Below are 72,089 nucleotides of genomic sequence, written 5' to 3' on the forward strand. Positions count from 1 at the left end.
CTCCTATAACCACAAATATTTCTATTCTCCTGTCATTGAGGGGAGGAGTCTATGTGTTCTCCTCTTATATTTGGGCGGACTTGTGACATCTTCAACCGGTAGTAGGTATATGTAGCAGAACATCACCATGTGTGGTCTTTGGCTAGCTAATAAAAGATCATGCATATTCTGCTTGTTAGGTGGCTCACCGAGCTAGCATGTACAAGGTGCAAATACTCTGAGGCCACCATGCTAGCGAGGCCACATGGAGATGCTATAGCTGACAGTTTCACCTGAGCTCAGCCTTCCAATATCGTTGCTAACATGTTAGACATGTGAGTGAAGACGCCAATTTGGGAGTGGAGCCTCCTCCTTTCTGAGGCGTTCCAGGTGGCACCTGATGGTCACTGGAGTTGCCACTCTGGTCTTCCCAGCTTAAGCCACAGACATGACAGAGCAGAATGGCTTACAAGCAATCCCCATTGTGCACTGTTGCAATCTGTGACCCATAGAAACCATGAGTGTAATAAATTGATTGCTATTTTATGCCAATAAATTTTTAGTGATGTGTTAGGCAGGAACAGATAACTAGAAAACCCAGCGAAATTTCCTGAACTCCCTCTCTTCAACTGGGCTTTTGTCAAAGCAGAAGTGCTCAAAATGTAGGTCAACCTGGGTAAGTGATTTGTTTGTTCTTCTCCATTACCCTCTAGCTATGCAATAGCAGTGAGAAGAAAAAGAGAAAAAAAAAAAACACTGAAGAAAACGCTGCTGCTTTTGGTAAAAATATGTGGTGGTAGATATTTAAATACAACTGAAAAATTAACATAATCTGTTTCAAAACTGAAGTTCACCAAATATTCTCTCATGCTGAAGAATTATTCATTTACAACTTTTATAGTTTAACACTGCTTGGCTACTAAAATTTCTTTTCATACCATTATATCAACTCCCACCCAAAATAATAGTTTTCCTACCATATTTTACTTTGTGTATAAATTCCACACACTGCTAATGTACATGAATATAGTCATTATATTGAATATCTGCTATTGCTGTTTTTATTTTAAGCAATTTCTACATACCTAAGAGTTTATTTTAATTAGACTGAAAATAATTTGCTAACTGCAAAAATATACAACTGTGTATGTGTCTGTTTCTGAGACTTAAAAACTGTTTAAAAAATCAAAGGTTCTTTTCTCATTTAAAGGTCAAAGGGTTCATTAACTATTATAGGCCTTTTTGTTTTCTGAGTAAGCACCATACCTTGTTTTCCCGAAAATAAGACCTAGTCGGACAATCAGCTCTAATGCATCTTTTGGAGCAAAAATTAATATAAGACCCGGTCTTATATAAGAACTGGTATTATATTATATTAATTATATTATATTATATTATATTATATTATATTATATAGACCCAGTCTTATAGTAAAATAAGACCTGGTCTTATATTAATTTTTGCTCCAAAAGATGCATTAGAGCTGATTGTCCAGCTAGGTCTTATTTTTGGGGAAACACAGTAGAATTAGTCTCTATGTCCACTGGAATAATTTTCTTCCCAAGAGTTTTTTCTAATGAGATCACCGTCTCTTTTCTTGTTCATTAAATACTGGGAAGCTATGACGTTCAAACTTTTGCTCAGGTCATGCATACAGACATGACCTGAGGTCCTGTGACTTGTCTAATTACACTTTCCACAAGTATGGGTATCTCTGGGAACAAGAATAGAAATATAAAGAATGTTAGACATTTGTTAACAAAGAATAATAGGTTTTTCCCATTTTTTCACGGTATTAACAAAGTACTCCAAGATTGGTTTGCATATAGGAAAATTGTAGTGAATACAAACCTTCATTAGATGCATGTATTTAGAGAAGAAATTACATTTTTCAGTAAATGTGAACAAGGAAAGCAGAAACCCTCATGATGTATGGGGAGAACGAGAAGAAAGAATCTCTAATAGTAGTAATGCTGAATCCCTGCAATTGGAAATTAATTACATATGATCAATGTCTGGAGAAGAGGAGAAACACAGTTTATTTTAGGGTAGAATATATTCAATGTCTTTGAAGAGAGCAGACAGATTTTGGTTAAACGAGAAGTAACTCAATTTTGGTCGCCATTTTTCCTGGGACGAAGTGCAAGACAGTTTTCAGATGTGCAGAGAGTACAGACCATGTGTTACAAACACTGGGAACAGAAGATGAAGAGAATTTGAGGACAGTGTTGACTTGAACAAATAAACAAAGGAGATATCAGCAGACAGAAGGTCTAAATATGGGACTTGAGAATGTTTCTGTTTCAGAAGGACAGGGTCCAAGGAGGGTGATAAATGAATGATCATGAATTAAGGAGTTACCATAATTCAGACTATTGTTTCAGCAGGCCAAATGTGCCAGATGTTGAAATTCTAGTACTGTAAGGGATGAATGTCTACAGAGTTTTTTTAATTGCAGCAATTACCCATCCCCTCATCATAGGGTCTGAAGAAATATTGGCAGTTATTTGTAAGTGGGAAACAGATGATGATGAGAGTCTTAATTGCCTCTGAAACAAAATGTCCAGATCTAAATGAGAGAAAAGATGAAAAGAACAATATTAGCAGTACCAAGCAGGCCAGCGATGATAAAACTGGGTGTATAAATGTGAGGGGAACCAATGAGTGAAAATAGACTGCAGATGTGATTATTTCTAATCACTTATTTGAAGTAGAAAAATCCATCACAACTCCTTAGTCAAAATTTTGTATTCGTATCTCTATGCAGCATAGAACAGCAACAACAAACTCAGATAAAAGGTAAAGCAATTCACTCTTCAGTCACTTACATACAGAAACAAACTAGATTGTTCACTTTTTTCCAGAAGTGACATCTTTTATTGTGGTCAATCTAAATCAACTTTAAAATATTTTACATAAGAGACAATTATTAATCTTCAGTTGTTTGGCATTTTGAAATGCTTGTAAAATAATTAAGAATTTTTCATATCAATTTCATATGACTATTTTAATCAAAATGTCATAGATGGTGTCTGTGATACCATAAATGTATACTGTACTTTGTCCACTAGATGTCTCCAGAGAAATACAAGTAAATACTGCTAATGAGAAATGCTGTTATTACGCACCCAGTTTTAAGATTTCAAAAGTTCTCAGCTCAACTAGGGACAAATAAATAGGTACATTGATTACTTAATACGAGAGTGACCTCTGTCACTTGATAGCTTACTACCTACATTTATCAAAGAAAGCCTTTTGTTCTGCTTCTAAATGACTTAACATTAAAGAGACATCATTTAATGTTTACTTTGGGGTCAAGTTAGTCATCTCTTTCTCTGAATATGATTTCACTATCTTAGATATGTTAGGCCAGAAAATCTATGGAAGATCTATGGGAGTAGAGGAAAATATTGGGAGGAGGGCTCAGGAGACCTCACTTCTTTTAGGTTCTACAATGTGTCAGCCACAAATATCTGAGCCTATATATTGCCCTTCTGACGTGTTTAAGTTGGTCATTGATATTTAATTTGAGTTTAGCTGTATGAATATTTTATAAAAGGAAAAAAAATCACAAAATTTAATTTTTGCTTACTTTGAATTCCTTCTATTGTTGGCTTTGTTCAGTATAATCTAATAATTTTAAGAAAACTTTTCTCCTCACTTAAAAGAAACAATGATCACTGAGTCTTTTCCAGAGCAGTAATATAGGAAAGTGATATTTTAAAAATGTCAGGATTCCATAGACCATATATTAAAAAGCAGGGTTCATAAACTTTGGGCAGATAACCACTCTGGATCATTCAAAACCAAGGAAATTCTGTCCTAAAAATCTGCTTTTGGTTTGAGTATCCAGGTTTGTTGACTCCATAAACCGTGTCCAATTCTAGACAGTGTGGAGCAGGTTTAATGTAGATTACATGCTAGTGACAGTAAGCATAATATTACAATGACCTCACAGTCTCCAGAGGCTACAGTAAGACTTGCTACAAAGATCCACTGGATAATTTGGGAACTACCAATAAATTAGCATCCTGATAGCTAGAAACAAATGTCTCTGTCTTTCAGACACACTATTTCTGTTTGATTGCGTAATAAACGGTTTCTTTTTCATTAATGACTTCCATTTCTGGGTCAGACTTTGCAACCCTGAAACTCAGATTTAATTGCCAGGATTTCAATTTTTCTCCAAACTGCTAAGAAAATTATGTAGCCAACCCAGGGGCAAGATTGAAGCTGAAGAATAAGGGTCCTATGTGGGGAGAAAGAGAGAGACAGACTCTTGATGAGTGCTCTGAAAGAAGAGAACTGTGTTCCTTTCATGATTTTTCAGTCTTTTCTCTGTAACTTAGACTATTTTTTCTTCCCATTCATTCTTTGGAACTTCCCTTTCCTTCCCTCACCCTACCCCAAACTGTCAGCTATGGAGTGGGATTTAATTGTTAGCCTCCCTGAAGCCAGGATTCTAGCCTAGCTAAAGCAGTTGCTTGGATTTTCTCCCACTATATCACATTTCTGGGCTCGGCTCAGCTTTTTAAGTTGCAGTGCTTTAACGTTTTTATATTTACCCTAAAATTTTCCTTCTCTTGGAATATTCTCCAACCTCTAAATTTATGTGTCGTTTATACGCACAATCCGGCCCTCATTTTCAAGATCCTCTTTGAGTGTAAATATTTGTTACATTCATCTTGAGTGTGAATATTTGTTGAGGCATTTGTTGACTTCCATGGGACTTATTCAAGCTCAAGATAGGATGTTCAGGATGGATAGACTGAAGACTCTATTATTTGAAACCCTGAAAAGGAAGATTTAAGAACTTTCTCTTTAGTGTATGTGTATGTATCATGGTTTTTACAGAAAGGAAACCTGTATCTCCTGTCGGAAGGGAACAGCCCTCTTTTAAAATACCAATACATTTCCATTTTCACTACTCATCTCATGCAATTATTTGTCCATTTAGACCACTGAAAGAAACAAGATGAATGGAAGCCATTGATTCCAAATGATTAAACTGTGATCACAAGGAACAACTAGGTCAACATTGATCATGAAACCATCAATATATTTTCAATTTATTGCAGGCACTAGTAAGAAAGAAGGTGACATCGTAGGAAATTATCGATTCTTCCTTCATCCCTATACTCATAATCAAGGTTATCTGTTATCACTCTGGCCTGTATTTAAAGAGCTCTTTTACTCTTGATACATAATTATCCAAGTCTGAATCTCTTTATCTCTATACCCCATTCCTTCCTCTCCAATCAAACCACACTGGTGTTCAACAGATTTCAGCTTCATTACAGAAAAACTTATAAATAGTTACCGCTGTCTAAAACAAAAAGGGTTGTATGAATAGTAGTGAGCATCCAGGGAAGACTAAATTATTATTTATAGTGGTGATGTTAGAGAGATTCCTGTGTTTTAAGTTTGATGTATTTTTCTGAAATTTCAAAATTTTATTTTTATGTCTTAAGAAAATGAATAATCTACATTATAATGTCTAACCAGTCTAGAATTGAAGACTTGTATATATCTATGTTATTAATAATGTTCTAACAACTAATTTGCAGATATTAAATAGACCTTATTTTCATAAAATCTTTCCATTCTCGTCAATATACAATTACTAATCAACTACTCTTTGTACAACATAAGAGTAACAGAAATCTACTATATAAACCATGCCAGTGACATACAGATGAAGTTAGAATAATTACATTCAGAGAAATATAAGTGATAGGCTAATTCTCTTCTGCCCACTGGGGACAGGGAAAAAATGTAATTTACCTTTTATGGCATGTTCTCTCCAGCTCTCCTTTTGAATTGCTCTATCATTTTCTATACCTTACTACCAAGATTTTCAAATTGAAAAGAAGCCTCTGAATCATATTCACAATTTATTTTTTTCATTTTGTGTGTGTTTTTTAATATACTAGGAGCAAGTTGCAGAATTATTTATTTCCCCAAGACAAAATCTTGTAGCAAGCTTAATATAACTTTCCTGACAGTCGAAATTCTCTCTGGCCCAATCCAACCTTCCATAAGAGCCCTTCCAACTGTACAACATAGAAATTTGGTGTAAAATTTCTCTTTATAACCAGTGAGGAAATAACATTGATGTACTATTACAGCAGGAGAACTTTGTCACAAGAAATACCTGAATTACACTTTGACTATAGGATGGTGTACTCGTATAACTTGTTTATTCAAGGAGACTCATAGCAGCTATCATTTGAACTTATTGTTGACTTCTGAACTTCTGATTTCTTTTATCCAACATGTTCTGAAGATTTGATATATCATGAGTGGAGTGGTGAGAATACGTATTTCCTGGCTAGGAATTGCATAGTGTGACATTAAAAGACTTTAGTTACTCTTGAAAAATATCAGAAGACTAAATCTGGCAGTGTCCCTGTTTTTCAATATGTGTCTAATTATTCTATTATAGTTAGATGGGTAATACTTGTTTCCAATAGGGGATGTTTTTGACCAGTGGTTATCAGTAGATGTGCTGCCTGGAGATTTTCAACGTCATGTGAAGTATGTGATGAAAAAACAATAAAGCACAAATGTTTTTCTTTTCTGCTTCATTTCAAGAGTCAGGGAAACTTGCCAGAAGTAAGTAGATTTATGTTAACTCCATTCCTTGATATTTAAAGAGAGAAGTGAAGTGGGAAAGGTCTCCTCAGTTAAGTAGAATTGCAAGGAAAATTAGTCTCTCTTACATGTTTTGTCAGCAAGTTAGAATTCTTATTTCAGACTTTGTGCAAGTTTTAGATCCATTCAACCCTTGTTTTTAACCAATAGCTATTACTCCTTTGTGACTATCAAACTTACATCTACCTTTGTTTTCTGGTGAAAAAACAGTAACTGTTCACTTCTGATGTGAATTGAATGTGACAAGATGTGATGAGAGCAAATAAAGATCTCATCGAGCACAGGGACGCGTGCCCTGAAAGGGACGGATTGCAGAATATTCCTTCAAACCCAAACAAAATCATTTTCCATCAAAAAACCTCTTCTACATTACCAAAGAATAAAACTGAAATATGAACATGCAATGAGCCAGGTATTAAAAATAAAGAAAAATACAAATAATGTAAAAGTAAATATCTTCTTCATAATGAGAAGAAAAAGAGGCTCAATGAGTTCAGTAAACCTAACTAACAAAAGCAGATTTTAGCTGGCAACTTAAGTTGCTGGTGTGTTTTGCAGAGTTCAGATTCCCAAGGTTGATACAGTGCTCCCTCCCACAACTCTGACATGTATATAAACTCTGAGCTCTCCAAAGCCCGCTGCCAGTTCTCTTCCGGGACAAACTGCAGCGGAGAGACTAAAGATGACTCCTTTCTTAGCCATATTTTCTCTACTCTTGCTGGTTGTTGTTAACCCTGCAAATGCCAATGGTCATTATGACAAGATTTTGGCTCACAGCCGAATCAGGGGCCGAGATCAGGGGTAAGTCAGTGGTTATAAACCTTTTGTTTGCCTTTATTTTAGCTTGTTATGTACAAGTATACATAAAGTTTTTTCTACTTATTACAAAGTAAGAATAAAATGGAAAAATAATTATTTTGTGATATGTGTTTTAAACTTTAAGAATTACTGTCACAATAACCTGTATAATTGCTTTTTATGAAACATTATATAATTTTAATCTAATTAACAACATTAAACAGAGCATTTCTTTATGATTCAGTTTATTTGTGTGTTTATTTTCCTTCCAAAAATCTGGAATGAAGTTTTCAAAATTAAAGAATCTATGGTTAAAGCCTCTCATTATGTAGACAGCTTTGCAATATCTCACATGACATTAGGGAAAATTTTATTTAAATAGTATATGAAAACTAAATAATGGGTAATGTAACCATTTCTCTGAATTTTTGAACACAGCTTTTAAATTTTACATTTTGTAAAATTACAAAAACAATTTATATGTCTTGAAATAAATTTAACTACAATTTAGCATTTTTAGTTATCAATCATAATTTAGTCTCTTAACCAACTACTTATAATTTTTGTAAAGTGGATCTTGGCACGTCTTCCTGTGTCTTAAAGGGATATTCATAATTCCCAAAAGCTCCTTTGCCTAACAGTGCAAATAAGACTTCCATTTCTTTAAGAGAGAAAAACACTTAAAATTCTGGCAGAGAATGTACTTCCATTCAAAGAAATAAATTTTCCTTTGTGCAGCCATATTATTTAAATTAATTTTAGCAGTCTTTTATTTCTGTGATGACTTACCTAAAAAATTGCAGAGTGTACTGTCTGTAGACATAGTAACACTTGTCTATTTTTCTCTCTGATTCTCATTGTTCCAGAGCCCAAAGGCTCCCCAACACCCAAAATGAGCACATGTTTGGTTTTAAAAGGGCCAATGGATTATTTACTATTAAAAGTAGTAAGACACATGAAAACAAAATTATGTTAAATTTAATGCTGCCTTTATATTCCTATTAACTTAACTTTTGGATCACTGGCATTTTACTCTCAGGGATGTATAATTTCTTCTCTCTAGTTGTGCCAATGAGTCAGTAAGATTGGATCAAGAATCAGATTTGTGCAAGACTAGAATCACTTCTTTGAAAGTCAAATCCCCATATTTATGTTTTTCTTTTCTTTTTTTTTCTTTTTCTTTAGCCATTTGATCATTTGATATAGAAAACTCGTCATCACTGGGACATTGACTGTCTTTCTTTCCCTATATCTTTCAGCCCAAATGTCTGTGCCCTTCAACAGATTTTAGGCACCAAAAGGAAATACTTCAGCACTTGTAGGAACTGGTATCAAGGTGCCATCTGTGGAAAGAAAACGTAAGTCTCATCTTTTTCTTAATGTGCCAGTTCCAAAAGCTACATCCTGATCTCTGTGCCTTTCGTTGAGCATATGCTCCATTTTTCTTGAAAATTCTCTCCAAAATTGTGAGCTTTAAAAAAATAAATCACATACATAAATAAAGAAATTACCCCTACATTTCTCCAAATACCTGTGGAACTCTCCTTCCTGAACCTGTGTGTCATGGAAGTCCAAAGGAGGCAAATTGCATGGCAATGTGGTTTGGTATAGAATTAGTGTGAGAGGTTGACTACGTCATTTCTACTCCTGATGTGGCCCTCTTTTCTCTTAGGTAAGACAATTAACCTCTATGCCTCAGTTTTCTCATTATATATAGATATATATCTATATCTATATATATATAGATATATATCTATATATAGATATATATATGTATATATGTGTGTATATATATACGTATATATGTGTGTGTATACATGTGTGTATATACATACACACACACACACACACACACACACACACACACACATATATATATATATATATGTATGCGCCAAAAAAAAACCAAAATGAGCTGAAATAACAGAGTTGTTGAGGAACAAATTAATGTTTGCCTATAGTCATTTGGAAATTATCTAAAGTACTGGAATTTATCTCAGAGTTTTGATCAGAGCTTAAAGTTGGAAAAGATTGAAATTTTATCTCTTCATCTAATCCATTCTATTCCAAAATGCCAGATGCCCAGGAGTCCACAAAGGTGAGAAAGTCCACCACTCTACTTACTGTTTCAATAGCCAAAAAGACAATTACTTTTTAACTTAGCTATATGTTTCACTGATTAACTTAAAATTGGAAAACATTTTTATTACTTGATAGGCATGCTTATTGGTTTAATCTATCAATAAATATTAGTAGAAAAATACGAACCTGGACACACAAATCTCATGTGGTCCATATTCTTCATTTTTAAAATGAAGGAGCTGAGTCACAGAGAGAATTGGTTTCTAGGTCAAAAATAGTAGAGATGTTCTCCCCAGTCAAGAAAATAGCCCCTCCTTGCTTCCTATTAATTTGGACCACACCCTCCGTGAGGGCACCTTGAGAACAAGAGTAGCTCATGGAGGACCTGTTTAGCATGTCATTGTTAACTATCAGTCACCCTAAAAAGGGTGGAAGGATTGGAGCACTGTTAAAAACGTATTCCTAACTTAATATTGGTACAAAAAATAAATATGGAATTAGTTAACCTCTTGCAGTCTTCATTTTCTTTACTGTAAAATGTTGATTTAATACTTATAGAGTTTCTGAAGGTAAACTGAATGGATGAATATGAAATTGCTAAGTAATTAATTGCCAATATCAATTGTCCTTAAATTTTAACTATTTTAAACAAATGGATACATGCTGGTGGGAAAAGGAGTTGTGAGAAGATGCCTGTTTAAAATCCATAAGATTATCTTTATAACTGAACAAGAATCATGTATTCAAGGCATATAACTTTAGGTGGACTGTACCTCCCCATGGTAACCAGATCTAACTCACTTATTGGCTTAACAGAGTTTCAACTGATGTTAAATTTTGACCTGGACATTATTCTTATTAGTTTGCAGACATCTGCTAGACTTGTGAGTCATTCACACATTTACAATTATAAGTCAGTGGTGACAATGATCTTGGCCATGAGGCAGGCCAGGCCCCATCTGGGAACTCGAAGCCTCTGGATTCTCTTCTCTTTGTTCTTTATATTCTTAGTTACCATGAGACATTTTGAAAAGCACACTAACTACGTAAGAAAGGACCTGTTCTCTGAAATATTTAGGGAAAATCTTTATTTCATCCTTCCTGGAAGTTAAGAAGTGCTATATAATCTTACTTTTACCATCCAAATATATTAGAGATGCCAAAGCTTGTACAAAGCATATGCCAAGATTCTTTTTTGCTATCTACTAAAAAATTGTTTTCTGCTTTGAAGTCTGGCTTTTTACCACAAATATAACAATGCCTGCTTTGTTTAATTATATTAGCTTATTCTTCTCAAGTAACTTCTTTTTTCACAACACATTTATATCTGTGCTCTGGGATAAATATAAACGCTAGCTGCTAGTTTTAAATAACCAAATAAATCAATAATATTGATAGGAAGAACGCCTAATTTGCCATCTGTTTGCAGGTGCTAAAGTTTCCGATGACATCTTTAGGATTTTATGTTTCAGTTGATAGAAATATTTGTCTTCTGGTTGAATAGCTGCTTTGGGGAGATGGGGGTAGTAACTGGGCAGGTCTAATGAAAAACATGAGGTTTCCTAGGTTTAAGATATTTCCTAAAATATAATTGATCAAGTAATATAGTATTTTATAGACTTCCTTTAAAGAATGTCAGTGACATTTTCAGTTGGCATTTCCATGAGATTTTAAATACTATTCTGAAAATGAGAATAAATTTCCCACTTTCATATATGTGCATAGCAGCAATTTTTTTTTCTTTATTCTTATTTGTCCTATTGATCATATAGGAACTTTGAATTTTGTATAGAATAAAAGTTCTCCGGAAAAAATTATTTTTCTCTTTTTAAAATATCAACTCAACCATATGGTTCAACTATCAGCTGAATTTGCAATTTACTGTTTTGAAATTCTAATTTATCTGGTGTATTAAAACTCTACATTAAGATTGATCCTTGGTTTATATTAGCATTTGTTACAGAAATTTTTGTTACATTAACATTTTCCTCTTCCATTCACTTTTTTATTTCAAGTAAGTATTTTTAGTCATGGACTATAAAATATGTATCTCATTTTTTGTTGTTTACAATATTTGATAAAGTGAATGTGTAAGTAATTTTTAATTAGTCCCTTGACATTCAAATATTGAAATGTTTATATGGGGATCTATGTAAATAAAATTGTTTCAAGGGCTATATTAGGATTTACATAATGGTTCCCTATTTTTGCATATGTTTCCCATACCAACTAATCTTGAAATTATTTTAAAATAAGAGAACAATTTTAAATTGTCATTTCCCACTTAACTTTGTCTATATCATATTATCTATTGAATATTCTTAAGCCAATATTCTTGCCAGAATATTTTTATCCATATTTTCATATTTTACAAAATAAAAGTGTATGTATATCCATAAACAATATTACATTATGCTCTTAAAATTTACATTAAGAAAATAGACAAATAGGAATCCAACCAAGATCATAAGCAGGACCACAAATCATTGATAAACAATTAATGGACCTGGTTTCAATTTGAAAAGCTTATTTGCTTTTTGTTAACTATATAAGACTATTTCTTACATCATTAAAAGTTATGCTTTTTGGAGATTTGCTTATTGTAATTTTTATCATACTAAGAAAAAGTCTTTTATTGTTATATTGGCAATCTTTCTCCTAAATACATCCAAATTCATTCATGCTTCTTGAATATAATTATCACAGATAATTAACCAGAAAGAAATAATATCTGGATAAGCTAATATATACTTAATTATTAAATTGCAAGGTATTTTGTCCATAAGTAATTATCTTAAGTGGCATAACATGAAATTTATCAGTTAAAAATTACAAACTTATCTGTACTTCCTCTTATAATATCTCTGTATTTCGAATTGTTGTTTTATATATTCCTCTTCATATTTCTATGGAGAGGAAGCAAAGTATTATGTAAAATTTTAATTAAAAATACTACTTATACTAGATCTTGAAGAAGTCCAGAAAGTGTCAAATGGAATTTAATAAAATGAAGATCAGGATGATATTTTTACTAAAGTAAAAAAGTAAATTACATAGATGATTTCAGATTACCATTTTCCCAGAAGAACCAGTAAATTAGCAAGTTACTTTGGATATATCTTTGTTTGCTTAAATTTTCTGGCTTGTTGCCTTAATTAATTATTGCCTGTATATAACTTAACACAGTTTGCTAACTTTGAACAAGGTAGCCTTTTCTTGAATATGTTATTCTAATAACTTGAAACAAACATTTAAATTGTCTTTTCAAACTCTACAAAAATAAAGAAGATTTTAAAGGTTTTCTTTAAAAAAGCGTTATTGTATTTAGCAATGAATGGGATAACTTTTATTGATTGGAATGGATTAATTCATTTCCTGATGTTTCTAGTTTCTAATAACTTTATACAAATAAATATTTTTAACTATTTGTAGTTTATAAAATGATTTCCAAACCATAAGTTTAGATTCACAACTACTATAGGTATTAGAGCTACTATATCCATGTTAAACAGTTGGAAAAACTGAGATTCAACTTTGTTAAATGACTTGCTCAAGGTCAGACATCTACCAAGTAGGAACTTGGGTACCAAACTCCATTGTTTTGGCTCAAGATCCTGGCACTTTTCTACAGTGCCATGAGGCTATAGAGAAAGAGAAAACCAATATAGATCCTTGGTGTTGGAAAAAGAACTGATTTCTGGATTCTAAAAAAATCATGGCAATAGTGATATGTTTCACTATGTTTATGTAAAAATGTATCCTACTTAGGAATTTTAATATTAATTTTCTTCCAATGTACAGGACTGTGTTATATGAATGTTGCCCTGGTTATATGAGAATGGAAGGAATGAAAGGCTGCCCAGCAGGTAAAATCTCAATTACTGAATTAAATGAGGAATTTTTCTTCTGTGAGGAAAAAAGTTTGAGGTAGCTTGTAGAGAAGCCAATTGTGTGTGTGTGTGTGTGTGTGTGTGTGAGAGAGAGAGAGAGAGAGAGAGAGAGAGAGAGAGAGAGAGAGAGAGAGAGAGAGAGATCATGATAAATCCTAGATATACCCCATATTTTGGTGTTAATCTTGAATGTATCATGGTGCTAAAGGATTAAAACATACAGTTCTCATGCACTGAATAATGGACAATACAACAGAAGTTCAGTCATAAATTTAAATTAGTTTAACTTGCCTTCATGAAGAAAACTTCTCTCTACAAAATCCCTTTCTTTGAAGTTGTCTAGAAACATGTAGCTGGCTACTTGGCGAAGTATCATCTTTCCTAATTGAACAGCTCTGGTTTTATAATGTTCTTCATATTGAAAGTTAGTTTCCTATAACTCTGCCAACTAGAGAAAAAAATAGTTCATTTTTTTTCCTCTTTGAAATGGGAGACATTCTGATATTTAGTACCAATCATCACACCCTTCCTCCATCTACCTTGACTTCCCCAACAGAATCTCTTCTCTTACATACCTCCATTTTGGGGCTGCTGAACTTTGGTTAATGTCATAGGTTACCACGTCATATCATTAGCTCATATGGAATTTGCACTCAATTAAACTTGATTTTAGGTCTTGTTTACATGAACCCTATCAAGTCATGTCTTTTTCTAGAATTTTTTTTTTCAACCGAAGCATAGAACTTACATGGAATTTACTATTTAATCTGTTAATTTTGACTCATTTTTCTCACCCTGTTGAGGTCTTTTTAAATCCTGATTTTATAATTTAATATATTAATCATATCACCTAGTATTGTTATAGTCACACATCTAATAATCGTTTCTCCTATGATATTGTCCAAATCAGACAAATTCTCAAATAAGATAGAGTTATAACAAAATAAGTTGGCTGCACCAATATATCAAATAAGATAGAATTAGAACAAAATAGGTTGACATTCATATATTACTTTCTTCTGAAGTTCAAGAAAATTGTTCTAGAAATGTTAAATACTTTGATCTATTTTCCTTCCTGAAATTATGATGAAAGGAAGCAGGTCTACATATTTCTTTTAGGGACCCATATCTATAAAAAGTTATATCCCTATATTTAACATTATTATACTATTTAGGAACTTTAAGCCAACATGAAAGAAAATATTACCTTTGCCATGAAATAATCAGATATTTACTGATAATTATAGTTGAGCTGCTTAACACGGAAATAGATTAAGTGTTAAACCAAAATGATAATTTAAAATTCATTTTCCCTCAAAACAAGGAACATATGAAATAATAGTTTTCAATAATATTTCATTATTTAGTGCTCAAAAGGCAACTTTCATATAAAATTGGTGACTCATAGAATTTTATTATTAAAATTATCAGCTCACTGTATTGGGAAACTTAGTGTAAAGTTCAAATGATTGTGAAATAGTATTCTTGACATAAAATCCTAACTACTTATTCTTTTCTTTGCTATTTCAGTTATGCCTATTGACCATGTTTACGGTACTCTGGGCATTGTGGGAGCCACCACAACGCAGCGCTATTCTGATGTCTCAAAACTGAGGGAAGAGATAGAAGGAAAGGGATCATTCACTTACTTTGCACCGAGCAATGAGGCGTGGGACAACTTGGATCCTGTAATTCATTATTTTTATTAATATAACTATTTTTGCTGTTATTTTTATTGTGTTTTAATTGCTTTATTAACTTGGAAATAAATGGAAATTTTACCTTCCTATTATACATATATGAAGATAAAAGGATAAGTTATTGAGGGCAAGGAGTAAATCAGTTTAATATGTCCATAAATGAAATTACTTTCCAGCAGGTTCATAGCCTAATAAAGAAAAGGCAAACCAAGAATGGACTGAATAAGCACTTATCATTATTCTATTTTATTCCTTGCCTCCTTCCTTTTTGGTAGTGAGAAAATGTATGTAATTTTAAATGACATATCTAATAGAAAGGTATGTTAAGAAGCCTCGTGGAATTTAACATTTATTATGAGCTATATTTCATAGAGATAATTATTATTTTAATTATATGTAAATATATATGGCTGTTCAGAAACTGACAGATTTATAAACATGTGTGTGCACATTTAAATGAAGTGTTGTAAAACTGCATTTCATTATCAGATTTTTGTGCATTGTTTGATTTACAACGCACTACATTATGACTCATTGTCCAAATCTGTAAAACTGGTGTAGAAATATATTCCTACCTTCTACTTGATAAGAAGATGAATTAATAATTACTACTAGAGTCAAATAATATTTAGTAAAACTTAGGTAGATTCCTCTAGATATGACCTTGGGACATTTACTGTGTCGTTGTTAGTTGCTTGCATTGTAGAACATACTCTCTCTCTTCTGGTTACCTTTGACCACATCTCTAACCATCTTTCTGCTTTCTTTTCCTGACTCCCCTTCCTCCTTGCCTTAAGAATGAGTCTTATTAAAGTCTCTGCAGAAGTAGACTTTGCTCTTTTTATGCACTTCTGACAGCTTCAGCTATCACTGCAGTGCAGGTAACCATGAAATCTGTGTTTCTTGTACTTGGTGCCTTTGGAAATCCAGGAGACTATTTATTTCTAACATCTATCTTAATATTTCTCCTTGGATACGCCATCTGTATTTTTCAACAAAAAAATATCTAAAATATATGACGCTCTTTTATCCCCATAAACAAACAATTGCCTTTCAGCTGCCTATGTTTCCATAATTGGCAGTGGTAATCTCGGTGTTCAGACTTGAAAACTGTGAGTCATCCTCACCACTGCTCTCTCCAATGCTTACAACCTGCTACTGTTAGTCACCCATATCCCATGTTTCATCCTCTTAATACCCTCGTTTCTACTACGCATTACCACCATATCAACATTCTCAAAGTCCAGTCTAATTATTATGTTCCAATGCCACAAAATTTTCAGTGGCTTCCCATTGCCAGTTTAATTTATGCTTTACTCGAGTATTAAAGTCTTACATGTTATTGTCCCACATACTTTTCTAAATTTCTTTCTTAATATTACCTGAGAAACATAGAAGTATATAGTAACTACACTGGACAATTTCTGCCCTCCCAGTATTCATCCTGTGTCAGCGATTGGACTTAGAATGATCATTACGCCATTCTTATCCTATCTACCCTGGAAGGCCTATCTCCATACCTTGAATAGCTGGCTTTCTTCATTTGACCTCTGAAAACATTTTTTCCTCCTTCTGCCCTTTATCTTACTCTGTTTATTTTTATATGCTGTTACATGATAAGGATCTTAAAGGCAGAAACTTCACCTTACTTACTATTGTATTTCCCATAGAACCATGTACAGTATGATAGAATACATGGTATTGGATAAATAAAAGGGTGCAGAATGGTTGAATTCTTAAATTCGTTTTTGAGTAAACATAAAATCCTTGTTTAAATTCAAATGTGTACAGATATAGTGTTTTTTGTTTTGTTTACAACTCAAACGAATTTAAATATCTGATAATTTTCATTTTACCTTAAATCTTTATATCAAGATTATCTCTTTGTCAATTATTCATTTAAAAAATTCACTTTGACTCCAAAAATGCCCAAGCCTTCAGAACCTTTAACTGAGTACCAGAATTTACAGAATTCCTTAATCAATTAAAATAATATAATATTAAGTCATTTATGTCAATTGGTTTGCCCAGCTGGACAATGCAATCAGAAAATACTTAGAAGAGAAATAGGATAATTATAAGAACATTAATAATGAACTGCAATAAAATACACTTGTATCATTATGATTTATTCTAGGATATCCGTAGAGGTTTGGAGAGCAATGTAAATGTCGAATTATTGAATGCTTTGCATAGCCACATGGTTAATAAGAGAATGTTAACCAAGGACTTAAAAAATGGCATGATCGTTCCTTCGATGTACAACAATTTGGGGCTTTTCATTAACCATTATCCTAATGGGGTAAGTTTCATTACTAAGCAGTACATTTATGAGTAATTTTTCTGTATACGGTTCACAGCAATAACAAAAATTAATGAATATAAGTGCAATATCAAGACTTTCCCCCACATTTAGGGCATGTAAATTTCTGATTCAGAGACTGATTTTTACCAAAGAGTGATTGTGAGGAAGAAATTAAATTGACAGTTCATTGATAGTAGACTTCAATGTTCTAAAAAAGCACATTTTATTAGTTGATGTGTTTGAAAAAAATAATAAATAAGAATTTATCAGAGAATTTGTCAAAGAATAATCAGAGAATAAGTATTATTTTATTCACCCTCTGGCTACTATACTTATTTAGGTTCTTGTGTATTTAGATAAGAGTCTTTGTGCGAAACTTAAAAGTTCATAGGGATCTTTCAATAGTCAAATTTCCAGGGACTAAAAGGCCCACCGATAAGGCAATATTTACGAAATTACTATAATAGGACTTGTTATATTTATGCAATAATTATCTGTTTTTTCCTCTCAGAATTTATTTTAGGACTATTTAGACTTCTTTATATAATTCATTGATCTACATTGGAAATATTTGATTACTATATCTATACAAGAAAGATAAGAATAAAAGCAATAATTCAAATCAAAAAACACTTTAGCCTTATATTTCATGATATGTTCAGTGTAACTGAACTTGGGTTCTTTACTAGCTCTGTTTTCCCTTATTTTTTTTTTTTAGACATAGCAATATGTAACTCTTCATTCTCAGTGTTTATATCAGAATGTCAGTTCCTTCACTGTTACTTTTACTAGTATAAATAAAAAATAGGGAAAAGGCTTGCTGTCTCAGTGGTCAATGGATAGTCCTGATTTCTGTACTTTGATTTTTCCAAATAATTATAGGTTGTCACTGTTAATTGTGCTCGAATCATCCATGGGAACCAGATTGCGACAAATGGTGTTGTACACGTCATTGACCGTGTTCTTACACAAATTGGTACCTCAATTCAAGACTTCATCGAAGCAGAAGATGATCTCTCATCTTTTAGGGTAAATACCAAGAAGTAACAATAGATTGTCTGGAATCATTGAAATTTCTTCCTTTTCTCTGTCAGAATCTAAAAATAATTTTTAAAATGCTGTTAAATCTGGAAGAAATATAACAAATATATTTCTTGAACTGAAAAGATTTTCATATTACACAGAAGAAATCATCTCCTAGTATGAAATAATACTACTTATGTGGATGATATAAATACAGAGTGGTAATTTATGAGACTGTAATATATCTAGTGCATTTAGAATGTGTCCATTTCAGTTATTATATGTATGGCTGGCAACATTTTCATTCTTACAAACATAGTTTGAGGAAAGTTGGAAAGGACATAGTTGGTGTGCCAAAAAATAATGTCTTAAAGATCATGGTTTTCTGTAGAATGAGCTTCTTCATGTCAGCCTAAGCTAAGTGTGTTGTAATTTTCTTTTGAATTTGCTAAGCACAAGCTTCTGAAAAGCATGTTTATGTTTCAGGCAGCTGCCATCACATCTGATATATTGGAAGCCCTTGGAAGAGATGGTCACTTCACACTCTTTGCTCCCACCAATGAGGCTTTTGAGAAACTTCCACGAGGTGTCCTAGAAAGGATCATGGGAGATAAAGTGGCTTCTGAAGGTACAAAAATGTCTTCCTCTATGAGAAGCCTCCCAGAATTCCAAGAAGAAAAAGAAATGAAAAAGAGATTATCATGCCAATGTTATCAGCTTTGATAAGTAAAGACAAATAAAACATTTTTTGAGGTGGACGATAAAAATCTTAAAAATCAAAGTCCTTGAAAGAGCATGCAGAGTAATTAATTAACTTAATAATTAATTAAAGTAATTAAAATAATAAGAATATCCTAAAGACCACATTTTTGTATTGCTTTCAAGTAAATAAGTAGCAACATTAAAAAGGATTAGCAAGTGTCGAAAAGAAATATAAGATCAAATTTTAATATTGTATACATATTATGCTCTTAATTCTAAATTTATGCTAAAAGATATAATTGAGTTAAGAAAATTTCATAGATCTCTTGGACCATTACTTACTGATACACAGAATTTTTCAAATAGATTTTAATTGTGACTAGTACATTTCACTTACTCTGGCTATGCCAAAATACATTTAACCAATTTGAGAAATTTTGAGGAAGTAGATATCAATAAAATATAGTTCACGCATAGATTCCTTCAAGAAATCATCTATAGTTTTGCTACTTTCTAGATGTTGTTGCCTATAGTTGGGTATAGTTTGTCTACTTTCTAAATGTTGGGAATTATTTGTCTTACTTCGGCCTCTATTGAACTCTTTACAAATTATGTACAGCTATTCTATTAAGAGTGACTATTGCAAGATACTGCTTGGGTGTTTTGGAACAGGTAGCACTGCACGAATAACTTTACAGGCCTTCTGAGTGAAACAGTTTTTTTGCTTTCACATCAGAAATTACTTCCTTTTGACAGCGGGAACTTGATCTCTAACATTATTTAGTACTACACAAATCATTTCATGAAATTGATCTTCTCTTCTACTTCCTACCACGCTAAGCTTTTTTGATTATATAGTTGATGAAAAAAAAAACATTCTATAACTTAAACAGTATTTAAAAACCTTCAGTCAATCCTTAGGTCTTACATATGCATTGTATTTATTGGGAATACTTAGTTCCATAGTGAAACACATCTTAAGTGTCAAATGCTCTTTCTCTTGATCTAAATGCATGTTCTTTTTATTTTGTTTTCCAGCTCTCATGAAGTTCCACATTTTAAACACTCTCCAGTGTTCTGAGGCTATTATGGGAGGAGCAGTCTTTGAGACTTTGGAAGGAAACACAATTGAGATAGGATGTGATGGTGATAGCATAACAGTAAATGGAATCAAAATGGTGAACAAAAAAGATATTGTGACAAATAATGGTGTCATCCATTTGATTGATCAGGTCCTAATTCCTGATTCTGGTGAGCAACAGTTTCATATTCTTTTACTTACTATTGTTTATGAATTATGATGCCTCAGGAGTAAGTCCATGAAAAATGAGTATGTAGTATAAGGAATAGTATGTGATGACTGCTAACTAGGTAGCCTGCGTAGTCCTGGGCATTCCATGCAAGGAACCTTGGTTTTCTAGTGTTTCTAACACTTAATATTTATAAAGGTTCTCACAGTGCCAAAGTTTTCTGGAAAACACAAGGCATGATAGAACCAAAGGGTCAGCTTTAAATAAACGAAAGAGCTATGGCTCTCACAAAAGTAGAGTCAAGAGATGAGCAATAGAGAATCAAAGAAAATGAAAAGTAAGAAGACAAAGATATTTTCCTTCTGAAACATTTTGTGGTTATCAAACCCAAAAAAGGGAAGTTGAAATTCTTACTCGGGCAAGGCAGAATGTCTCATCACATTGTCAGTGCAGCAAATAGCTTATAGAAAACAGCCAAGAATTGATTTACTAATTTCATGATGATGATAATAACAATGATGACATTTGGGGAATGGTGATGGTTTATTTTACAGCCAAACAAGTTATTGAGCTGGCTGGAAATCAGCAAACCACTTTCACAGACCTCGTGGCCCAATTAGGTTTGGCATCCACTCTGAGGCCAGATGGAGAGTACACTTTGCTGGCCCCTGTGAATAACGCATTTTCTGGTATGTACTGGACACTGTCATTCCTGTTCTCCACACTCCCTCTACATGCATACCTTTTTTCACCATAATTGTTTGCAATAAGAAGTAATAGATATTTTACAAGGTATTTATTAGTTTCTGCATTGGCGACACATATAGTGTGTGTATGTAGTACTATGTAGTCACTTTTAAAATGCTTTTCAAAACATTTCATAATAATAGATAATAGACTATAGGGAGTGAAAGTTTTTGATGAGAGGTATTCAATTATTCTCTGAATATAACCATATTTCCAGCACACAGAATTGATATTAAGAAAAATAAATTTGATTTTCTTATTTAACACATCTTATTTAATATGTTAATTTATAAACAAATAAAAACAAGAGACTATTATTCACTTCCATAAATGATGTGAACTATTATTAGTATTTTTCCTAGTAACTACTATTCACCGGCAGTGTTTACATTAATGCAATCTGCCACTTTTACCAGAAATGTGATTCACAGAGACCTATTTAAATTGTTAGGCCCAATTCAGTAATTAAAAAAACAAATAAGCATCATTTTTTTTTTTACATTTTTCCAAATACCAAATTGTGACGTAGAGATTATTAATAAAAATTCAAATTCCTAGAAATGCCATTTTTCCTCTTTGTAATAACAATGTCCATATGTGTTGTCATTAACCCATCTTTAACAGGTTGTGTGCTTTGGTTTTCTGTTCAGTTATAAAGATAAATTAACAAATGATTCATCAGTAGTCTTTCATGTGACTAATGGGTATCTAATTCTCAGAAAATATCTTGACCAGCATTACAGTTGAACTTTTGCCAATGACCACATAAAACTATGTAGCCCTCACAGAAATGAAACTCACTGTTTGGACTGCTTGGAGTCATGTTATAGTCACTTGATAGAAGAGTTCATAGAGCTTCTGCTGGTACATGGAATTCATTGCCTTGAGCATTTAGTTGAGTCCTATATTATATGAGTGTAGACTCCACAATATCAATAGTATTAGGAATTATCCATTTTCATAATTTTCTCTTACCAGGAGAAACTTTAATGCTTTCTAAATAAAATCATCTTTTTTTCTTTTAAACTGTATTTATAGAAGATACTCTGAGCATGGATCAGCGCCTTCTTAAATTAATTCTGCAGAATCACATATTGAAAGTAAAAGTTGGCCTTAATGAGCTTTACAACGGACAAAAACTTGAGACCATTGGAGGCAAACAGCTCAGAGTCTTCGTGTATCGTACAGTAAGTGAACCAGAATAATTAAAATATTCACATTGGCTTAAATGTCAAATGACATGCCCTTATCAAAGAATGGTGTTACAACAAATGTTCCTCAGAATTTTATCATGCGATTTTAATAATAAATATGCATAGGAAGACCAGAAACTGAGTAATGTGTGAAATGACTAAGAAAATTACACAAAAAGTGCTATGTATTAATAATTCAGAAGATTTGCATTTGTTTCATTATAAATAATTTTATGTTCTAAAGCATTAATTATTTCAATTAACGAAGTTACTCAAACTCCTCTAAAATAAGCTTTTTTTAAATGTAAGTATAGTTGATATGCAAATTTGTTTCAGGTGTACAATATAGTGTTTCAACATTTATATACCTTGCAGTGTGATTGCTGCACTAAGTCTAGTAATCACCTGTCACCTTGCAAACATACCACAATATTATTGACTATATTCCCCAACCCTTTTTGTACTCATCCCCCCTCTGGAAACTATCAGTTTGATCTACGTTTCTAAGTGTCTGTTTTTGTTTTATATTCCACATATAAAAACTATATGGTATTTGTCTTTGTCTGACTTATTTCATTTAGCATAATACCCTCTAGGTCCATCCAGGTTGTCAACAATGGCAAGATTTCATTCTTTTTATTGCTGAGTATTATTACATTGTATGTATATACCACATCTTATTCATCCATTCACCTATTGATGGGCACCTAAGTTGCTTTCATATCCTGGATATTGTAAATAATGCTGCAATGAACTAGGATGCATATATCTTTACAAATTAGTGTTTTGGATTTCTTCAGGTAAATACCCAGAAGTGGTACTTCTAGGTGATATGGTAGTTCTGTTTTTAATTTTTTGAGGATATTTCATACTGTTTTCCATAGTGGCTGCAGTAATTTGCAGTCCCATTAAGAGTGCACAAGGGTTCTCTTTTCTCCACATCCTCACCAATACATGTTATTAGTTGACTGGAGTGAGGTGATATCTCATTGTGGTTTTGATTTGCATTTCTCTAATGATTAGTGATGTTGAGCATCTTTTCATATGTCTGTTGGCCATCTGTATGTCGATGTATAGCATCCTTTACTGTTTACAAGATAATTAGGTAATTTTTATATAGAATCAAATATGTAGGATGATCTTTTACTGTAAGATCACGATTCAGCTACTGAATCTCTTTTGAATGACTTTCAAGGTAAACTTTTCTAGACACGTAAAAATTCTGAACTCTATAAAATGATTCTAATGTAATTATCTAAAGAAAAATTTCTAGAAAATATTGCTTATCAAAATTACAATGCGACTAGTGGTGCTGTTCACTTTATGACTGGGCAACACGTGTGGCTGTAGCTAAAATATTTCACAGGAAGTTAAGTATTGCTTAGAACTGAATGTGACACCCATCAGCTGCTCATCAGTTTCATAATTCCAAGACACATATTTTAAAGGTGCAGAATATGGGTCCACTCTAAATTATATATATACCTATGTTCAAAAATACTGTAATAAAATCAATAATTTCACTTCTAATTGATCCTACAGTCAAGAAAATACAGTAAATATTTCTGAAGACCACAAGAGGCACTGGTCATGATACTTAATGGTTAAAGAGGGTCCTAAAGAGTTAAAAGGTTAAAGTTTCCTAAGAAAGTTAGAAAATGGTTAGAACGTGGAGAGGAATGATAGAAAATGTAGAAGTAGAATTCTATGGAACTTTTGCTATTTACTGAAAAAACTACCTGCCTGACACGCAGGGTAGCTTGACTAGTAAAAAACCTGGTTGAATAAAAAGTGTGATGTCAGGTTGTACAATATCTTAAAACCAGAGAAGAGAAGCTATTTCCTCTGGCCAGAGAGTTCAGGTGACCTCTTAAAAGAGTCAATCCAGAAATGTAATTATGCAACTATTTCCACACAGGAAATTTCAAGTAAGGAAATGGACAGCTGTATCTTTCTTTTCTTTGCTAGGCTGTCTGCATTGAAAATTCATGCATGGTGAGAGGAAGCAAGCAAGGAAGAAATGGTGCCATTCACATATTCCGAGAGATCATCAAACCAGCAGAGAAATCCCTCCATGAAAAATTAAAACAAGATAAACGCTTTAGGTGAGCTTATTAGTTCTACCTCCACAAAAGAATGAGAGCTATTGGCATATTTTTGTTTCACAGTTAGTATTCCAAAATGTATTTAGTATTCAGTATTGCTAAGAATAGAATTTAGAATGAGAAGTCTATGAAGTGTTTTCAGAATTGGAATATGTCCTTAACACAATGTTGCTTCCTGGTGTACCATAATACATATAATTTGGTGAGTGAAAAAAACAACCTCATAAACTGAACTATTCCTTGCACATTTTCTATAATTAATTTTTTTAAAGATAATACATACCAGAAAAGACTATCTTGTGAAATATTAAATTTTTTAAAATGCTTCTTATTTGTTATAAAGTATGACCTTGTTAAGTTTTATAGGATAAAAACAAAACATAGAAAATTTATTAGGTTGCTTTATGCACTACATGGATTCTATTCTATTCCATGCATTGTGGGTGACGATACCATACCTAAATCTAAATCTAACACAATAAACATTATGTTCTTCCTGCTTAGCATCTTCCTCAGCCTTCTAGAAGCTGCAGACTTGAAAGAGCTCCTGACACAACCTGGGGATTGGACTTTATTTGTTCCAACTAATGATGCCTTTAAGGGAATGACTAATGAAGAAAAGGAAGTTCTGATTCGTAAGTAGAAGTGAATACCAGATATTTGCCCCTTGATTTCAGGATCTCATTTCTTCCTCAAGTGTCCCTGCCGAGAGACATCAGCCTCCAAAATGTCTCGTCTTTCATATTCTTGTCTAGCCTTAGTTTTCTTTAATTTCACTTGGGGTATGTGGAGGGTCACTCATTAATGTTCTTAATTAATTTCATACTGTCATGTTGTTGGGCTAGATGTTCACTTATGTTGGCCAAACAATTAGGTGAAAAAGAAGGAAACAGTCACAATTTCAAAAATATTTTTTTTTCTGCCAGTAAGTTGGGTAATATTTTGATTGAGCTGATTGCAGTGACTGTATATTTTGACATAGCATTGATATCAATTTAAGAAAACAATGACATTATGAGAAATTACAGTGTGGAAAAAATAAAGACAAAGAAATGTTTTTCTCTTTAGTCTTCATAGTATCAAAATGTGAAAAAAAATAATGACATGTTATTAAATAGATATATTTTTTCCCAATAGGGGACAAAAATGCCCTGCAAAACATCATCCTTTATCACCTGACACCAGGAGTCTTCATTGGAAAGGGGTTTGAACCTGGTGTTACTAACATTCTAAAGACCACACAAGGAAGCAAAATCTATTTGAAAGGAGTAAGTTTTCTAGAATGAGTTTATGATAATGTTCATCCACCTTTAATTATCTTAATATTCATTTTTCATTAAATTTTCATTGACATTATCCCTTATTTTGATAGGTAAATGACACACTTCTGGTGAATGAATTGAAATCAAAAGAATCTGATATCATGACAACAAATGGTGTCATTCATGTTGTAGATAAACTCCTCTATCCAGCAGGTTGGTAATTATTGAATTTATTAATGGACTAGATTTTTTTCAATAAAAACCTAGATTTTTATTTCACATATTCTTGCCAATATTCATTTACTATTCCTCTTCATAGACACACCTATTGGAAATGATCAGCTGCTGGAAATACTTAATAAACTGATCAAATACATCCAAATTAAGGTAAAGAATGTTATTGGATTTATTTCTAATGTGTTGAACATAAGAGACTAGAAATGGATACATTAGTGAGTAGATGTACACTAGCCTTGGATTGGTCTCTGTTGATCATGCACCACTAGCCCACCTATAAAGAAGTGACATCATTTCTTTATGGTTTTATTCAACAAACACCTATTCAAATCTACATGGTGCCAAGCAGTGTATTACATGTTATGGAAAAATGAAGTTAAATCAGATAGGATCATTTATTCAAAAAATTTACAGTGCAGTTGGGCAGTGAAGATATGTACATTAAAAAATGTACATAATTTTTCTATCATCAAGTGTCTTTGCTACTGAATATAAAGAAAAGATATAATATTTACTTATAAAAAGTTGTCACTAATCACAGTAGTTAAAGACAAAGAAATATTTTGCTTCTTTATCTGTATAAGATCAAAGTGTCAGAAAGTATATGAAATATTATTTTATAAATCTATTTAACTTTTGATTTACTATTCTATAATTTTTGTAACTGAGTAATGATTCCAATAATTTTTATGCCATCTGACCATAGTAGGAAATTGAAAGATGACACATATGAAGACTTCATTTCTAAGTGTAATAATAGCTTCACTTTATTTATTTTAGTAAAAATTAAAGTAGTGCCATGATTTTGTTAATATAACTACTAAATTTCATGTTACTCAGTATAAACGTTTATTTTCAGTTTGTTCGTGGCAGCACCTTCAAAGAAATCCCCATGACTGTCTATAGTAAGTACATAATGTATATTTGTCACATATAAGTGACAACATTAAAATAATAATAGTATTTTTTGTATTTACAAACAGAGACTATTGATAATCTGGTATTTAGAATTCCAAACAATGGCAAATTTCATCCCACTTGAACTAGGGCTTTAGGTCTGGATGAGGCCTCTCAGACCTCGCCGTAACCTCCAACTCCAATGAACCAGTTCCTTACTCATCCAAAAAACAGGAGTGATAAGACATGTAAGAATAACAGTAAAATATAATAGCTATCATGACAAAGAAGCAGAAAAAAAGGCATACAATCATAAAAAGCAAGAGATAACTAAAAGGCATTCCAGAGCAATCTGCAAATTCAGATGTGTGGACACATAAATAACATTGCTGAAGGGTTTGTCACTCATTCCACTCTCAAGCCCTCAGCCATCTAAGGGCAGGTAGGGAGACAGTGTGCCAAAGAATCCTAATGTGTCTGAGTTGGAGGTTAAGAAGCTCTCTCCATCCAAAAAATTGTATAAAAGAATAAAAAAATTGCTAGGTAATAAACCTAAAGTTTCTAGATCCTAAGATCCTTTTATCCCTGACTACCAGATTATCAAAATTAAACCTCTACTACTTAACAATGGTAAAGGGTATTTTATTCTCATAAACATAACTCGTGGTATTTCTTTGTCAATGTGACTTTTCTTCATTTGTCTTTTTTCTTTCTTTCTTGTAGCTTTCAAAGCAGAAATTTGTTTCATTTTGTTTTGACTCTATGATTAAACACTCAAAATGTATCAGTAGCTAAAGCATTACATCAATTCCAACATTTATCCTGGCTAGAAAATTATTCTCTTTTACAACATGAACATCCTGTAATTTAATTAAGAAAAATTTTCTTAAGATTTATACTAGATATGGAAAAGGAGTAAAAATAATGTAAGGAGCAAAACAAAATGTCTGCTGCTCTTCCTGATTTCAATTGTGTAATAATAACATATGCAAATCCAGTATCAGGCCAGCCCAGCAGTGTTTTAAAGATATAGTTGGAATAGTTATGATTCAACATCGTATAAATTTCAGTATGGAAGTATACAATATTGTTAAAGATATATTTTATAACAAATTATGGGCTCTATTCATCAGAAATGTTATGTCATCTTTCTCCACTAAAGATGTATATCTGCACTACATTTCTTTATTTTTCCTACTTTATCCATAATAGGTCCACCACTTTCCATGTATGTCAATGCAATATGTTGCTTAAAATGAGCCAACATATTATAATTCTTTTATTTTCCTCTATTGAAATGGAATCCTCACTCACAGAAAATAAGTTACTATTTATGAAGTGATGCAAGTCTAATGAAACTCACCTACCAACTCAGAGCTCTTGAAATAGCTCTGATGTTTACATTCTGGTGTCGATGTTTATTTAACTCCTCTCCAGATGGGTATGCTGTTATTTAGGCATACTTCAAATAGAGGTAGAGACCAATTAAACCAAAGATTTCATTTTTATGTTCCTTTCTTCACTTGTCTATAAAATTTCCTTGCTACATTTTATTCTTGTTCCCCAAATACTATACATTTTAAATTGTTTTTGGGGAAAATGCTCTTTAGTATGTGAAATATATCACATTTGAGGTGGAGAGGAGTAAAATCAGCATTTTACTCTCAGTCTGTGACCTGTCAAAACTATTTAAGTCCTAAGAAAAGCAAGATTGAAACAAAACTGACAACCAACGAAACATCCTAAACTTCAAGTACCTTAACATGAAGTAAAGATTTAAGATAAAAGTAATTAACCATTCTGATAGTAGCAGAAGATTTGACCTGTGAATTTGACCTTCATGACCTTCATAGAAAGGTTCCTCTATAGTAAAACCACCTGTGGAATCAATACACAGGTGGTCTTGAATACAGAGATCTGATATATTTTAGAGCTTCTTAATTTGAGATATCAAGATATAAAATCTGATATTACCAAAACATAGTCACAATTAAGGTCCAGAACCCAGCTAAACATTGCAGAAACCTGAGGTAAAATGTGACAGTATCCGAAACTATGCTAACATCTCACCTCTAAAGTGTCAACACAATCTGTTACGATTGTAAGGTTTAGCTTTAGTGCAGCCTGTTTCCTAATGGAGCCATCTTTTCAGGCTTCTAATTAGAAATGACAAAAAGCCAGTAGCTCTGGTTGTATGGCTCCAGAGGCTCCTCTCCAGTTATTCTGTACAACCAAAAGCCAACCAAATTGTTGGCTGTTACCTTAAGTAAATTTTGCACATTATTATCTTTGTTGGGTGGATGACATACATTCAAGAAACAAACCTTTAAATTTTTTTTAAAAAATGATGAAGATGATAATACTGAAAATTAAAGACATTTTAGCCTGTAACTTAAATATTGATCATATTGTGCTTGTTGCATAGAGCTCATATCTGGCTGGCTGAAATTTATTTTTACTGTTAAGTATAGTGATCTATTTTTCATATTTTCTTTTCACATTACTGTTATAAAATGCATGAAAACGATTTTGAGTCTTTTTCCTTTAGTTTTTTTTTCTTTTAATTGAAAAAGAATTCATCAATGCAATTTAAGATATTATGAATTGCATGAAATTAATCATGTTTATTTGTCTTCTGTTGCTATGCAGCCAATATTTTCGAGAAGTACAAAAGAAGGTAAAGAGCTTTAGTGGTGCAGTTCAAAATTATAGATTTCTAGATAGAATTCCTCACTTAGTGAGTGTATATTTCACTGGGACAAATCCAAGTCACTGGACGTCAGAGTTCACCATCTGGACATGAGAAGAAATACTAGATAATGTACCACGAATAATTCCTGTATCTGACTGCCCCATCATCTTACCATATCAAATATCTCAGTACCCACCAAAGACAAAAAAAAAAAGAAAAAGAAAAAGAACAATTTTCTTAAGGATGTTTTATATGCAAACATCATTTATGTTCCACTTTCTATACTTTCAGCAACTAAAATTATAACCAAAGTTGTGGAACCAAAAATTAAAGTGATTGAAGGCAGTCTTCAGCCTATTATCAAAACTGAAGGTAAAAATATCAATGTTGTATATGGTTCCTTTTATTGTGAAAAAAGATCCATATAATAGACTGATTTCTATGAATGTATCTACATTCTTTTTGAAACTAACATGCTAAATATTTCTATACCAGGGGCATGCTCATGTTATTGCAGAATGCGGAATGCAAATCGTTTAGCAGAGCGGATGGTGCATTCCTAATACTTTCAGTACATTTGCTTGTTCTGTACTGAGACAGAACATTAGTTTCAAATGAACCTAATTGGCCATTGCATTAGCACTAGTACCCAGATACTTGCTAAGCAAGTAAATCCTGAGCTTTTTTTATTGCAGTTAGACTCCTTCAGAGAGTATACTCTTTTTGTCACTTTATTTCCAATCTTCCCATGTGGATTTCTTTTGTACTGTTACAAGAAGCTCTTCCAAAAAATGCAGGCATTTTTCATTCAACAACTTAAGAAAGAAAGCACAGAAGCTGCACATTGATGAAAGCTTTGAAAATTACAACCACACATGATATATTTTGAAATTAGATCACCAGAAACAGAAGAGGGAATAAGTACTAGCTGCGGGTGCAGTGAGTCAAACCTCAGAATCCTTAATTCTAGCCCTGAATTTATATATATGAGAACATATATATTATATATTATATATTACATAATATATAATATGTATGTTAAACATCTCTCCTGATGTTCAGACTATAACATTAAATAAACACTCACTTTCCTCAGTTACCTACTGTCTATGTTAGCCAACTTCAACATTGTTGATGCCACGTTTATGTCATGAATTTTAATTACTGCTAAGGGTCAGACCTTAAGAAGTTTTATTTCCATATCTAAATATCTTTTGTTTTTTGTTGAGGGGGGAGACAATTGTTTTAATTTTAAGCCTTTCTACATTGCTTAAGTTTTTCTTTTTAATTACATTTATTGGGATGACATTGGTTAGTAAAATTATATTTTTGAAGTGTACAATTCTGTAATATATCATCTATATATTGCATTGTGTGTTCACCAGCCAGAGTCAGTTCTCCTTCCAGCACCGTATATTTGACTCTCTTTACCCGCTTCTACTACCCTTTGCCCTTACCCTCTAGTAACCACCAAACAGAAGTTTTTATTTCCATGCCTAAACATCTCAATGTGGCAACTTGCCACAGAGAAAAGACTATGTAAAAAGGATAGAAACAGGCTTCCAAAAAATATATATATATCTCATTTGAAACTCAAGAAAACTATTATTTTAATTATCTTCGATTTTGGTATTTCTTCCCATTCTCTGAATTGAAATGGAAAATTCTTGAATACTTTTGTCTAAGCCTTTAAAAACTAGTCATGACTTAAAACTTGGACATTGGCAAAACATATGTAAAAGTTTATTCCCTACCTAATTAGTTATCTACATTTTGAGACCTAAAATTAAGGTATTCTTTGAAATCTGTGCTTCTTTTCTTAAAAATATTATACTATGATCATTTGATTCCTTTTATATATTGATGAAGAGAATTAGGTGTCTTAAGAAGAAATTAAATCACCGACATTTTTGTTGAGAAAATGTTTCTTGATCCTTTGAAAGACATTTCATTTTAAAATTCATGTACAGTTTTAAAAAATTAGATTCCCTAAAATTTTATATCATCACTAGTGTACAGCTTCTATATTGAAATCATTCACATATGCTGCTGTGCTTATATTCAGAGAATCCTATCTTTTATTTCAAGCTTCTTCATTCAATCCATTTATTTTCCCAGTCTTTGTCAGTGGGATTCTATTGTATTAATATTCAATTAAGAACACAGTGGAGCATCAACTCTATTTGGATTCTTCCTATAAAGAGAACAAGAATGAAAAATAGAGTCATGTCACCTAAGCATTAACAACTCTTCAATCCAAAAATTCAGAAGTTCTGTTTCTGTATAACATAATGAAGGAAACAAATACCTTGGCAGCCATTTACAATTGCTGAGCTCTAAGACTGCTACTGGCATTTTTTTCTCACTGTTAGAACTTTTGCAGATTCATTGATGACTCTTGAATTCTCACTAAGTGAATTAGACTCCAAGACACAATTTTGAGATGTTTCTTATTTAAAAAAGATATTTAGTAAAATTTTAGAATAAAAGCAACTGAAACTCAATTCAACACATACTTACTGAGAACTGTGCTGATTACTCTCCTAGATGCTATGAATAAATATGAAAAAAATTATAAAAATCCTACCTTCATAGAGTTTAACTATGGAGAGGATATTTTTGAAATGTCAATTTTGATTCTTTTAAATCAATGTTGATTTGGATAATTTATTTACTCATTTCCTGTTTTTAAACTCCTTAAGTGTGCTTTCCTTCTGAAATTACTACATCTTAAAAACCTAGCCTTATGCTTTGATATTTAATATGTCTTATCCCCATAGATCAAATATCATGGTCTGAAGTGTTCCTTGTTTGAAAGAACTATACTTTTAATTTCATTATTTTAAATTGTTCTAGACTATTTCATTCTGGGTAATGGTGTACACTGACAAGCAAATAAACCCTCTCAAAGATAGCAAATACAGTTACATTCGACTGTTGAAGGGTGTTACAGTATGAGTTAAATGTACTGAACTTCATTTTTCTTCTCTATGAAACAGTCTTGATTAACTAATGTAATAATCAGCTTTCTAACATTCAAAATGATTTTCGCTGGAAATAAAATCATTTTGCAAGTCAAATGCAACACTTGTATAACTTTGCATTTGAAGGACTGTTTAACTATTAATTAGTAAAATTTTGCATCATTTGCATATACAAGGTAAGTACTCAAATCCATTTTCTCATAAAACCTGAAATTCAGTATCTTACAGGTAGGCATAAAGTTGGGATTTTTTTATGTTCAATCTTATGCCCATTAGATAAAAAGTGTAAGATACTGAGTGATTAAATTAAAATAAAATTTTAATAATGAAGGAGTAATAGACAATCTCAGTATGGTAAGTAAGATTTATACCAGTTATCATTAGAGCAACTCAAATTTTACATATTATATGATTCACAAAGTATAGTTACACCTATTTTGTGTGATCATACTTTATCATTATGAATGAGTAGATGGACTTATATATCAGTTTAAATGCTAGTTTCAGATGAAAGTAATTTTAGCAGCACACCAATAGACTGAGGCATTTGTTCTCATAAATACTGCCAAATTTGAAAAAACTGGGAAATGTTTTAAATGGATTTCATGAAGCCTGAACCCACCCTGATGTTCCAGTAACACCGAAAGTTGAAATAAATTTCCTCTTCCGGTACATTTAAAGGACTGCTTTAACATGATAATTTGTCTCCTAAAACAATGTCTCAGGACCCACAATAACAAAGGTGAAAATTGAAGGTGAACCTGAATTCAGGCTGATAACAGAAGGTGAAACAGTAACTGAAGTGATCCATGGAGGTGTGTTAATGTGTTTCCTGGTGCCTAGTTGGCATTACTTTAATTATTTTAAAATACTGTTGGTTTAAATATACTGAACATGGGATGTTTTCTCTGGAATTTTGTTTTATATAAATTGTGGGACTACTTTTCTTAGTTATGGACCTGTAAAGGTAAAATATAGCTTAACGTTCACTGGATCTAGTAGGAATTAACTTACCCATTAAGTCATTCTGTTCAACAAAACTGTCATTACTTCTGCATATGCAGTGATGACTATGAAATATAGTAACAATAATGTTAATACAAAAGAATATATTGGACTTAGAAGCAAAAAAATGGCCATTGTTTAAGATTAGTAAGCCATTGTTAGGACTTCTCACAGGGTTCTCATTCTAATGATGTAGAATTAACTCCCTGGATTCTCACTAAATACTCATTCCACAGTCAGGAAACAAACATGACACGGAGAGTTAGCCTGCCATCTGCCTCTTAACCTCACCTAAGATTCAGGACATAACTAGTACCTTTTTGATCTCTATTGATCTGAATTTATTTAAGACATGTCCCTAAAATGATTATGATTTCATTCCAAATGGCATTGTTTTGAAAAATATATTTAATCAAATGTCTGGTTTATGACGGTTTAGACACCATCAGGTGAAAAATCAAATGCATTCTTCTTCCCCTACTTTCAGAGCCAATTATTAAAAAATACACCAAAATCATTGATGGGGTGCCTATGGAAATAACTGAAAAAGAGACAAGGGAAGAACGAATCATTACAGGTAATCTTTAATTCTATACACGGAACTATACTTGGATTATAGAGAGCAAGCTATAGTTAACCTAAAATATCTCTATAGAATCATTTGAGAAACAGAGTAAGTTATTTTCATGGTGGTTACTGAAGTTATTTCATCACCTTTTTTTCATATATAATATTCTAAATACAATGTCCCGTATAATACGGTCGTTAGTTTCCTTAAAATGCCATGTTATACAAATCCGTGTTATACAAAATAAACAACTAGTACAAAAAAGAGGGTTAGGTTCCAAAAATTAAAAAAAATAACCATATTATTAAATTTTTATAATTAAGAGAAATATCTGCATTAAAACAATTTTCACCAAAAGTATAAGATATTAATATGTATAAAATAATATTTTCTTCGTCATCACTACTAAGCACCATTAACCGAGAGCATTTTCTTTTTGATAAGATATATTCATCCTCTGAACTTAATACTCCGCAAACAAAATGAATTTAAAATTCTAATAAATTTTAAAATTCTGCAGTCAAATCTGATACGACATTCATGCTTGAATGAAAAATTTCAAATGAGATATCTTTTGCTCTTAAAAGCTTTTATTACATTCCGTGTTGTTCAGGGATTTCTCTAATTTTCAAACCGTGTTAGAGTGAAACCGTTTTCTAGGGTGCCGTGTTATACAGGGGTTACCTGTATGTAATCTACGTTTTTCTCTGAATTAGAAAATTTTAGACAACTCTAAGTACTTTTATTATATGTATTCATAAATATTATATAATATACTATTATAACCTAGAATCAACACTTTCCCTCCTTTGATTTTCCATTAATCTTAAGGTTTACACATCTATGTACCAAAATATATGCAAGTTTGTATAAATCTATCGATCAATAATTTTAGTTAACCTCTGTATCAGTCTCCTACCAGTAAATTAGCCTAAAATTCTGAATACATCTATTCTATAAATATTTGTTTAAATGAACAGTCAGCAGTTACAGCCTGTGCTACCTACATATGTAAATAAAGTTTTACTGGAACACAGAGTGTCCATTCATTTATTTAAAGTTTATGGTTGTTTTCACACTATAATGACACCATTGAATGGTGGCAACACAGGCCATAATGCTCACAAAATCTGAAACGTTTACTGTCTGACTCTTTCTAGAGTAAGTTTACCTACCCGTATTAGACACTTTTTTTGTAATTGTCTTTATTTTAGGTCCTGAAATAAAATATACTAGGATTACTACTGGTGGTGGAGAAACAGAAGAAACTCTGAAGAAATTATTGCAAGAAGGTCAGCATTCTAAAAAAAAAACAATAAGAACATGACTTTACTTAAGCTACCTGTATCAAAGTCTAAATAATCTTTGAGGCCTCATATATGTTTTCTATTCTATATAATTTCTTTGTTTAAGTTCCATACCAACATAAGGAAAAAGTCCAAAGATATACAATGAAACTTAAATGACAGTCATATTGATTGTTATGTTATATATTTGTTATATATTGTTCAACAGCTTTATAAGAAAATTGGTTTATCAAAAGACAGCACCAAAAACTGAGAAAGAACCAAGTGTTGGTCTGGAATTCATTGTTGGGCAGAAGCCGTTATATATCACATCAAGTCTCCTGTCTTTTTGTTACATAAACCTATTTCTGCTATAAACATGTATCCTCTCAGAGGTCACCAAGGTCACCAAATTCATTGAAGGTGGTGATGGTCATTTATTTGAAGATGAAGATATTAAAAGACTGCTTCAGGGAGGTTAGTAAAAGGGAAATAACTAACCCGTTAACAGGTTCTGGTGACTGAGTTCAACTTTTTAAAGACTGAGCATTCAGGATTTTTTTTTTTTTAAGATGGCATCATGTACTGTCTTAACACATTGATTTGTTCAATAGCAGTTTAATTCATATTTATAAAGAAATGATTACTAGTTTAAGCAGTCTTTAAAAAGTTCTGTGGTATAAAGCTTGGGGAGCAATGAATATTTTTTTCTGCTTTGATACAGATAATTGTAAGGACATTTTAAGTATGTGAAAGGGGAAAACTTTTTAAATTGGTAGTTGTTTAAACAAGCCCAAATTAACATACTTTTCATATTTTAAAAAAATGTATTCACTGCCCCCACAACAATAATAAAGGCATGTTTATGGATTTTTTTAAGTGCATAGATCTAGAAAAAAAAAAGTGCATTTAGTAATTTTCTTTTCTAAAACTACATTCTTGGGAATGGGTATCTGTTTCTTCTAACAGTTTGAGTAATAATCTATATCTGGAGATGTAAATTATTTTGCATATGAAATTAATCTTAATCTTTAAAGTATGGAATGTTCTCTGTCTATGGCATTAAAAGGACCTACTTTTAAAAGCAAAAGAGGAAAAAAAAGAATTCAAAATGTTATGCAAACTCAAAACAGTAATTATTCAAAGAAATAGTAAATGTTATAAATATAATTTGGATAATTTTCATTTGAATAAATGAATTTCTAGCCCATTTTATTAACAAAAGCATTTAGATGACAGATTGTTTTAAAGAAACAAGTAATTTAAATTATATACAAAAATCAAATATGCTCCTTGAAATACGCTATGAATTGGGAAATACACCTGCAGTTTGGTACTTGTCCAAAGTATGGTCTAGATGGCTTTTCTTCTTAAAATTTTAAAAATTGTATCACTATGTCCAAAAAGATGTAAATTATCTTGGGACCATTTACGTATTCAGCAATTATTGTTTCTTTAGTCCTTAGTTTTATATAAATAAAATCTCGTATATAGTGTTAAAACTGTTCAGCAATAGTAAAAATAAATAATTTTAATTGAACCCATGATTGAATTTTCCCCCAATAGAAAGATATGTGTCTGAAAATTACAGGATTTCCTTTCAGGCAGGGAGTATATGACACACCCAAAGCATAATGGAACAAAAGTTTTCTGTGAGATATAATACAGAATTCGCTCATCTACCTCTAAATGCTTAACAATCTGCTAGGTAAACATACGAATTTGAGGGAAGAAGCAAAGACTTTATGAAGAGTAAATTGAATTCTTTTTTTTTTAGTCCTTGCCATAGCAAGCAGCTTTGTAGAATGGCAGTGCTTTTTAGAGAATGAATTGATTACTAGCTGTACCTGTTTACATTGCTTTAATTTATTTAAGCTTAAACTTCAGGTAAGTATGTTTCCTTCCCTATAATAAGCCCCTGTTAAAAAGTCCATTATAAACAATAAACTTAGAACTAAAGAATAGCTTCAGCCAAGAAAAAAGATATACTTGCTACAAGTTAAGAATATGATACTCTATTTTTAGTTAGTGGACTGTTCCCTTAACTCCTGATTTTGTTCATTGAAGAGGTTGGTTCCTTTAGTTGCTAATATATGGTTTCTCTGCATATCTATAAAGCATCAGTTTCCACAATGCACACCATAAATTTTCACCAAAACATTTCCAAGGTTTTTCTTCGTAGCAGTATATTCAGTATAGCTACTAGTGTCTGGACATTGATTGGACATGTTAGTTTTCTTTCTTCCATCCCTGTAAAGTCATTAGGTCAACCCTGAGTTACAAGTATGCTCTTGCCTAGATCCTAAGAGACACAGATTTACAAAGAAGCTGGTGTGAATAAAGATTATGTCATGTGACACTGGCTTTTTTCTTTGAGATAGATCATTGATCTATATCCAAACTATGGTCTTCTCTAAGATTATGGTCTATCTCTAAGTTTGGAGTTTTCTATCTGAACTGTTCATGTTGTGGTACATACAGTAAACTATGATGAACTGAGTGTATTCCTCAATCATTTAAGTCATGACTTTTAATATGGCGAACTGGTCCTTTCAGTACTAATATTGTGATTTGTCACTGAAACACTTCAGAGCCCTTAACTAAAAAATGTTCTCACAAAATGCATAAAGATTTTCATTCTTAGGTAGAACTGCATTTACTGAAACTGCTAAAGTAATTAAGGGAGAATATTAGGCTATGGAGAAAGGAACCAAAAAGAGTCATTTTGGACGGTTTTGACAAATCTGCCAATATAACATGTAAAGATTTATGGCTTCTGTAGTGAATAGGGGATCGGGTTGTAGATCTGACTCCCAATCTGGGCTCCAACTCAAACTAACTTAAGTAAGTTGATTCTTTCCTGCCTTGGTTCCTTCTTCTGAAAAGTGGGATAGTAATGTTATCTACATGTGAGTTAATATGTGAAAAGTGCTTGAAATAATGTTCAGCATATATAAATTCTCAGTAATGTTAGATATTATCAGAATTATGTTCAATTAACATTAATCTGATCAATAAAGTCATATTTTACACAGTATTTAAAATTTCCAAAATGATAGCCACATAAAAATGCAAAAATGTTGCAAATAATTGAGCTGAAGCACTTTGCATGTTTCACAAAACATGCTCCTCTAAACATAACCTGATACAACTCTCTTCATTTTGAGGTAGCAGGGAGCCAGTGGGAAGAAATCTGATTTTGTGAACGTTATTCACGTTTTCTTCTAAAGATGTTTGTTTGTCACAATGAACATATATTTTGATATTATCACAGTAAAATAGTAATAAATTAATGAATTAGTTAATTGGGTGCTCATCGATTGGATGCTGTCAAGTGTATGAAAAAAAAATCTAAGTGTAAGTGTTTGCTTTGAAAAGTAACGCTGTGAATACTTCTATGATCTTGTTTTAAATTGTACAATAACAGTAATTTGGAATTTAATAAGTCTATTATAAACAGTGGTCTTATTCACTAATTAAAGGTTATTTCCATCTTTTCTTGACAATATTTTATAAGCCATAACTTGTTACCAAATAAATCTGAGGTTAAAGAAAGTATATAAATTGGAGCATATTCCAAAATTCAGACTTTCCTATCTCATATAAACTTTCCCACATTATCCAATCTAATGAAGTTTTTCCACAGTTCTGTGTTTTAATATGGTTATTCATCTTATAGTCTGGGAGAGAAAAGGACATGTTTGATATGTGTTACATAGACAGACAGAAAATTCTTCAAAAAAAATTTGTAAATGTTTTCTTTTTACTTGGTGTCGTATAGCCAAAATTACTGTTGGTGACTATTTCATACCTTACATTTTGTGAGATTTCAGAGAATTAAAAAAATATATATAATAGAAAAAATTTTTGACTTAATTGTTTAATATGGATGATATATAAAAAGCAACAAGTCAAAATTTGGAGAAAAAATAAAGGTAAACAGAAAAATGAAATTGCTATAAGAACATCTTTGATCTCAAATGCCCAACAACAGAGTGAAACTGTGACTCTCGGCCTACCAGCTGAGTATTATTGATGAATTAAAATAAAAACAAAGGAATTGAGAAATATTTTGCAACTGTCACAACCAAAAACTGCATTGTGATAGACACATGAAATTATTAAATATGAAAGCTTTTATCATTTTTAACTAATTAATCTTTTTTGAAGGGGTCGTGTTGAATTGGAATTAAATTTGGGGATATGTTGTTGCACATTTCCTGAATTGCTTATTATTATACAACAATAACCTGACAAGGTTTTACATTCTTTTTATTAGAAATTCTGGCTAACTTTGGGATCCATAGAAAAAAACTCTTATTACTGAATTCATTACATTTCAAATCTATTTCTAGAGTTATTAGGACAGTGCTATTTTGTTGTCTTCATGTACTACACAGTAATCATGAATTAATTTACAAAGAGAATTTATAGAGGGAGAAGTCTGACACGTCACAAATAAGAATTAGTGGATATCTGTCGGAAGATACTTCTGCTAAACTTTACATCGCTTCATCATAAAATCATGCTTTTTACATAAATGATGAAAAAGTCATGTAAGTTATTTACTCCATGCAAAAGTGGCACATTATACGGGGTTCCAAATGCCATAATGAAATAATATGTTTTGTAACAGTAAACATTCTCGTGCTGTATGGAAAATAACAAGTGTGATTTGCTGCCAGTGCAAAAGTCTCATGTTTGTGAAATTCACTACTCCAGAAGAAAATCCATACTTTTAAGTGATGTTTATTTAAAACTTTATGCTTTTCCACTTAACTATCATCTCCTGTCTGATGTTAGCCATAATTTCAAAGTTTTTTTCTAACCACAAATATTTAATTGTAGACACACCTGTGAGGAAGATACAAGCCAACAAAAGAGTTCAAGGTAAATATACTGACTATAGTACATCATTTTATGTTAAGAAAAAAACAAAGAAAAGGAGAGTGCTTTCATGTCTTTTACTGGACTTTGTTCTGTCTGTCAGGGAGAAAAGGTAGCCAGTGTGGGGGCAAAGTATTTTAATGACAAAAATCAGAAAATAACTTGTTCATGTTCTGCACTATCAGTAAAATCTAAGAATAACGAATGTTAAAGGAAAGACAATTATGCTCATGTAAGCTGCTAGATATATTGAACGCTTGAGGAAGACTCAAATAGAGTTAAACTGAAAAGAAATCCTTGAATATCAGAGCCGAGAAAAAATAGGTTCAGGAGGACCTGAACTCTGTTAAATGTTATTAATTGAAATAATAAACTTTATGTTTGAGGCATAAATAAACACTGTACACATACAGAAAATTGTTAATATAACTATGTATAACATTTTCATATAATTTGTCGATTATAATCATGTATATATCATCCATGCACTACAATATTTTTCATTACTATTCTTACATGCATTTTCTAATCTTCCACTTAAGTTACCCTACATTCTCACGTTCAAAAATCAAAGATTCCCCTTGTGGAACTTAGAATAAATTACAAGTTTGGAATTTCTAAAGTAATTACATAGTAACAGTCAAAAGAATTTGCATGGCTTGTAAATACACTATGAGCATATCTGATTTTAAGTCAATCCACTATAGATATTTAAAATTAAATAATCAATTGTACACGTAATTTCTAATTGAGGGATTTATGAGTGATTTCTTCTAAACATTCAAATTCATTCAAATTTTCTGAAGAACTGAGATCATCACTTTTAATTATTATTTTCACATACCTTTAAACACAGGATAACCTTGATTTCATCATCATAAATGAAGGATTTTCTTACTAAGACATAATCTAAAGTTTACTACAATAAGAAATGATGGTCTTTTATAGATATAGTTATGCATAGAATATCATATTTTTAAACTCTAAAGTTGCGTCACATTTACAATCTGTATGTTCTCCCTTCTTCCTAATCAGGATCTAGAAGACGATCAAGAGAAGGTCGTTCTCAGTAAAAATCCAGACGAGACAACAAAGTTTATACCACCCTAAATTGATAACCTGATCTTAAAGGAAAATTATGAGAGCCACTTTGACTTCAGGAAATGAACTGTCAGTGCAAATAAGCAATCATTGGACATTCAGAATACATTTTTTTTCCCCCTGGATGAGGAACATGAGGGAAATTGTGGAGTTGGCCTCCTGTGGGATGGGAACTGAGGGAACTAGAATACCTTACAGGCTTTTACATCTTTTCATTAGAAGTTCTGGCTAACTTTGGGATCATCAAAGACAATCCTTATCACAGGATTCATTACAAATCAAATCTCAGAGTGGTGAGCTGTTATCCCACTGAGAAGATTGAGCCTTGAATTTTTTTGTAGTGGATAGATAAAATGCGTGCAACCAGTTACCTCCCCATGGGAAGCTAAGTTATAAAAAAGAGTAACCAGTATTAAAAAAACAAACAAAACTTTTACATCAAACTGTTTTGCACATTTCTAATGCAATGTGGATCTACCGGTAAATTATGTTATTTCTACAACTAATTTTGTACTCTTGAAATGTTTGTCATATGCTTCTTGCAATACATATGTTTATCTCAAACATTTTAATAAAATCATTTTTCAGGTATAAAGAGAATTACTTCAAATTGGGTAATTCAGAAAACTCAAGGTTTAAGTTAATAAGTTTGGACTTGGGAACGGGACTTTATACTCCTTTTTAATAACAAATACTCATTAAAGGAAATTGAATGAATTTAGTGTTTCTTGAATTTTTAAACTATTATGATAATAAAGAATCATTATACAATAAATGAATAATTAAACACGACCTGAGTATCTAGCATAACCCGAGAACTATACTACGTTGTGAGAAACCAAAAGATTATTAGACCTTTACTGTTCTCAAAGGGTAAAGAAACAAATCATCCATAATCTACAATGCACCATGTCCTTTACTCAGCACTACACAAACACAAGTATGTCAATTACTTTTCCTAGGGTTGGGCTAGTCATAGGAGAAGCCAGAGAGATGCTCAAAACTAAGACTGAAGTAACACTAGAGTCCATTGCATGACAAAAGAGGGGAAGAAAACTACTTGTTTGCTAACAATGATAAAGGTATCAGTTTGATCTACTCAGGTCTCAACGAGTGTCATGCTTGCTTGGACTGATTGATAAAAGAGCATTTAAGGAATAGAATTCATAGTGACAAAAACTGAGTGGTGATTATGTAATAAAATGATGCCATGCATTGGAAGTCACTGAGGTGGAGGCTATAAAACTGAGGAAGATACCAGTCGTGACAACAGATGTCCACCTTGGATCAGAGGCTCAGTTCTAAGGTATCACTACAGAACCTGGAAAGGTGTTTGGGTAGCTTACAGGCTTTTACATCTTTTCATTAAAAAGTATTGGTTCTTCTTTTGAAGGGGGATTGAGATAAGGAAGTGAGACATAAAATTTTTATAGTACCACTTACTGAAGCAGATAGCTTTGGATTTACAGAATGCTTTCTAGTCTGGGACTAGTGGTGAGATTAATGTCTGGCACATACAACCCCTGCCAGGAAACAAAATGTCCTACAACTCGGTACTCATGAGAGAATGTTGGGACTTCAGTCTGAACTGGATGGAGTGTGGCCGTGATCTTCCCAAAATGCCTCAGAGGAGGCGGACATAAGGGGGAATTGTAGAAAACACTAAACCATCAACACAGATGGCTATTCCAAACACACAGCGTGTTTGTCATGATCTGCTAGAACAGGGGTGTCCAAACTGCGGCCCACAATCCATTTTTTATTGGCCCGCAGCAAATTCCAAAAATATATTTAGTCTACTTAAATAAACCAGGTGAGGCAATACGTACTTCACCTCGAGTGAGTGGCCCGGCTGTTTGTGTATTTTACCGCATGTGGTCCTTGGTGAAAAACATTGAAAAAAGTTTGGACACCCCTGTGCTAAAACATCACAAGTTAATTGCATAGAACAAACAGTAAATATATTCATTCATTCACCTCCTTCAGGATTTTCATTAATGATGAGCCAGGTGTTCCAGTGTTAAACTTTGAACACAATAATCCAGGACAATAGGAATGAGGTTGAAAGGTTGAAGTATTTTTAAAGACTTCTAACTTAAAGGTTTCGTTTATTTTTTCCCTAGAAGAATAAAAAAATCAGTATTAGCCCATACACATAAAATCTAGTATGTCTCTCTCTCTCTCTCTGGTAAAGGACACAGTCTTTTAAGTGGCACATGTAAATATATTTAAAGATAAAATTTCAAGAGGAATTATTAATAAAATAGAAAAAAATTAGACAATAATACAAAAAGTAATATTAAGATATATGAAAATAAAGAATAATTTAAAACCCTAAACATTTAAAATAGATAGATAGGTAGACAGATGATGATAGATAGATAGATAGATGATATAGATAGATACCAGTCCTATTCACTTTCTTCAAACTGAAGAGGCGGAGTAGTGTGTACTTTTAGACACAATATTTAATCTTTTAAAAATCCTGAAAAGTTTTATTATCTCTAGTTTTATATGAAAAAAGTTAGGCTTAATGAGTTTACGTAACTTTTCTTTCTTGTTTTGCTCTGTACCCTTAAATCAGGCCACCAATTAACTTGCCACATGTCCATTACCCAAGTGCAAACTAGGACAAAGCAAATGCATTTTGTTTTCACCTTTGTGCTGACTCTATACTACCTGATTTCATCTTTTTTTCTAGCCATTCTCTGCATAAGTAGCATTTAGCAGGTTTGAGCACACTGAACTTAAGACTATTTTAAAATAAGCCCCTTTAGTTTATCCTGATGCATGAGGTCCATGGCCTTAACTTTGAGAAATATTGTTTTAGAAATGTCTGCCGATACCACATGTCTCCAAGCAACCACTGGTCCACTTTCTATCACTATAAAAAACAGCATTTTCTAGACTTTTATATAAATTGAATCACTCAGTACGTATCGCTTCTTTGTCTGGCTTTCCTGGCTTTGGGATTAATATGTAGATATGGAATGGCAGGACCATATAAAAGGTGTATGATTAACATTTTTGGAAAAGGCGAAATCATACTCCAGGGAGCTTCATTTTGCATTCCCCACAGAAGTATATGAGAGTTTCAATTTCTCTTGCCAACACTTGACATGGTCAATCTTTTTAATTTTAGCCACTCTAATAGGTGTGTAGTAGTATCTCATTGTGATATTTAAGTTACATTCCCCTAATGTATGTTTTCTATATGCTTATTTGACATTTGTATGTCTTCTATGCTGAAGTAAGTTTCTTTTCAAATCTTTTGCCAAATTTTAATTGGGTTGGTTTTAAAAAATATTATTGTTTTGAGATTCCTCATATATTATGGATACAAGTCCTTTATCAGCTATATAAGGTGCAAATATGTTCTCCCAATATGTGACTTTTCATTCTCTTAGCAGTGTTTTTGAAGATATCAAAGTCACATTTACCTTTTTTTCTTTTATGAATTGTATCTTTGGTGTCATATCTAAGAAATCCTTTATTAACTGAAGGTCACAAAAACGTCCTGATATGTTTTCTTTTAGAAGTTTTATTTGATTTAAGTTTTACATTGAGGTATATGATTTATTTTGAATTAATTTTTGTTTATAATACAGGTATGAACTGAAGTTCTTTTTTTCCCTATAAAAAGCCAATTATTCCAGCACCATTTTCTGAAAAGATTGTTCTTTGTCTACTGATTTGCCTTTACACCTTTGTCAAAATTCCATATATTTGTGATTCTATTTCTGTTCATTTGTTTCTATTCTTTTTATTCTGTTCCATTATTCTATTTGTCTCTCTTAATTGAAATGCCACACTGACTGGATTAGTGTAGGTTTAAAATAAGTCATGAAATCAGGTACAATTAGTCCAAATTTGCTCTTTTTTTCAGTTTTTTGTTTGCTTGTTTTTGTGTTTTTGTTGTTGTTGCTGTTTTAAGTCATTTGCATTTCCATATAAATTTTGAAATCAACTTGGCAATTTCTACAAAAAAATAAGACATCTGTTGGACTTTTAATTTAGGTTGTGTTGAATCTATGGATGAATTTGGGGATAATTAAAATCTTCACCAAATTTAGACTCCAAATCATGAACATAGGACATTTCTCAGATAATATAGGCCTTCCTTAATTACCTTACCAATGTTTTATCATTTTAAGTGTACAGGTCTTGCACATCTTTTGTAGATTCTCCTTAAATACTTAATATTTTTAATGGTTTTATAAATAGCATTGCTTTTATTGCAATTGCTGATTGTTCATTTTCTGTGTATTGATCTTGTATTCTGCAACCTTGTTAAGCTCGCTTATTAGTGCTTTACTAGTTCTCATAGTAACTTTGTGATAGTTCTACTAGTAACTTTTTCATAAATTGCATCATATTTTCTACATTGACCATCACGTTGTCTGCAAATAAAGACAATTTTACTTCTTCCTTTGCAATCTCAATGCCTTTGATATTTTCTTTCTTTATTTTATTGGTTGATTTTGAATGGTTATGTAATGCTGAATAGAAGTGACAAGAGCAGCCATTCATTTTTGTCCTGATCTTAGAGGGAAAACATTCAGTAAGTCATTTAGCCTTAAGTATGATGTTTAATTTGATGTTAGCAATCACTGCTTTTTTCATGATCCACTTTTGGGTTTAAGAAAGTGTCTTCTATTCAAAGTTTCCTGAGAATTTTTAATCAGGAATAAAAGTTGGTTTTTACCAAATGTTTTTTCTGCATCTATTAAATGATCTTGTGGGTTTTCTTTTTTAGTTTTTTTTAATATGGTGAATTACATGGATTTAATTTTGAATGTTAAATCCCTTATTACATTCACCTCATTTATTCTGGGTGCAATTCCACTTAGTCATGATGTAGTCAATCTACAAAAATTTTGTTAAAAATTTTTACCTGTATTTTTATTAGGGATGTTGGTCTATACTTTTATTTTAATCTCCTTGTCTGAGTTTAGTATCATGAAACTTTACAGGATGAGTTGGGAAGAATTCTCTTCTCTTCAGTTTTTAGAAAAAGTTTGTGTAAAATTTATATTTTTTCCTCCTTACCTGTTTTGTAGAATTCACAAATGGAGTTATTCACACTTGGAGTTTTCTCTGAAGTAAGGTTTTTAACTACAAATTCAATTTATTTAATAGATATAAAACTATTTGGATGATTTCTTTTTGAGTGAAATTTGGCAGTTTGTGTCTTACAAGGAACTTGCCCATTTTATACAATTTTCAAATTTATTGGCATAACATTGTTAAAAATATTCCATTATTGAAGAGTGGCATCAGAAATATGGTGGTGTGAAGGGTGCTCCTTGATATCTCCCCTGAAGTTTCAACAAATTGAACAAAGTGTTGCCTATGCAACCCACAAACATATCTGAGAAATCCGCACATTGAAACATCTGAAGGTGGGTGAATCAGGGCAAACAGGTAAGAGGGAAGGGAGGAGTAAAGAGAAGGGGACTGTAGAAACAGTCTGGAAGTCACTGCAGTCCCCAGAGAGGGAAGGAGTGAGACTGCAGGTGCACACTCTGAGGCCTCAATAATTCTGCCTGTGTGATCAGCATATAATATAGCTGAACCAAGCAATTGGTGCAGAGACCTTGGGGCAAAGACCAAATAGAGAAGCACAACAATTGTGGTCTAACAGCCCCCACTGCCAGGCAGAAAACAAAGCCATGAAACTGGATATCTCTCCCCCATCCTCCCAGAGCTCATCTCCCCTACACCCTCCCAGTGTTAGCAGTGGGACCCAGGAAAAACAGTCTAGTAGTGTCAGATTGGAGAGCAGAATAACTACAGCCCTGAGAACTGGAGAGACAGTTCCTGAGTGGCAGACACACACGCAGCTAAACCCAGTGACAAAGGAGGAGATATAGGGGTGAGGCAGCTGTGTTCTGGCGGTCACTATTAGAAGAGTAGAAAGCCAGAAACATATCTGCTGCCTCTCCCAGGCCACCCCATTGCCACCTTTCCCAGGTGATGACAGTGGGGTCACCCAGAGATGCTGAGGCACACAGCTCTGCATCTGGCTGCAGGGGCAGCACTGGGATTTCAGAGTCTGTAAACCCCATTGCCCACCACATCCTCCCATGGGATGGTGCCCTGAAATTGAGGCAACATGGTCAAAGAGGAGAAGCCCACCTCCCCAGGATCTCTTTCCACTTCTGGGCATTTATCTAAAGAAATCCAAACTACGAAATAAAAAGATATATGCACCACTAAGTTCATTGCAGCATCATTAACAATAGCCAAATTATCAAAGCAACAGAAATGCCCATCAATTGATAATTGGATAAAGAAGGGGTATATATGTACAATGGAATATTACTTGACCATAAAAAATAAAATAAAATCTTACCATTTGTGACAAATATGAATGGAACTACAGGGTATTATTCTAAGTCAAATAAGTCAGACAGAGAAAGAAAAGTACTATATGATTTCACTTACATGTGGAATCTAAAGAACAAAACAAAGGATCAAACAAAACAGAAACAGACCCATAGACACATAGAACAAACTGATGGTTGTCTGATAGTAGGGGGATTGGCAGGCTAGGTGAGAAGGTGAAGGGATTAAGTACAAATTAGTAGTTACAAAATAGTCACGGGGATGTAAAGTACAAAGAGTGTATAGTCAATAATATGGTAATAATTATGATGCCAGGTGGGTACTGGACTTCTTGGGGGACGAATTTGTAAATTATTTAAATATCTAACCACTATGTCGTGCACCTGAAATTAATATAAAAGAATACTGAATGTCAACTGTAATTGAAAAATAAAAATAAAAAATTTAAAACAATTAAAAATCATCATGAATATCTTTTATCCTTCCAGCTATAAAATATTTTAATGGAGTATATCACGTAATTTGAAGGGGAGATGAACTCAACAATTTAAGGAAATATTTGGATTTATTTTTAACAGTCACCACCAAAAACATGAGATTTAACTTCTCAGTCAAAGACAAATTTCCAAAGAATACCAAATCTAGTGTATTAAGTCACAAGCTAAGACTTACACAAGCGAGTGTCTGCTTAGTAGAATACTATTGTTACTCATGAGTTTTAGACATTTTCCCCTAATACTTAGCACTGAAATGTATGGGCCTGTGGCCACCACACACCTAATATAAAAGTTAATAAATTTCTGATAATGTGATATTAATAATAGAAAAGTTATCCACATTACAGAAGTTACAATACATTTTATAATAATAACTTTAGTAATGTTCTTTGCAAGATGTGGTTTTTCTTGTTGGTTTCCCATCACCCTTATTCTGAGTGCATGTGTGTACTGTCATACTTTATGAGATATAAAGCATAAATAGGTCCAGTTTTTCTAGGAGTCATTTTGAATTAAAAACATGTCAACCCTATAAACCAGAAATTCAGCTTACAAGAATCGTTTCAAAGGAAATCAGAGAAGCACATTATTAAAATATTGACTATAGAGTAATTTGTAATAGTGGAAAATGGAAATAAGCTTCATGTCAGACTTCGAGAGAATGGTTAAATTATGGCGGTTAGAATAATATTCAGGCAGAAAATGTTTGAATACATTTTTCTTGAAGATTCTGACAGAACAATCCAAAGAACAATAGGATAATGTGTTACACAACAAGTTACTACAAAGACTATACAGCATGGATCTATTTGAATAAAATATGTATGCATAGGAAAAAATACAACTTTTGGTAAACCTCCACTTTTTTAAAGTTCACTTTATGCACTTTGCTTTTATGAAAGATCTGCATTAGTACCTGTCTCACTAACCAAAAGAAATCTGAAGAGGATTTCCATTTTTAAGAAAGAAGGTGAATAATGAAAAAAGCGTTTAGTATTTGTTTTGCTGCAAGCCCTTAAAATGGCAGCAAGCAGAGCACCCAGAGTAACACCGCCAAGCTCCTTCCTGAGGAACCACACTGAGCATTTCAGCATCAAGCTGCTAGAGCTTTGAACTGTCCGTGAGCATTTGTGCTTTATCTCCATTTATTCTGTGCATCTGTTGGCAAGATATGTCCCGGTGATTGCTTCTTTGCTTTATGCCATTTTGTCTTATGAAAGTTTTCATAGGAACACTCTACTTTCAGAAGTGAGGGAACCAGTGTCTTAAAAGTGATTATCTTTAGTGGTAAAATTAAACTCTATGCTAAGAAAAATAAAAAACTAAGCTGCATCACTATTAGAATAAAAAAGAGTTGTAAAAATTAAGTTTTAGTTATTTAATTTCATGTTTTAATATATTTACATGTATTCCATCCCAGTGTGAAAGAACACGAGGTAATGTTTCTGAAGGCAGAACTAAGGACAGAGAGGGAGCACTTCTTCCGACTTACAAAAAAGAAGGTAAAGACAGGTATTATTTTCTATTTATGGAGACAAGGGCTACCTTTTGTTTATAAAAGCAGAAAGTCTGTGCAGACTCTTTAAAGCTTTCTGTGAATGGAGTGGAGTTAGAAATGTCTGACTTACTGTCCACTATAACAGAAAAATGAAGACCCGTTAGAAAACTTCTGAGGCAAAGAGGGTAAGAAATCCTGGTGGCTTGAACAAAGCTGGTGGCAATGAAGATGAAGAGAAAGTGATGGTTTGAAAATATATTTTGAAGGTAGAGATGACAGGTCTTGGGACAGATTGGGTGGAATGTGAAAAAGAGAAAGGAATCGAAGATGATCCTGAACCCCAGGTTCGTGGCTGGATGATGGTGCCATTTAATAAAATAGGAAAGCCTATAGGGGAGGGGGGAAATTAAGAGAACTATTTTGGACTTGATAAATCTTAGGTTCTTTAAAAACATACAAGTGGATACATCAAATAGGATTTTTTGGGGGGCGGGGTTCTTTTTTTATTAAATGCATTGGGATGACATGGGCTAATAAAATTATATCGGTTCCAAGTGTACAATTCTATAATACATCATCTGTATATTGCATTGTGTGTTCACCACCCAGAGTCAGTTCTTCTTCCATCACCATATATGTGATTCCCTTTACCCTCTTCTACCCCTTCCCCACTCTCTTTACCCCTGGTAACCACTAAACTGTTGTCTGTGTCTACGAGTTTTCGCTTGTTCGTCTTGTACATTTGTTGCTTTCAGTTTTATATCCCACATATGAATGAAATCATATGGTTCTTGACTTTCTGTCTGACTTATTTCGCTTAGCATGAAAATCTCAAGATCCATCCAGCAACAATAATCAAAACAGCATGGTATTGGCAGAAGAACAGACACACAGACCAATGGAAGAGAGCTGAGAACACAGAAATAAACCCACATATATATGGGCAAATAATTTTTGACAAAGAAGCCATATGCATACAGTGGAGAAATGAAAGCCTCTTCAAGAATTGGTGCTGGGAAAAATAGGAAAGCCACATGGCAAAGAAAGAAACCAGACTGCTGTGTGTCACCATTTACAAAAATTAAGTCAAAATGGATCAAAGACCTAAACACAAGACCTGAAACAACAAATTGCATAGAAGAAAACATAGGTACTAAACTTATGGACCTTGGTCTTAGAGAGGATTTTATAAATTTGACCTCAATGTGAAGTAAAAGCAAAAATAAATCAATGGAATTATATCAAAATTAAAAGTTTCTTCATAGCAAAAAAAGCTGTCAGCAAAACAAAAGGGCAACCACTGAATGGGAGAAGATATTTGCAAACAACATCTCTGATAAGGCACTAACATCCAAAATATGTAAAGAATTCATACAACTCAACAACAGAAAAACCCAAACAATCCAATTGAAAAATGGGTGGAGGACCTGATCAAATAGGTTTTTGGACACAGGACTTTAGAATTCAGAGAAGATATTCTTACTAGAGTTGATATAAATTATGCTCATATTGCCACATTGGTGTTTTTTTCAGTTACAGTTGACATTCAATATTATTTTATATTGTTTCACTTGTACAGCATAGTGATTAAACATTTATGCAGTCTAATTTATGCAGTGACCTCCCCCCAATTAGTCTAGTACCCACTTGGCACTATACACAGTCGTTGCAACATTATTGACTATATTCTCTGTGCTGTACTATATCCCTGTGATTATTTGGTAGCTACCAATTTGGTCACATAGGTGTTTTTTTTTTTTTTTTTAAAATTATAAAATGGATTACATTAAGAGAAAAGTTAGAGAAAATTTAAGTTATATGCATCTTAAAGAACTTCATTAGCTAGAGATTAGTTGGAAAAGAAAAAGCTAGGAAAGGACATCGAAACAGATTGAAAACAAAGATGGGAGAAAAACTGTGATCATAGTTTCAAGGGAAGGAGGTGTCTCAAGAAGAACAAAGTGGACACATATGTTGAGCAATAGTAGGACAAGAAGGAGAATGGCAGAAGGGTGCTCACTGAGTATTCCAACAGAGATGTCATTGTGGGCCCTGGTTAAGTTAGTACTGGCAGCAGAAGCCAAGAGTGTATTGACAAGAACATGAAAAGTAAGAGAATGAAGACATTAGAAATACTCATATACCACTTTTTGACAAAATTGTCTTTGGAGGGAAGAGAAAATTAGGCAGAACTTGGACAGAACTTGATTAGAAATCAAGGGAAGTGATTTGTTAAGGAAAGGTTTTATTATTATTATTATTATTATTATTATTATTATTATTATTATTATTACTGGAATGATTCAGTGAAGAGAAATCAATATAAATTATACGAAGCAAGATGCTTCATATCACGAACTGTCAATAAAAATTTTCTGGAAGGTAGACAGCTTAAAAATGTTTCTAAAAGACCTCATTATACATCCAGTCGAGGTAGCTATGGATGAAACATTTTTTTTCTTTCATCTTTTCTTCATTACCACTCATATGATACATATATTTTTAACCATAATTTCTCATCTGGATTACTGCATTAGCCACTCACTGACTGTAGCATTGCCTCTCTGTTATCAGTAATCTTTCAAAAATCCCAAATACAGTTATGTCTCACCATTGTTTAAAGACTTCCTTAAGCTTTCTGGATAAAGGCCAAACCCCTTACTTTAGCCAAATCAGCCCCTACCTTCTAAACACCTCTTTCCACGTCTTTCATCATGCACCAGTTCCCCAAACTACAACGATGTACTGAGTATAGTCTGACTCTCTCCTTCGTACTTGTGCATATGCTTAGAATACACATTTGCTTAGAATGTTTTCTGCAATAATCCCAGGACTCAGATCGTCTCCATAAATACATACACCCTCACACATAAAACCCCCTTGTACATGTAGCTAACATCCAGTCATCTTTCAACTCTCACCTCAAATGTCACCTCTTCTGGTAAGCTTTTCTTATTCTATTTGCATCTTACAGATTCTGATTGCATAAAGTACATCTTACCAATCATAACACTAATTCTACTGTATCGTATCACTGGTTTTCTTTCCAGAATTGGAAGAAAATAGAAAGTCCTTGAAAGCAAGAACAAAGGGTTGTGAACCTTGTAGCCTCAAGACAGCATAATGCAATTGTTCTTAACATAAGATATAACAAAATAGCTGGAAGGAAACTGGAAAGAGTATGGGGGAGAAAAAAAGGATTTACAATTTATAGGCGTTCCCAACTGAACCTTAGTTCCAATATGCCAACCTCCGTGAAAAAGAGTGATCTGGGTGAACATCCATTCCTGGGAAGCAAAGGAAAAAATTACTTCATTGTTTTGTTTTTGGGTCTGAAATCATACCTAATTAAAAGGACACTTTGTTTTTCTTAACAGAGCATATACTAAGAATTGCAGATGTCAAATTTTGGCACATTTGCAATAAAATTGCCAAACAAAAATTTTAAATTCATTACTTGAACCAGATAGATGATTGGAGGAAAATAAAAAGTAACATTTAATGATAACCACATTTCCTTCAAAATAGGCTGCACATTTTTTTGAATAAAACTGTTATTCCTTATGGTTTGACTAATCCAAGTGAAATAATCATTGCAAGTTTTGACGTGGCATAGTTTTTGGTCTTACTATTAAAACTGAAAAAAAGAAGTTTAAAGTCTCTTTGCCCTTTTAAATAATATGGCAAAATAACAACAAAAATAGCCTTTGGTGCAGTCTTATATATACATTTTTAAAACGGATTAGGCCTTCAAAATAGGTGTTCTATTCTCTTCTCTTTCCCTACTGAAGATATCTATTATACCTTGTGTTGTCTTCAAGTGAATAACAGGTAACAAAACAATCTGCCTGCTGAAAACACACTCCGAATTTGTTTCTCACACTCAGATTGTCATTAAAGGGTAAGGGAAAAGAAAAAGTATATTATATTTTTTATTTTGATATCTTCTGGTTAGTTTATAAGTCCCAAACTTACAGAAATTGATTGTCATTTTTAGAATTTTTCATCATAATGATAAATGCTTTGCCAAGTAGTTGGTTTCTAAAAGGACATGCCATCTTGCTATAGAAAAATTTAGAATAAAACCACAGTAAAATACTTAGAAGTTTTAATGCCTCTCAGACAATATAGTTTTAGAGCTATAACTCTTAAAGTGAAGCCAATGATTTTTTATGTCTCCTGTCTTCTCACTTTGGAAATGCCTCAATGAATCCATCTCTGATCTCTGCATTCTTGAGGCCATCTCATTTATTTGTCTGTGTCGCTTCATAATATTTAATCCCTCTATCTCACCCACATCACTCACATACTCAGTTATCATCCTATTCCTAAACCAGGCTCATGACTAAATAGGAAAGGAATTGAGGGACCTAACTTTGGATTCTCTTCAAAACAGCTATGTCATCTTGGTCATATTCAAGACACAGAATTCTCAACTGCCACCACAATTAGATTACAATATTTCATAAACAGAAACAAATAAAGCTGCCTTCCAAGAATATAATTTGCACGCCAAGAAATACAGCAAATCTATGGAATTTCATCTTTTTTATTACTGGAAGGAATTAGGGAAATAAAAATTATTAAATTCATAAAATAATTTTCCTAAAACAATTTCCTCTAGTCATGTATGCATTTTGAAATATTTGTTTTAGATATGTGGTTTTCTTTTCTTTCTCCCTTTATATGCTTTATGTTTATTTTTCACAATTATTTTAATTATGGTCAGGGTCACTGGGGCAAACAAGATCTTCATTTGTATAATTTAGGCAAATGAAAAATTTTTGAAGCTAAATTATTATAATACCCTGATTTTTTAAAATATATCTTTTTTCTGATTAAAGTTGCACTAAATCTTTGTCTATGGCATTTAATGTAAGGCGTAAATTGATAATTGGAATGATTACATTAAAGTACAGATTAAATCAGTTTTATGTTTCATCGACACTAAAAGAGCAAGAAAAAGCAGAGGAAAATGCTGTAAGTAATGCTTTTATCTCCATTCTTGTGATAAGTTCTGTAAAGTGTTTTCAAACTATTTTCAAACTATTGCAGAGGCAATATCTAAACTCAAGTTTGGATCCCTTTTCAGTTCTCTAAAAAAATAACCATATTGCTTTTCAACATCCACAAAATTTCATGAACCACCATTAAAAAAAAAAAATCATTACATTCTAACATCTTCCCTTTGGGATTAAGACAACCTAATTTATCAATTTATGCCATCTGTACAGGCTTATATATTAGTTTCTTCCAAGTTTCAGAGGACATAGAATAGCCTACTCAAGCCAAACCCTGAGAAAATATAAATGACTATATCAAGAACCATAAGTGCTTTGGTAATACACAAATGAAAAACAAACAAAGAAAAAGTGAAAAATCTAGAAACTACATCAAGAAAGTCAGCATTGATTTGGGGAATACTCTGACTTTAACACAGTATAAACAGAACCTGATAAGAGTTTAGAATGCAAAGGTATATCATAAGTTACGTCAGTATAAAGAATGCATCTTTTCCATATTCCCTTTCTAAAGAAAAACAGATATTTTTGTAAAGGTCTGTGATTTGATAGTGAGTAACTACCAAAATTAAAAAGCCAGAATATTCTTTATGAATAGAAAGTAATCCACGGGTATGGGTTTAAGGGGAAAAGGCACTGGGCAGTGTTGGAGGAAGTTTAGAATAATCAAAGGGATAATGACAAAGAAAGTCGTCAATTCCTCAATACTGCTAAAATCTTAAAAACTTTCAGCACTATTTACTTATACTTTGACCTTCTACATATAGTTGTCAGATAATTTAATCCTACATGTAATTTAGGCATGCAGTAATTGTTTTGTATAGTCAATATTCACTTGTTTACCAATATATTTATTCTCTTATTGTTTTTTATTCCCTCCTGCTCTGTCAAGTTTTTAACTTCTTTATTTCTGCCTGAAAATAATTATTCCTTTTGATTTTTACTTTGGTTCAGGGTAGATGCTGACCTAGTCTCTGTCTTTCTCTGAAAATGTTTTCTTTCACCTTTATTTGAAAGATATCTTGGAAGGGTATGGAATTATAATTTTGTAATTATTTTCTTTCAGCAACTAAATATGTCATATTATCTTCTGATTTCCAGTATTTCTGTTGAGAAATTAATAATATTTGTTTCTTTGATAGTAATATACCTTTTTTTTTTTTTTTCCTTCTGACTGCTTTTAAGATTTTCTCATCTGTGGTTTTCAGCAATTTGATTACTCTATATCCTGGTGTGGCTTTTTATTTAGCCTGCTCTAGGTTCTCTGAGATTTTTGAATATGTGTGTTGATGTCTTTCATTGGATTGAAAAACTCCTTGGCTGTTAACTCTGTCTTATTCTTTCACTCTTTTTCTGGGAATTCAATGAAATATATATTACATTATTCTAGCATGTTGGACACTTTTGCTCTGTCCAGTGGTTTCCATGCTCTTTATTCTCTGTGCTTCAAGTCAGATATGTTCTATTGGTCTCTTTTTCACTTTATTAGTCTTGTCTTCTAATACATCTAATCTGCTGATAAACTCATCTATTGGGTTGTTAATTTTAGATGTCACTTTTTTTTTCCATTGTAGAATATCAATTTGAATAACTCTTTAGAAAATTTTCTGATACTATTTTTATACTTTCATTTATTTTGTCCAACTTTTTCTTTATATTCTTAAACATAGTAATCATAGTTATTTCAAAATCATCTACTGCTAACTACAACCTCTGGATTAACTGTGACTTTATGATTACTTATTTTTTATTTTGATTTTTATCATTTTTTTAACTTTGTGATTGTTATAAATGTTTGACTGCAGGCTAAATAAACACTGTGTACAAAAGAATGTGAGGCTCCAGATGATGTTATCTTCCACCAGAATGTTTCCCTTTTTCTTTGTTATACAAATAATCTGAGTTGCTGACCATATCAATTAAATATGAGAATAAACTAATTCTGTATTTCCTTAAAGATTTATCTACTTCTGGGTCAACTCTGTTGTTCTGGCATATATAATCTTGGCTTTAGATTGAGAACCTGGTAGGTATCTATGTGACAAGTCTTGAAATTCTGCAGGAGAAAGAGCTTTGAATTTTAAAAATTTCCAGCCCATCTCTCTAAAATCTCGCCAATAAGGCTTCAAAAATCTGTCAAATGTCTTAAAGTGGAGATTGACAAGGAAATTCAGGCTGGCCTCTTCCCTTTTGTAAGAGTGGCTTCTTAAACTATGTAAAACTGTCAGAGATTTCATTCTGCCTTTTTAGGAGAATGAGCCTTTTAGGGGGCTCATTCTCAACTCTCTAGCCTTCTAGATAGCCCCAAAGTCAGTAAATGGCTGCTTATAATCGGTCTCAATTATAACTGTAGCTTAGCATGACCACTAAAATTGTTACTTTAGCTTACTGCCCAAGCTTTCTGTCAAGATCAAGCCCAATCATTAGCTTTCCCATAGGATCAAGGAATGTCCCCAGGGTTGGGGAAACGTTCTTCACTCCCTGAAATATTATTTCATCTAGTACTCATTCCTTCTAAAGCTCTCTATGGAATGTGATTTATGTAATCTATTCTGCTTTTTCTCATTTTAATGGAAATATTTGTCTCCAATTAACTGCTTCTCACCCGGAAGTAAAAATTTTCTCTACCTGTTTTTTAAGCTTAAAAATTTTGTGGAGCTTGACTCTGTGGTTTGTATTACCAAAACAAGCTAATAAAAAGTTGTGATTTAATTTAATGTTCTGAATATTGAATTACATTTTATCAAATATGACACACCAGCATTCAAAATTCTTACATGTTCCCCTTATAAGGAAGATCCCACACCCTCTGCTGTTGGTAATCACTTTCCAATTTAGAACACATATTTATACTATGAACAGTCCATTGCTATTGTAATTTTTTTCATCAGCTCATAAGAGCCAGAAGGAGGGACAAAAATGGTTTAATGTTTAATTTTAGGACTCAACATAGAATGAAGAAGAGAAAATTAGTAGGTTGAGAGTTGAAAGTGCTAGAAAACAAAGTTAAATGCTCTATGGAGTTGATATAAAACTAAAAGCTGCATAAGAAACTAGATAAAAAGGAGGTCCCAATGAAGTAAAAAACTAAGCTTCACAAGAGTAACTGAGGGAGGGAGCAAGGATGAACAATTTGGTATAAATTTGGAGAGCATATATGAAATATAATCTAAAAAGTAATTTTTCAGAAATAGTTAAGTTGACACAATTGACTAGAACCTAGAAAAGATAAAATCATGAAGTTGAGAGAGTGCATTTGTTAAAAATAGAGTCTCGACTATTTGGTACTTATATAGGAATCTGGTGTCTGGTTCCCCAGGGCTCATGGCCTCACACACTCCCAGAATGAGAACGGGGACTCAGAGAGGTAAATTGAAGCACTGTACAGTTTTATTGCAAAAGTGAAAAGCGCAAGAGTACAGCTCCCCCGAGAGAAGGGGATCCGAAGAGAATGTCCCGAAGGCTAAGCTGAGCCAGAGACTATATGTCCTTGGATCCCTAATCTTTAAATTGTTTACCAGGAGCCAGTTGGGCTCCCCTCTCTCCCCATCCTGTGCCTGGGCTGGTATCTTGGCTGACTCCGAGTCTGATGTGGTAGCCCCTCCCGTCTAATTCCTTTTCTACATTTTTTTTTTCTGTTAGTTACTGTTTCTTTGGCCTTGAAGCCCTCTGCTGCACATCCCTGGCTGCCCACGATTTTCTCATCTCATTCTGAGACTGTCTGGGCCTTGATACCCTCCCCGCGATCCCATCCTTAACTGCCTATGACTTTCCTATCTCAGTACCAAGTGCTCAAAATTAGTATTATGTTAAAATTCAAATACATATCTTTTCTTACTGTATTTCACTTTAATTACCTTTTAAATTTTAATCTTTAGGTTAGGTAATTTATATTTTATTGACCATTCTTTGGGTTATACATAAATAATGCAGAAATAGTAAACATAAGTTTTGCTGAAAGTAAGATTGATTGTTTAAAACAGGGACTCTTACTAAGCAGAATACCAAGCATCAAAAAACAATACCAAAGTTTTCACCTTGGAAAAATCCAGAATAAAGCCTGTAAGACATGGAAATACTGACCAATTCTTTATGCAACACAGTATATGGGAGAAGATTATAAACCTATTCGATAATTGATTTATTATCCTTTGATATAGGCTCTGACATCAGGTGGAACAAAACAAAAACATATTGTAAGTTCAAAACAGCTTCATTAATTGAATCCATTGCCTGCCTGTCTATACATTTAATTCTATCAACCCCACTACACAAGTGATTGCTAAGACATGAATTAACATTTATTTGGGAAAACATTAGGGAAGAAACCAATAAAATAATTTATGAAAGACGTGTGGCCCTGAGTGGCAGTGTGGTAAAACTGAAAGAAGACAACTTCATTGGGAATCAAGAGTTTCAGGTTTGGTTTTGTTCTTAGGGTCCTAAGGTATATAGCACAGAGTATTCTAGGTTTTTTTTTCAAAATATGTTTTTGTAAAGGTAGTCAATATACAGGGCATAAAATACAAAGTACAGAGATGACCATATTTTAAAATAGTAATCTTCCTTCCTATCCCAAACCATTCTTTCCAATTTTCTGTATTGTCTTCAAAAAATGTATGATGAGACGCTATCTGTCGTCTGTTAATATCATCTACCTATCATCTTTCTATTCATCTATACATCAAAGGTAGCATATTAAACCTATTCCTTGTGCCAGTCATTTTTTTTTGAAAGAGTAATATATTTTGAAGATCTTCCATATTGACATATATATATAGGGCTACTTCATTCTTTTTAAAGCCTCCTAAATTCTGTAGAAGATTTTTTCTTTGATACAAGCTAGCTTCATAATTTGTCAGATAAGTTTTTTTAAAGAAGGGGGTAAAAAGATAAACTTATTTAGCTATTGGTCAACATCATAAATCATTCCTTTCATGTTTACCATACATAATAATTTAATACATTTTCAAAACTCATAATTTACTTTAGTTGTACTTTATTAATTCAAAGTTTGAGAATTATGATTTTGAATAATGTCTGGTTGTCTTCCAGTTTTGAAAATACTCTGCTCTTAGAAGAATTGGGAGAAATCTGGCAAAGAAATTACTAGATTAAAACTGACATCAATCCAGAAGGCCAGCTCCCCAGCTAAGAAGCTGTGGTAAAGTTCACATCCATTAACTCTGAGAACCTTTACAAGTATCATTTAACATGTGTGCATAGTCTCATGGGGATATGGTTTCTGACTTGACCGGCTTGGGATGCTGACAACTACAGATTCTTTAAAAAAAGAGCTTCCAAACTAAACTAAAATCCTTCCAGGCTAGTCATCTACTTAGACAAAAATGGCTAAATCTCCAGTAACTGTGTAGAAACAGGAAAAGGCATCATATAAGGAACAATTGAGTTGCATTCTATTAGATTCTGTGAATGACATGATCAACCTAAAATTGTGCAAAATACATATTAATTAACTAAAAATATAAAAAAGAAAATCATAAGAAAAGTCAGTTAATGGCCTTTCTCATCCAGTCAAAGAAGTATAAAATGATAATTACTAGTATTTGCACAATGTATTTTAGGTTTACAAAGTACAGTCACGAACACGGATTCAATTAAACATTTGGAAGTTTGTGTATTCCACATGTATGACTATAACCACAATAGAATTCAGCGATTTGCACATTAACATACTACCATATGTTCACACAGGCTTCTACTCAAGGCTGACATTAATACCTTTAAGAAAATTATTATAAGGTAGTGAATGAAAAGGGTGGAGGGCAGCTGGTTCTTCCTGAGGTTTTGGTAATGTCTATTTCTTGATTTGGGGCCTGGGTACACTGGTGTACTCAATTTGTGAAAAGTCACCAATCTGTAAACTTATAATTTGCATACGTTTGTGTATCTCTTTTATTCTTCAATTAAAAAGTTTAATATGGTAGAAAAACTACAGAGTAATACATCCTCCAAATATTAGAAGAAAAACATTTTGAAACATCAACCATAAATTTATCCAACTCTCCAAAAATAACACATTTTTTATTCTACATATTTTCTATTTTTTAAATTCATATGTTATATAGGTATTTTATCATTATTAATCATAATGTGGTACTTCTTTATAATTTTTTTCCATTTTATGACATGTTGTAAGCAAACATCTTTTCCTGATGATAACAGTATCCCTAAAATAGCATTTTCATTAATTTCTCTATATGGTGACACCATCATTTAATTTTGATTGTTTTGGTTATTTTGGGTTATTTTCTTCCTCACAAAATACTGAAATATATCACAAGTGAATTGCACCTTTAACTGTTCTGTTAGTGTTGTTGTGTCCCTCTCAGAAAGTCTATTTTGGTCTCCATTTTTATTCTAATCAATTCTTGTCGAAATTTTGCCAGCTATTAACAATAGCCAGCAATATCTGAATGTATTATGAAACCACCATGGATTATTTATGCTCTAAAAAGGATTTTATCGTAGAGAAGTCCTTGGTGTCCTAAAAGATTAGAATAATAATGGTAGGCAAATAGATGCTACTATACATACCTCGGGACAATGGAATTGGCCTAGACCATTGCTGGTCCCTCAATGCAAGGGCTGGCTTTGTTCTTATTTAAGGTAAATTGTGAATCTCTCCCAAGTAGACTGTGAAATCTTTCATGAGAGTAAACATGATGTATTAATTTCCTTTGTATCCTTAATTCCTAAAACAGAACATGGTAGGTAGCAGATGCTCAATAAATTTTAGAATAATGAATAATGAATTCAAAGGTGAGTACATGCATTAATGGACTAACAAGTAAATAACTTCCTGTCTTCAAAATACCTTTGGTCCCTTCTTGCTTATATCCGATAGTAAGGTAAAGACAATAACTTTTTCTCTCTAATTGAGCTTTTGCATGGATTCAATTCAAACTCAGTATGCCAAATATACTGAAATCCTTTATTTTACTATTTTGGGAAGTAGTAGTTTACACAGGTTACCACTACCATTTCCCTTAAAAATTTAAGCTGCCAGCTTTCCATTTCTTATTCTGTCTATATTTTCTGCTTTACCCCAAGCCGGTTTTCAATTAATCTCACCTTGAAGGCAGAGAGCACCATCTTTACAGTAATCTTTATTTACTACTCCCCAGTGCCTAGCACAGGAGTTTACAAATTATAGCTCTTTATTAAGTATGTGTGATATGTACCTGCCAAAAACATCTGATATACTCAATACTACTTGGATATACCTGAGGAACTCTCATCAAATTAAAACATAAAGTACCAAATCAGTCCGTCCACAGATTTAGGTTTGTGTCTAATATGACAAAGAAACTTTATCACACTGATTTCTATATCCAGACTATATGTTATAAGTGATTCAAAACAGGGAGAAAAAGTTGCCTCTGCTCTCAAGTGTGATCTAACTGGGAAAAGGAAGACACATGGATGTGATTTTCCTGCTTTGTGCATGTTAAGAAAGATCAAAACAACATACAAATACTGATTATATACTGCTAAGATGACATAATGAAGAAATGTCTGTGAAATTTGGAGGTGATTGAAGAAACTTTGGAGAAAGTTAACTTTGAAGATGATATCTATACTATGGGGTAGAAAATGATAATTAGAATTGTAGTTGTAATTATAATTACATTACTGAATGTAGAAATGATCATTCATACCACATTTCTTTTCATTAGCCATAGATATGACTCATGGTTTCCATATAGACTAGTAAATATTATAGTATTGTGCTAAGTGGAGTAATTCTGACAGAGAAAGACAAATGTCATATGATTTCATTTATATGTAGAATCTAGAGAACAAGGTAAACAAACAAAATATAAACAAGCTCGTAGATACAGAGGGCATTTGGATTGTTGCTGGATAGGAAGGGGGTGGGGGTTGGTAGATGGTTGAAAGGGGGAGGGGATTAAGAAGTACAAATTGCTAGTTACAAAATAGTCTTGAGGATGTAGAAGAAAGAAAGCACTAGAAATATAGTCAGTAGTTTTTTGAGGAACCTCCAACACTCTCTTCCTTAAGGGTTGCACCAATCTGCATTCCCACCAACAGTGTATGAGGGTTCCTCTTTCTCCACAGCCTCTCCAACACTGTTATTAAAAATAGAATTACCATATGACCCAGCAATCCTTTTCCTGAGTATCTACCCAAAAAATCTGAAAACATGTATCCCTAAAAATATGTGTGCTCCAATGTTCACTGCAGCTTTATTTACAGTTGCCAAGACATGGAAACAACCAAAGTGATCTTTGATAGATGATTGGATAAAAAAGATCAGATATATATACACAATGGAATACTATTCTGCCATAAGAAAGATGAAACAGTGCCATTTGTGACAACATGGATGGATCTTGAGATTATTATGCTAAGCGAAATAAGTCAGACAGAAAAAGTCAAGAACCATATGATTTCACTGATATGTAGGATATAAAAATGGAAATTAACAAAGGAACAAGACAAACAAACAGAGCAACAAAAACTGATAGACATAGACAATAGTTTAGTGGTTACCAGAGGGTAAGGAGACAGGGGGTGATAGATGAGTGTAAACGGGATTAAATTTATGGTGATGGAAGAAAAACTGACCCTGGGTGGTAAACACACATGTGAAATATAAATGATGTATTATAGAAATGTACACTTGAAACCTATGTAACTTTAGTAACCATTGTCACCCCAATAAACTTTAATTAAAAAACAAAGAAATATATTCAGTAGTACTATAATAACTATGTATGCTATCAGATGGGTACTGGATTTATCAGGGTGATTACTTTGTAAGTTATATAAATGTCTAATCACTGTGGTCTATACCTGAAATTAATGTAACATTGTATGTCAACTGTACGTAAAAAATATTTTTAAAAATTAAAAAAAAAGTTTTAAGTAAATATATAGAAGAAATTACTAACTTGAGTTGTTCAGAAAAATTTCACAGTATTTTTTGTGGATAGTCACTGATCTTTCTCTATAGACCACAATGAATTGTGGTTGATTGACAATTAACAAGCAGAGCCTATGCTCAGCTGATTTCCTTGACCATAATGGTCACTGTAAGGGGAAATATTCCCTTCCACTCACCTTGTCTCTCCTCAGTCTTTCAGTGACTTGGAAGTTTTGGGAAAGAAGCTTTTATCTCTATTTCCACCACTTATTACTTTCCACAAAAGAAGTGTGACATCAGATTGGAAAATGAACTCCATTAGTGTTCAGCAAAGCCCCTTGGTTCTATAGAAAATTTGCCATGTCTTATTCACCCACTCTCCCCTGCATTTGATTTGCTCACATTTGCAGGGCTTCCCCACCCTGGAGAGGCACTAAAAACTCTCCAGCCACTGTACTGCCTGTGGCAGGATGGGTCATAATATGTAGCCCATTTTCACTACTGGCCCAAGCTGCATTCCCCATTAAATCTTACCACTGTTAAAGCTGACTTTTTTTTTTTTATCCCAATCTGAATTCATGTCTATTTCTCAATTTATTTGGAACCTGAAAAGCAGGGTATGATTAATTAGCTTCCTCCAATGCCAATGCTTTCAACACAACAATAACAAACAAATACAGCCTAAGTATGCTGTCATAGGGTAATTTTCCTAAACTGATTTTGAAACATTCAACTTTTAATTTTTCTTTAAAAAAATCTATAATTCCCCTAAACTTTCTTTACAAACAAAATAATTTTTATTCATCCCATTAAAAAATACATATACATCCTATTGTTTAATAGGCATTTTCTGTAGATCAACAAGATCATTGTGCTTGTTTGAAAACATTTAAATAAGAACAAGTTTGCAAGGAATGTACAAACCTGTTGCACAGAAATACTAAAAAGAATAAACGTTTTCTACAGAGGTAATCTGTCCTACAATTCTCTACCTGCCATGTTATTTGAAAGACTAAAAAGCATGTACTTTAAGGAAGTAGTATTGGAATATTCTGTTTTGCCATAAACTCATGTAAACATGTTCTCTATAATTCTCCTGAAATGTACCCACCAAGGTTACAACCATTTCATGTATGTATAGTGAGCAATGATGAAGGACTCTGTGAAGGACGAGCCTATTTCCCTTCATCCTCCCTTATCTGCCGTCCCCTTCAAGGAATCATCAGCTGTTCCTTCCTCTGATTGTTCCTTGTTTATATTTATCTAATGCATTTATGATATTGTGTGTATTGGTATTATAGCTGTTTTTCTCGTTAAATCATGACGTTTTTTCTTTAGAGTACTCTTCATGTGTCATAGATAAACACTATATTGTAATAGTTAACCACTTAGATTCACTTTATTTGTCCTTCAGTTCTAAATGATAGCTTTGCTGGGTAGATCAATCCTTGTTCTAGGTTCTTGCTTTTCATCACTTTAGTTTGGACTCCAACTCATCCGCTTATCATCTGAGTGACTCTGAGTAAGTTACTTAGCATTTCTGTGCCTCAACTTCCTCATCTATAAAATGGAGATCATTTATAAACTCCACAGAACTGTTGTGAAGACTCAATAAAATACTATACGTAAAGCACCTAGAAATGTGCTGACATTGAGTAAAAATTATGTAATTGTTGATTTATTATTTGGATTTTTATCACCAGCTGCTAACTTAATTGCTTACGTATTTTTGACGCCAAATAAATGGTTGTTAGGTGAATGTACAATTTTAAAATAAAAACATTGACATTGTTTTTCTGCCAGTCATAAAGATAATCAGGAAAATTATGACTGAGGAGCTATATGCTGAACAGATTTCCAGAACTAACACAGGGCAAGGGCAAGGGGCCATTTGGACTCCAACTAACCAGAGTGGAGATTGTCTCACTGATCATTCAGACTACTCTGTACAAATACCAAAAGTGTTGCACCATAGTTGTAGGGTTGGATTCTGACTAGAATAAGGCTATTATAGATCTGTCTTCTAAAAGCTTAAAATCAGGACTCAGAAAGATAAAACTGAGCTGTGAAACTTTACTGTCTGCTAGATCAAAGTCCAACATTCTTCAAGACAAGAATCCAGATACTGAAATATATAACAGTTACAATATAAAGCACTGGATCAAAACTGCTAGGTATACTAAGAAACAGAAAAAGGCAACTTGTCATCAGGAAAATAATAAGTCAATAGAACTAGGCCCAAAAGTGAAAGTATACTTGAGAATTTAAAAGAAAATATAAATATTATGAGGATAAACATGGAAGATATTTTAAAAGGAAAGAATGAAAAACAAATATACATAATAGAGAATTCCTGAATGGAATAAACAGAAGATTAGACAATGCAGAACAAAAAAAAGTCAGTGAATTTGAAGCTATAACAATAGAAACTAACAGAACTGAATCAAGGAGAGAAAAAAATGGACAGGCCCTCAGTGACCAGTTGGAAAATATCAAGTGTTTAAAGATACATGTAACTGTCATCTCAAAAGATTTGTGAATGTTTGTCAGTGCAGGAGGAAGAGGACAAAAATATTAGAATAAGTAATAATATTATGTTGGTGTAAACATAATTGCGGTTTTTGCAATTATTAACCTAACAGCAGCAATTTTCTAAATATTTTGAAAATGATAAAGCCACAGATTCAAAAAGTTCAATGAACCACAAGCAGAATACTTAAAATAATTCATACCAGGACATGTCACAATCATATTGCTTGAAACCAGTAGTAATGATAAAATCGTAAAATCACTCTGAAGAATAAAATTCACACTATTTCAAAGAGACAGTGATTAGAATTAAGAATACTACAGAATTTTTATTAGAAATTATGTAAGACAGAAGAAAACAAACCTGAAAACTAGAATTGTAAAGCCAGAAAAAATAATCTTCAAAAATAAGGAGGACATAGAGACTTTGTCAAACTAATGAAAGCTGGGATAATTGTTGCCAGAACACTTACACTACAATAAACTGTAAAAGCAGTTCTACAGGCAAAAGGAAAATGACTCCTGACAGAAACTTGGATTTAGATAAAGAAAATAAATGTGCTGAAATGATAATAAATTCATAAATGTAATAGACTCACAGTAAGTCCTCACTTGACATCATGGATTGTTTCTAGAACACTGTGACTTTAAGCGAAATAATGTACAAGAAAACTCATTTTACCTAGGCTAATTGATATAAACAGAGTTAAGTTCCTACAGTATATTTCTGGTCACAAAATCATCACCAAACTTCTAAATAAAGACCTGTTAACTGAAGGTTGTTGCTACCAATTCAATACAGACAGGAGTCCTTCATTCAGGGTGCAGTGAAGGGGGACACTTTATTCCATGCAAATAGCTCAATTGTGGCACAGTTCAGCTGTGGCACAGCATGGCTGTGAGACAGCTCCATAGTGCTACAGCTGAGTCATGACACACCATGGCAGTGGAACAGCACAGCTGTGGGGCAGGCCTGGGTGAAGTGGGCCCCAGTGTTGCAGCTCTGCTCTTCACTGGCAAGACAACTCTGTTCGCCTCTGGTCCAGTCCACTGAGACAGTCTGGTCTTGTGAGACAGTTTTGGTGTTACAGCTCCAGATGGGGAAATGCAGTCATTGGTGGAAACTGAAAGTGATCCCTGAGCCAGAGGGGTGCTCCACTTACATAGAAAGAAGTCCCCACCTCTGGTCCCTAATTGGTTTGCCTTCCTGCAAATGACTACTCCAAATCCTCACAGTTTGATTAATCCTAAAAGCACTATTCTGATTAGTCAAAATGGAGCTACTCTGAATGGTTGGTGAATCTGCTGCAGAGCTCCAATTGGACAGGGGAAGTCTCAGTCTTATTGGCTGAAATAGGATTCCAGGAATTCCTTTATAAGGACTGGCTCAGGTGGGAGGAACATAGGGCAGTCAGGCAGTTTAGTGTAGGCTTCTTCTGAAGCCTGGCTTTCATGAGAGGCCTCTGTTTATCAATGGCTGCTAGGTTCTGTTTATAAATTTGAGCCTAATCAGCCACCAGGAGCTGTTCTCAACACATACATTTATTCAGAGGGTCCAGAGTCCCCAACTACTTCTAATATTAAACATTGAAATAAATGTGAGCTATACATACATTTTAGAAAGATTGATAACAACAGAGAAGATAATGATTTTCCAACCTGTTTATTCCATTTCAGATTGGCCAAAAGCCTCTCCCGAAAACCCAGGATGGGACCCTAGGCAGGATGTCCTTCCATTGCAGGACACGCACACACCCACACCCACAGTCACTCAAAGTGGGACGACATAGACATGCCAGTTCACCTAATATGCGCATCTTTGGGATATGGGAGTAAACCAGAGGAACCAGAGAAAACCCATTTGAACATGGGGGGAATGTGCAAAACCCACACAGACGATGGCCCTAACTAGGAATCATTTTTGTTTCTCATCAATATTGTATAAAACAAAGTTGAACAAAACGACATTATTCAAGGGCCTGCTGTATTTTTGCACTTTTTAAATTCTTTAAAATGTGATTGATGGCTTAAAGAAAAACAAAAACATTGTATTGTGTTAGGTTACTAGGTTAAAACACAGGGATACAATCAGTTACAACATGCACATACTAATAATTAGAAAGCTGAAGGAGCTATACAAAGTACAGAAGATAGTAGAATAAAAATATTACCAAGGATAAAGGGGATATGTCATAAAGATATAAAATCATCAAGAAGATCAAACTTAAGTGCTTATTCAATCATAACACCAATATAAACAACTGGTTTTTGACAAAAGTGCAAAGTCAATTCAATAGAAAAAGGATAATCTTTTCAACACATAAGACTGGAACCATTGCTAGAAGAAAACACAAAAGAAAATTACTATAGATATATACATAAATTTATATTATATTTTATATATATGTATCACAAAAATATGATATATTAAAGAAAAACAGTAAATTGGAATATCAAAATTAAAATCGTCTTACCTTTGAAGAGATTAAAAAGAAAAACCACACACTTCCAAGAAATGTCCGCAAAATACATTTATAACAAAGCACCTGCAGTTAAAATATATAAAGCAGTCTTAAACCTCAATAAGAAAATAAGCAATCTAGTAAACAAATAGACAAAAGATTTAACAAACACTTCATTAAAGAAGATATATAAACAGCCAATAAGCACATGAAAAGATGTGTAATAACCTCATCAGTCACCAGGAAAATGCAAATTAAAATGACTACTCACTATTAAATGACCAATATTCAAAAGGTTGACAACAACAAATGTATGAATACGAAGCAACTGAAACTCCTGTATATTGCAAGTAGGAATGTAAAATAGTACAATGACTTTGGAAAATTGGCAATTTCTTAAGAAATTCAATATACACCTACCATAAAATTCAGTCATTTCATTCTTAGGTATTTAACTACAAGGAATGAAAACTTAGGTCCACACAAAGATATGTACATACATATTCATAGCAACTTGATTTGTAATATTCAAAAACAACCTAATAATATCCACCAACAAATTAGTGGATAAACAAAATGTGGTATAACCATAAAATGGAACACTACTTAGTAATCAAAGGAACAGACTTTGCAGTATAAATAAATCTCAAATATTAGGATGAGTGAAATAAGCTATATAGTTTTTAAAAGAGTGTATTGTCTAATTCTATTTGTTAAAAATGCAAAATAATTTATAGTGATAAAAAGAAGATTAGTGGTTGCCAGTGAGTTGAGGTGGGGTCGGGTGGGGGGTGATGAACAAATTGGGTTACAGGAAATTTTGCAGATTCTTAAATATTATCTTGATTTTGAGTATATCTGTTATCTTGGTATGAGTTTATGCAATTGTCAAAAATCATGAAATTTCATGCTCAAATGTCTAAGTATACGACAGTATAGGTGGGAAAGAAGACAAATGTAAAAGACTACTGAACAATATAAGAGATCTCATAATTCAATGCTAAAATAGGCATTAGGTACATCAGCTAGAATAGGCAAGAATGAGAAAGCAATTTTGGCTATAATTGTCCAGATAGGTTACATAAAAGATGCCCTCAGAAAAGAGAAGATATTACACGTGAGGAAAAAACAAAACTTAAACTACAGGGGCAAATGATATGGCCTATGGAAAGTTTGTGTGAAGAGTTTTAAGTTCAGGTTTTGTTCAATAATAAATAAAGTTTGGTATCTTTGGCATTTTACCCTGCTTTTATTAAAAAAACAACAACAACAACAACAACAACAACAAAACATACCCACAAATCATTCTAAATCCAAGCTCCAGTGCAAATTGATTTACACCTCTGTGAAAGAAGTGAAACATCAGAGGTATGAAATGCTCTAATATCTCTGTGACCAGTGTTTTTACACCCATGTGCACTGACATAAGTGTCCAAAAGGGGAAAACAACGTAAATCAGAGAGTAATTTGGTGAGGGCCATGATTATAACTTGTATTTAACAGCATAATTTGATCAAATAGGGAATGCCTTTTAGGGTTTTTTTTTATTTATTTAGGTATAATTGAGATATAAAATTATATTTGTTTATATAAGATTATATTGGTTTCAGGTATACAACATAATGATTCAATATATGTATATATTGTGAAATGATCACCACAATAAGTCTAGTTAACATCTGTCACCCTAAATACAAGGTGTGATCACAAAATACAGTGAATGTTTAAATAAAAATATTATTACAGTAAAAGACATTGCCATCAATCACCCTCAACATACTCCCCTTTGCTTTGAACACACTTATCCCATCATTCTTGCCACTTTCTGAAGCAGTTTTGGAAGTCCTCTCTCGCAAGTGTCTCTAGTTGTGCTGTCGTGGCTAGCCTGATGTCCTGAATTGATTCAAAATGTTTATCTTTCACGGTCATTTTGACTTTGGGGAAGAGCCAGAAGTCACACAGTGCCAGATCTGGTGAATAAGGTGGATGAGGACACACCATAATGTTTTCATTTGACAGAAATTGCCATACCAGAAGCAATGTGTGACACGGGGCATTGTCATGATGGAAGATGAAACCGTTTTTCCATTTAATGTTAATGCATTGTTTGTGATCCATGATTTATGGCACACTTTAAAACACACCTTCTCTCAACTGTAGCTCACACCCAACTGACTGCACAGAACAAGGTGAAACTTGTCACACACTGTTACTAAGATTCGACATGTCGCTTCCGTATTGCAGATCCCTGCCTTTCCATTAGATGGCACTTGGTAGCAGCATTCAGTATGTTTTGATCATACCTCATAGTCACAATATTTTTCTTGTGATGAGAACTTTTAAGATTTACTCTTAGCAATTTTCAAACATTATAGTCACTATGCTGTACATTACATACTATAACTTATTTATTTTATGACTGTAAGTTTGTATCTTTTGACCCCCTGCATCCATTTCACCCCCATGCTCTGCCTCTGGCAACCACCAATCTGAGTTTTGTTTTGATTTTTAGATTCCTAATATAAGTGAGACAAATAAGATAATCTTTGTCTTTCTCTGACTTATTTCACAAAGAATAATGCCCTAAAAAAATCCATCCTTGTTGTCACAAATGGCAAGATTTTCTTCTTTTTCATGGTTGAATAATATTCCATTGTGTATATATACCACATTTTCTTTATCCATTCATCCATCAGTGGCACACTTTGAAACACACCTTCTTTTTGAAGAAACCCACCTTCTTCTTTGAAACACGTTGTTTCCATGTGTTGGCTATTGCAAATAATGCAATGAATAGTGGGGTGCAGACACCTGTTAAAGATAGTGGGGTTTTTTCCTTTGGATAAATACCCAGAAGTGGAATTACTTGATCATATGATTGAGTTGTGGAATAAAAGTTGTGTTCAAAAAAATGGTTTTTAAAGCCTCATGGACATTAAAACCTGATTCCTGTTTAAATTCTTTATACCATATGTCTGTTTCTCAGTTTCTCCTATACTGATCATCTTCTATGGGCTGAGTTTCTTCATTTTTGATTTGAGATAACGCCATCTATCTCAGGACTGCCATAAGCACTAAATCCCTGTACATAAAGTACTAAACATATTCTCTGATATATACTAGGCTTTCGGAAATATTAGCTTAGCACTTTTTTGATCCAAGATGAAATAAGAGTACTATAGTGTAGAAGAGATGAATAATATAGTAAAGAAACTGGAAACAGACATCAGTTATGAGGTAATGCCATCATCTTCTTCAACTTTAATGTAGCCAATAACTCATTCACTTCTCTGGAAATCAGCTGCATCATTTCATCGCTACTACGTTTTTTTTCCCAGATTCCTAATAATCCACATTATAAAGACAATATCTTAGCAAATTTTCTGACCCTATATTCTTTCTCTCTAATGTATTCTACATACTATTGACATATTTGTTTTTTAAACAACATCATACCTGCCAGGCCTACATACAAG

General features: G+C 32.9%; 1 protein-coding gene across 8 annotated transcripts; it reads left to right on the top strand.

Annotated features, from left to right (window-relative positions):
- Window positions 1-7,196: 7,196 nt before the first annotated feature.
- POSTN (periostin) lies at window positions 7,197-42,068 on the top strand. Of its 8 annotated transcripts, XM_033104890.1 has the most exons (23): window positions 7,276-7,434; window positions 8,691-8,789; window positions 13,315-13,379; window positions 14,934-15,091; window positions 17,241-17,405; window positions 18,291-18,437; window positions 18,918-19,059; window positions 20,172-20,384; window positions 20,938-21,072; window positions 22,169-22,317; window positions 24,292-24,428; window positions 24,933-25,063; window positions 25,566-25,696; window positions 25,801-25,903; window positions 26,010-26,077; window positions 26,787-26,832; window positions 29,808-29,888; window positions 33,226-33,315; window positions 33,993-34,082; window positions 35,288-35,365; window positions 35,753-35,836; window positions 40,208-40,249; window positions 41,282-42,064. In XM_033104890.1, exons 1-23 carry the CDS (start codon window positions 7,316-7,318, stop codon window positions 41,317-41,319), a joined length of 2,511 nt encoding a protein of 836 aa, XP_032960781.1. In that variant the 5' UTR covers window positions 7,276-7,315; the 3' UTR covers window positions 41,320-42,064. The 8 variants fall into 8 exon arrangements, with proteins under 8 accessions (XP_032960785.1, XP_032960781.1, XP_032960783.1 ...); XM_033104892.1 differs by lacking the exon at window positions 35,753-35,836; XM_033104891.1 differs by lacking the exon at window positions 29,808-29,888.
- Window positions 42,069-72,089: the final 30,021 nt, after the last annotated feature.

The sequence above is a fragment of the Rhinolophus ferrumequinum genome, chromosome 4, assembly GCF_004115265.2.
Source record: "Rhinolophus ferrumequinum isolate MPI-CBG mRhiFer1 chromosome 4, mRhiFer1_v1.p, whole genome shotgun sequence".
In the NCBI taxonomy this organism is placed as follows: Eukaryota; Metazoa; Chordata; class Mammalia; order Chiroptera; family Rhinolophidae; genus Rhinolophus; species Rhinolophus ferrumequinum.

What these genes read in the sequence shown, in the direction of transcription:
- POSTN (XM_033104890.1), top strand. Translation starts at nt 7,316, where the DNA reads ATGACTCCTTTCTTAGCCATATTTTCTCTACTCTTGCTGGTTGTTGTT. An exon ending in TTAACCATTATCCTAATGGG is followed by an intron (nt 17,406 to 18,290) that starts GTAAGTTTCATT and finishes AAATAATTATAG; the next exon opens with GTTGTCACTGTTAATTGTGC. An exon ending in GGAAGAACGAATCATTACAG is followed by an intron (nt 34,083 to 35,287) that starts GTAATCTTTAAT and finishes TCTTTATTTTAG; the next exon opens with GTCCTGAAATAAAATATACT.